The sequence below is a fragment of the Danio rerio genome, chromosome 13, assembly GCF_049306965.1.
Source record: "Danio rerio strain Tuebingen ecotype United States chromosome 13, GRCz12tu, whole genome shotgun sequence".
In the NCBI taxonomy this organism is placed as follows: Eukaryota; Metazoa; Chordata; class Actinopteri; order Cypriniformes; family Danionidae; genus Danio; species Danio rerio.
In genome coordinates this window covers 17,937,201-18,003,853 of record NC_133188.1, presented here as the reverse complement: position 1 = coordinate 18,003,853, position 66,653 = coordinate 17,937,201, and the positions used below count along the sequence as shown (strand labels likewise).

Sequence of the window (66,653 nt, the reverse complement as noted above, 5' to 3'; positions counted from 1 at the left end):
CCATTGAGTAGCAGGTGGCCTCCGTACCGTCCTCCCTATCGGGACTGCACGCTTTCCCAACATACTATCATATGTTCCTAGAATTATCTAGATGCTTGCGACTTCCAAAAAATATATCTTAATCCGTAAAACTTCTTTGAAGTGGGATAAGTAAGGGCCAGGGATCACATTGGAAGACCGCGCCTCTCTTTGATGCAGGAGCGCTCATGCTATGCCTGGCTATCCTCTTATCGGAGGCGAAGGTTGGGTGCAGTCATTATGGCGTTTTCCAGACATTTCCCCATTCGTGGATTAAAATCCACTTATAGCATTGAAGTTCCCCATCCGAAGGGGAACGCACTGGTTACTAAAGTAACCCTCGTTCCCCGAGGACGGGAACGGAATTGCTATATAGCATCACCATAATGATTGTTCCTTAGCTGTTAGTGTTTCTTCAGCTTAAAAGGATAGCATTTCATTGCTTTCCCTGTGCCTATACGCAGAGTTAATTGCAATAAGCCACACGAGAGCAAGCTTATGCTACCAACTCATTTGGCATTTCATTGGCACGTTATATACTCTTTAAAATCCACTCATAGCATTTCCGTTCCCCTCCTCAGGGAATGAGGGTTACTTTAGTAACCAGAGCGTTAGCCAACTAAGGTCACAAGTTCCACTGTTAAAAACATAGTTTGTAAATTTGCCGTTTCCCAAATACTTCGCTCCAACGAACAACCGCAAACTGCGTTGCAAACTTGAGGACTCACAACTACAGCTCTAAAACCAGGGTGGAGCCGAAGGATCAGTTCAGGGTGGCAGAAGTATGCTCCAAGGTGGAGCAGGAGGGACAACCCAGGGAGGATCGGCCTGGGACAGCAAGGCAGGAGGCCTGTGGGGAGCTGGCTGGGATGAAGGCCTGTGGGGAGCCAGCGGGGCTGAAGGCCTGTGGGTGGCCAGCGAGGCTGAAGTCCAGAGGGGAGCCGGTGGGGCTGAAGACCAGAGGGAAGCCGGCAGGGCAGGGAGTCGGGCTGGTGCCTGCAGGGCAAGGTGTCTAGGAGGCGCCGGCAGGGCAAGGCGTCTGGATGGAGCCGGCAGGGCTGGAGCTGGGGCTGACACTGGAGGGCGCTCTGGGGCTGGAGCTGGTATGGTGGAGGAGCCCTTTCTCCTCCTACACTTCCTTATTTTTGGTGGTGGGAAGCTGGCCACCTCTTCAGACACTGCAGTATACTTCGTTGTCAGCTGGACTGGTGCTGTGTCTGTTGCGAGTGCCTCACTGGGTGATGCTGCAGCCAGGGTTGTAGCTGGGTGGGCTGCAGCAGGTTCCGTCACCAATAGAGGGGTAACGATAGAGGAAGGCCTGTTCCTCCTCCTCAGTTTCCTCTTCTCTGTGGGAGGCAGCAGGGAGCTGGGTTCAGGTTGGTCTGTTGGTGGAAGACCAGAGCAGATTCTCTCCTGAGGACATTCATGGGCAACTTGGTTAACCATATGGTCCACAAACTGTTTGTATGAGTAGCCCACCAATCTCTGAATCTGCGGAGGATAGAGGGGTTTATCAAGAGCAAAGTTTAGGAGATTCAAAAGAGCCCAGTCATTGAACCCAAGCCCCTCTGCTGCCATACGGAACCTCTCCGCAAACTCCTTTAACTCCAAGCCATGTTGCCGCAGCGCATACAGACTGAGAAGCTGTGGCATGTGGCTGAGGAAGGAGTCATCCTTACGAGTCTGCTGGGTCCTCATTTTGGCCAGTTAGTACTGTCACGGTCGGTTAAGGGGAAAAGGAGCGAGGACCCAATTGCAGAAAATGAAGGATTTATTATAAAATACAAATAAAAATAAAAGGCAAAACCAAACTACCCCGAAGGGGAAAACATGAATAAAAGGCAAAAACAAACTTGACAGGGCTGGCAGGACAAAGCAGGACTGGAAACAACAAGACAGAGTAATATCGACGACGAACTGGCACAGGACTGAAAACATGAGGGGATTATAAAGCAAAAGTAAATTGACACACAGGTGAACATGACAAACTAATAATGAGTTAACAAGGAGGGTGGGACTAGACAATAGACGGGAGAGCGCATGACACAGAGAGATAACACAAGCCATGCGCTCACATAAAACAGGACAAGAACATGCAGCCAATGAGAGAACTCATTAACCGCATGTTCATGACAAGACAAGCACAACACTGAAGCACACGACAAAAGCACGTGACCACAATGTAAACACATAGCCACGTGCTTTGACAACAGACGCAAGACACGAGCACACGATGAATGAAAACACTCACCATGCGCTCACACACGCAGCGTGCATGCTTCATCCCAGCACCGACCAAAACCGAAACCAACAAACTGAGACGCTGGGAATGAAACACCACGCTGCAGACAAACGAAAACACAAACACGAGTACAAGCACGAGTACAAGAGCGCACACACGGAGACACACACAATGACAGAAACAAGTGCTAGACCCAAGAAAACTTGAGCCGAGCACAACAGGACAGGATTAGACATGACCAGTGTCTGGATTCTGCCACCAAAACAAGAATTTACATGACCAGAGTGGCAGAACCTCGACACCTGCTCTCCCTACTAACTGAAACTGCAATTCATCGAAATTCCGCTAGTTCTGGCTCCATAATAGAGCAAATTTCAATTGTGCCCACTATTAGAATGGCCAACTTTACAGCAGAAAAAACGTAAATGTTTTTAACCTGGTACAAAGAACGATTTTGGTTCATATAGCTAATATTACCCTTCATGACAACTGTGAGGGGGTGAAATTTTTATAACTCATCCGTTTTCTTTATATTAGGCTATATTAAGTTTGCATAACTAAGGGCATGGCCACTTGAGTGACAGCTTGGTTTCCCTGGTCGCTGTCAATTCACCTCAGCTGACTCTGGTAGATTAGCCACTAAACCAAGGATCACCAAACTTGTTCCCGGAGGGCCAGTGTCCTGTAGAATTTAGCTCCAACCCTAATCAAACACACCTGAACTAGATAATCAAGGACTTACTAGAAAACTAGAAACACACAGGCAGGTGAGTTGAGGCAAATTGGAGCTAAACCCTGCAGGGACATCGGCCCTCAAGGACCGAGATTGGTGACCCCTGCACTAAACTCTGCATATTCATCATGTTTTTGTGTTGTTTTATGTGGCTTTACACAGTCAGTTGCCTTTTGGATTTATTTCTTACAATTATCAGATGATATGAGATGCTGTGTGCTCTTAATTGTGCTCAAAACCATTCACGTGGCCTTTGTTTCCCATGTGAGTAAAGTTATATACTTATAACATTTCTATACATGTATTTGCTTTATTTAAGATTATTTATCATTTATATTTTTATAGACCTGTAATGCACTCCAGAATCTGACAGAATGATTAGCTGTAGGCTCTGGAATAGTTGACTGAAGTGTTGTCATACAGTTTTATGCCTGGATTTCATCTATAGCCTTGCATTTACTAACACAGACTATATCTAAAGTATTTAGAAGTAATTCGTGTTTTCCTCCTGTAGAAAAACGTCATAAGAACAATGCTTAGCAGGCCCAGATTGGCTAATCGGGAGGACCGAGAGAATTCCCGGTGGGCCGGTCCATTTTTTGTCCACGAGGGCCGGTGTCCCTAGCTCCAGACTCTGTTGCTCTGAACAGTCGCACTTTTTTCATTTACTTATTTATTTGACCATAGCCTCACTTTTTTATTCATTATTTTGCCGCAGCTCTGCTCTTTTAATTTATCAGCATGTTGTGTTATGACGCTGCAGACGTGGGTTTGAACCTTACCCGAGTATTATTTTTTTATTTTTACTGTTAAGACATATAATACTGTTAGGGTTGTTGAACATTCAAAGTTCTATAGCAGCTGTTTTTTTGATACTGCCATTAGAAACTGATTTGGAAAATATGAATTTTTTTGATATAGTCAGTCGTGAACTGAGGTGGGCCGGTCTAATGCTTGAAACTCCAGAGCTGAAAAGGAGTACCACTCCGGCCCTGATGCGTAGTTGCTCAGTGTATTACAGCAGTGTTTTTAAAAGTCTGAACACTCTATTGATATAGTTTACAGCCAAGCACATGTGGTCAGAATACCAACGAGTCGCAGGTAATAAAGTATTAAGTTTTTTTCCCAAAGTAACGTCTGTCTAAGCCAGGGTAAAACAAAATGCCAGCAGTTGTCTGTAGCTCCGCTCACTCTCCGCCTTTTTTTTTTTTCTTGTGAAAATGAAATTTGGCCTACAAAAAAACATGGTTCATGAAATAAGTATTATTTTCCTTTTCACATTCATGTAAACCAAAGATAACATTCTTATATGTAAATTCAAAATCTGCCTTCACATAAACTTTTATAAAATCAAGAACATCACATCAAAATGTCACTGAATGAGGGCAAGTCCAAAATAAATGAACAGAAGTTTCAGGATTCACTAAGCAAAAGGAACAATGTTAATATAATTCTTAAGTATTTTAAGATTACACTTGTCTGGATAGCATCTATGAATCAGTTTAAAGGTAACTTCTCTTATTTTGTTTATTATTAAAAACATTTGTGGGGTAATGACCAAACTTTCTTCCAGGAAATATCATTCACAAAACCACTCCAATATGACATTATATAGGGAACAGTAATAGAATCTTCCTGAAACAAGGCTCTTATTTTCTTTGCATTTAGATTTAGATAAAGAAAGACAGTTTTTACCAATAAATGTTTTCCAAAGGTCCACTGAATGACAAGTAATTGAAAATGAAAGTCCTTTAAAAAGCATAAAAACACCTTGTGGAATAGCATCAGCAACAATAGCAAAGTCTTTTGGGCTAACAGGAATTCCGTGCTTAACTAAAATTCAGAGTAGTTACAAAGTAAAACCCTATCGTTAAAAAGTTGATACACATGAATTATATAATTTTTAAACCAGTTATTGAAAAATAGAGATTAGTTTTTATACAAGATGCTCTTATTATTCAAAATTATATATGAATGAGGTGTAAGATTGTGTTTCAATATGAGGGACCAAGCTAATAATATTTGACTATGAAAATGGGACAATTAGATTATAGATAGACAGATTCCATTTTTAGGGACCCCCTCGAAAATGAGACGATTCATCTCAAGGGGGTATCCCATTCAATAAGTTCAGATTCATATAGACAATGGGTTACTGAGACAGTCCTTTATATAATTGGACCAATTGGAAAGGTTTTCAGAGCGACCGCAACTTGACGTATAGGAGTGGGCTCCCCCCGCCTACCAATATTGAGTGACAGGTACGTCCATATCCTTATTTTGTTGTTTCACGTCTGCCATTTTAAGCTAATGAGTTAAAGCGATATCATTAAAGGAACACCCTTCCTCTATTTTTAGATGTAAGATATAAATTTTCTCCACATTATCGCTTAAATCAGAATTATTGTTTGTTCCTTTTGGTAGGTTTGCAAACATGTGTACTTTTCATTGCGTCTACCTTAAACTTCAGCTGGTCACATCACAGAAGCTCCCTGTGATCTTAACTAGGTGCAGCTGGAAAAGTGCAAGCACGTTGCCTCATGTACGGGTCTCTCCATTTGAAATAAACTAACAAACTTGCCTGCTGGACGCACACCAGAAGCGTTACTTTGCGTGGCGTGGCGCTGTGCATTTCAAAGTTCTGGGCGTGGGTTTCTGTCGGGGTGCACGCAGCGGCGCATCTTGAGGCACCGTTGTGTTTGCCCTGGTGGAGGCCTGTGTTTGGAGCTCTGAAATGCATGGCGCTGCGTGGCGCGATGATTCGGGACACTTCATGTTTCTGCCGCGCCACTGAGAGTGTCTAGTGTGCCGTGTCGCGGCTTCGAGCGGCACATCCGGTGCCTCAGTCAAAGTCAATTCAGTGTTCGTGGTTATTATTGTCGGTGTACAAGCTCGGCACTTGAAACTAGCACACAGTTGGCTGTAAAACTATACAAAGACACAAATGATTTTGTACTCTCTGCTTGGTCTGTGTGCGAGTCGTACATGTGCGGCTAAATGCTGTTCCTCTCATGCAGCTTAGCTTCTCTCTGTCTGCCTGTCTGTTGCAAACACAGAGCGTGGGAGCTCTTGGCTCCGCCCTCTTTTTACGTTGGCAGGAAGTTGAAACTAATTTTCATGTAAGGCAACACACCCCTAAAACAGCGAGCTGTGTACACGCCCCCAACATGACACTTTTTAACACATTATTATAAAAACATCTGAACTGTGTGTTGAACTGAACCTAAACTGGCACACTCAGAAGAACCATAATATTAATACTAAATCATAAAAAAGGGGTAAACTATGTGCCCTTTAAGGACAAATCACGTTGGAGACACATATTAAGTTTTTTCTTTGTTTCAGTAATTGGATTAAAATTTCAAAAGTCTCTTTTTGATTCAATTTTTGTTATAATACCCAAATAAGAGATCTGATTTTTTACTTTAATATTACAGATTTCAGATAGAATACATTCTTTGATGGACATTAACTCGCATTTTGAAAGATTCAAGGATAGGCCTGATGCTTTAGAGAATATCTGGATATATTTAAGGGCTACAGCAATTTGATTAACATCTTGCAGAAAAAGCGTAGTATCATCAACCAATTGACTGATGAGTATTTGTTTGTCAGCTATACGAATACCATTAAAATCACTATTAGAAATAAAGGAAACAAATATTTGGCAAACTAATAAAAATAAATAAGGAGACAATGGAAATCCTTGTCTTATACCTCATGATAAATAAAATCTGGGAGAAGTACCATTTTTTTTTAAATTGTACTACTACAGTTGTAATAAAGTCTTCTTATTGCTTTACAAAAAAAATTACCAAAAGCCAATTTTTTTGCCGATTTAAAAAATAAAATTGTGTTCGATTGAATCAAAAGCTTTATAAAAATCTAGGAAAAGAATAAAACTATTATGTTCCACTAACTCATAATAGCCCAATAAATCTAAAACTAGCCTGATGTAATTCATTATGTTTCGCCCCCTCATAAATCCCAATTAAGTCTCATCTATAATAGTATCTAAACAATCTTTAATTCTTTTGGCAAATATTGTGGCAAAAATCTTATAATCATTGTTTAGGAGTATGATGGGTCGCCAACTGTCCAAATTATTAAGGTCTTTCTTAGGTTTAGGAATTAGTGTGATGACACCTTGTGTCAACGTAGGAGGTAAAGTTTCTTTTTCAATGTTTTTTTTAAAAACATTAGTTAAAATCATCGGCAAATAATTTATACAGTTCTGCTGTAAATTCATAACACCCAGGGGCTTTATTATTTTTCTAACTTTTAATTGCACTTTGTATTTCTTCCGAAGTTATATTGCCATCAAAAAAATAAATAAAAAAATTTGGCAGAGTCAGATATAAGCTTTAAATAATTAATTAAGTCCATAAATGAAGAGGAGGTATCCTCTGAGCATCTTGATTTATAAAGATTTTTATAAAAGCTAGCACTAAATTCAGCTATTTCCTTAGGATCTTTAGCAATATATTCATTAATACATAGTTGTTCAGTTGTTGAAAGGTAATAATTTCGCTTTTCCAGTAAAAAAAAAAGCAGAATAATGTTCTCCCTCTTCAAACCATTCTTTCCTAGATCTTATATAAACACCGCTAGCTTTTGATAAGTATAAATCATCTAATTTTGTTTGTAAAGCTACCATTTTAGATTTTTCTTCTAACCACATGCTATCAAAATTACAAGTTTTAGATAAACTACTGATCAGGCTGTCTTCAAGAATCTTTCTTTCTTTAGCTAAATCGGCTCTAACTTTTCTTAAATAAACACCAATTTTAAACTTAAAAAGGCTCCCGATTTGAACAAAATGAATTTTAACTTGTGGCTGTTTTCCAATATTTAGCAACTAACTCTTTAATTAAAATTAATAAAAATAAAAATTAATTTAATAAAAAGCTGTTTAATTTCCACTAAGAGGATTTCATATGATCTGTTTTGTAATCTGCCCTTTATGGTATATTGAGTAAGATAGTTTTGTGATCAGTCAAAGGTGTACATTGAATGCTAGTATGTAGATCAAACTTAGCCATATCTTTTGAGATTAGCCAAAAATCAATTGAGGATTGACTTGAGCCTTTTGTTGGACCAGGTTTACTCCAAATTATTAGGAAATCTCTCTCGCCAAATGTCTATCAACTCAAATTTGTCTCATAGGTCTAATAGTGTTGGACTTGAGCAAGCTGCGCTTTTTGAAGGACATCTGTCTAACAAATTGTTAATAGATACATTAAAACCTCCACCTAAAATGATAAATGTCTAAGGGAATTTTTTGAACCAATATGTAAGCTTTTCATCTAATTTATCAAAAAGAATTGTATTATCTGTTGAAGTATTCATACTCATATATATTACCAAGAATTAAAGTTTGTTGGTTAAGTAAAATCACTAATATGAGAAAGTGACCCAAGCTATCTGAATCTAACCCTAATATCTCCCCTCCATATTTATTTCTGAATATGCTTACACCAGCCGAGTGTTCTGTGCCATGTGAACACCAACTATCATTACCCCACTGAGATTTCCACCGCCTGTAATCATCATTAGTAGAATGGCATTCTTGAATCAAAAATCTGAGGTGTGCTTTTTAGCAAACAAAAAAAAAGTGCTTTCTTTTTGACACTATACCTGAGGCCCCTGGCATTGAAGGCTATTAATGACAATGACAAACAGGAACAACAACTAGAAAAACTAAATAAAACAAAAAAGAACCTGTGAAGCAAAGAAAATCTACTTGTTTATGTTACTTATATCTAAGACAGGCAATCAATGACAAATACCCACCTGGGAATAATTTACAAATAAATAAATAAAAATAATCTACAAGTTCAGTGAATAACTAATACTGTTATTGTGGTTAAATTTCCTCTTAGAAGTCTTGAAAAGAGCCAAGAATTATTATATATAATAATAAAAATACTAATAAAACATTAAAAAAAATTTAACAAAAAATAATAATAACTTAGATGACATTTAGATGACATTTAGATGACAATTGTGCAATAAGCTTAACACTTCTTAATAAAAATATGTATATAAAAAATTAGAAAAGAAATAATAATTGAAAAAATAATATTAAATTTAGATTCACTCTTTACATTTATGCGGCTAATTGCTAACAGAAAAGGTTGCTTGTTAAGTAAGTACCATGCTTTAAATGTTAGCTGCTACATCTTTAGCGGTCAGTCTTTTAACCTCAATCGCAGCAAAAGGACCATGAAAGCCAGCTCTCTTCCCCTATTGTCTCACTTTCACTACCATCGGCCACAGGAGAGATCTTGCATCCTTTTCTTGCTGTGAAAGATCCACGAAGATCTTAATTTTCCTTTTCTTTAGATAGTTTGACGTTTTGACATCATTCCAAACTCTGTTCCGTTGTGATCGCGATGAAAACAGGACTATGATGCGGCGAGAGGATTTTTCTGAAGCAGATCTCGGTCCCAAGAGGTACGCGATGTCTACTCCGTTGGGCAGCTCTGCTGCGATGTTTGGTGAAACCTGCTTGAAGAGGTGGATGACCATCTGCTTTACATTCTCCCCTGTTTTTTTCTGGAATGTCAGCAACATGTAAATTCCACCTTTTCTTGTATGCGTCCAAATCATTACACCTCTCACGAAGTTTGTCATTGACTTTCTTTAGTTTTTCATTCAGGCACTTTACCTCTTCACCTTGGAACTCGAGGGAGTTGATTATCTGTTTAATACAATTTGAGTTTTCAAGTATCGTTATTTTTTTATTTGAATTCGGCGGAAAGTCTCTTTGTGCATGGCTTCGATCCTCTGCAAGAATCTCATTAGCATTGCATCACTCACCGTAGGACTGTCAGAGCTTGGTTTACTTTTTTTTGGCAGGATTTGGTTTCGGGTAAAGACACAAATTGCCCAGGCTGTGTATCCATTTCAGAAATTAGATTTCTCCTTGCATAGCTGTGTATTGCTACAACAGTTTCTTCTTTTTCATCCATTGTCAGTGCAGCAGTTTTAGCAAACACGTTTAAGTTAGCAAATATCTATCAAAAACACTCGTCTTTCAAACTCAGCATACAAGAAAGCTAAAAAAGAAAATAAATCAATAAAATGATAGCTTTTTAGCTCATAACTTTTGCAAAATCCTTGAGTTAGTTCCGGAACATGAACTTATTCCCGGGTCCGAGCTAACTTTAAGAGCTATTGCAAAAGCGATTGCAACGACGCCATCTTGGGCTCCAACGCCACTTATGGCTTCTTTTTTTTTTTTTTTTTTTTTTTTTTTTTTATTGTAGTATTTACAAACATAGTACAATAGAATACATCTCACAACAGTTATGAACATAATAAAAATAAATAAAATAAAATGAAATAAATTCTTTCATTTTTTGCAATGTTCAGAACCTATGGGTGACGTCGCCACGGATACTACGTCCATATATTTTACAGTCTATGTTTGAAACATTCCTGGCTGTGTTCTATTCACACTTATCCCCCTTATGCCCTATTCATTTAGAACATTCTAACATTTAAAGTTGGAATAAAAAATTAAAAAAAAGCATCAAGGTCATCTTTCTTAGGTGTAATTTGCTTCCAAACTATTTTTACAGTTCAGTTTTAGCGATCTTCATGTTTACAATTGTGTTCCCTTCGCAGTGCACTTTGAAAACATTGATGTCATTTTGAACACAACCTCATGGCGGTGACTTTTTATTTAAAAGCGGAATTTATGTTACCACTCCAAAGCTTGTGAAAACAAAAAGCATACGCTTATTATTTTAATTAATAGTGGGTAATTTATTAAATATCTGTACTGTATATGACATGGGCCTGCTGGTAAGAACATTTCTGCAGTGGCTTAAAAGTGTCAAATTTTAAAAGTAGACTTTTAAAAAAAAATAAATAAATAAACAACATCCTACTTAATTATAATAATAATTATTGTTATTATCATCATCATCATCATCATTAATATTATTAATACTATTATTAAAGTATGTTTTTTTCATTTCTAATAAATAATGTAATGTAATGTAATGTGTATTTATATAGCGCATTTATTGTGTATGGCCATACACCCAAAGCGCTTCACAATCATGAGGGGGGGGGTCTCTTCACACCACCACCAGTGTGCAGCATCCACTTGGATGATGCGATGGCAGCCACAGGACAACGGCGCCAGTCTGCTCACCACACACTAGCTATTGGTGGAGTGGAGAGACATTGATAGAGCCAATTCGGTGGAAGGGGATGATTGGGAGGCCATGATCGTATGGGCCGATAGAGGGACTTTGGCCAGGACACCGGGGTTACACCCCTGCTCTTTTACGAAAAGTGCCATGGGATTTTTAATGACCACAGAGAGTCAGGACCTCGGTTTAACGTCTCATCCGAAAGACGGCACCCACTGACAGTGTAGTGTCCCCTTCACTTTTACTGGGGCATTAGGACTCGCATAGACCACAGGTTGAGCGCCCCCTGCTGGCCTCACTAACACCACTTCTAACAGCACCCTAGTGTTCCCTAGTGGTCTCCCATCCAGGTACTAACCAGGCTCAGTCCTTAGCTTCAGTGAGTAACCGGTCTTGGGCTGCAGGGTGATATGGCTGTGGCCATAGTACATAGTACATAAATAGTACATTTTATTTCTTAATAAATAGCCTCATTATTTATTTATATGGTTTATATATGATATTAGAATACGTGTTAGCTTTTGTAAGTGATATGTTTTAGAATAGAATATTATAATGTTTAACTTCTCAATAACATTAGTAAAGGAAACACAGGCCCTATATGTGCCTTTTACATTTATTTCAGTTAATATGGAAAGCGAGTGCATGTTTTTACCAAATCTAATATTGGAATTTATTTTAAATGCAAGTGCGTGTAAAACAATATTATTTGCACAAAGAAATTATGGGTTTTTCTGTAAAGAAGTTGTTACTCCACCCCGTTTAGAGCATCATTGTGGGCGTTTTACGTTATAACTAACGTGGTTCAATCTATGGATATGCGACAGAAAAACTACAGGTTTTGGGAAACACTCATCACTACATAGTTCTTTTCCCAAACGATGCATCGTACTATGATAGTTCAGCCGCAAGTTACATCGTTGTTTGGGAAACGCACCCCAGGTTAGGGTAATTCGGCAAGTTATTGTATAACGATGGTTTGTTCTGTAGACAATTGGGAAAAAATAGCTTAAAGGGGCTAATAATTTTGTCCCTAAAATTGTTTTTAAAAAATTTAAAACTGCTTTTATTTTAGCTGGAATAAAACAAATAAGACTTTCTCCAGAAGAAAAAATATTATCAGACAAACTGTGAAAATGTCCTTGCTCTGTAACATATCATTTGGAAAATATTTAAAAAGTATTAAAAAGAATTATTAGCCTTCCCGTTGAATTTTAATTTTTATTTTTAATATTTCCCAAATAATGTATAACAGAGTAAGGACATTTTCACAGTATGTCTGATAATATATATATATATATATATATATATATATATATATATATATATATATATATATATATATATATATATATATATATATATATATATATTTTTTTTTTTTTTTTTTTTTTTCTTTTTTGGGGGGGGGGGAGTCTTGTTTGTTTCATTTCAGCTTGGAATAAAAGCAGTTTTTAATTTTTTTTTTTAATTAACGTCAAAATTATTAGCCCCTTTAAGCTACATTTTTTCGATAGTCTACAGAACAAACCATCATTATACAACAATTTGCCTAATTAACCTAACTTGCCTAGTTAACCTAATTAACCTAGTTAAGCCTTTAAATGTCACTTCAAGCTGTATAGAAGTCTTGAAAAATGTCTAGTAAAATATTATTGACTGTCATTATGGCATTGATAAAATAAATCAATTATTAGAAATAAGTTATTAAAAATATGTTTAGAAATGTGTTGAAAAAAATCTCTTCGATGAACAGAAATTCGGGGGGCTAATAATTCTGACTTTACCAATATATAGGGCATCTCGGTGGCACAGTGGGTCGCTCGGTTGCCTCACAGCAAAAATATATATATATATATCACTCTTAAGGAAATGGATTGTGTGTTGTGGTGCAGTTTAAACAAAGATTTCTGGATTGAATGAAGAAGAGGATGCATGAAAAAGTGAAACTCTCTTAAGCCAAAAAAATATCCCCTGTTTATATTTCACAGTTTTATTCATTATAGGGGTACTGAGGGATACTGAATCTATTTTGTGCAAGTGATGAGTAAACATGTTCACATGTAATCACAGTAAATCAAGAACTGCAGTTTCATGTTTACACATCATACAGAAAACATCTGCACTGAACACAGGGAAAGAAGAGAAAGTATTTTTGCTTTAGCAGTGCGCCTGTTTTCGCGATTGTTTTTGAACTTCCGATTCAGTCGCCTATGTGAGAAATAACAAACGGCAGAAAACGGTCAAACTACTTGCTCTACAAACAAATGTTTGCATTACTATACAGACCAAGTAAAATAATATAATAAGAAAATATCAGTTTGTAACATCAAGCAGCGTAACGAGCAGTTTTTAAAGTCTAAAAATGAATGGAAGTGAATGAGACCAGAAGTCTTGAGCCAAAAAGATTCAAATGGCTGCGCCCGCTCGTCAGCAAAGAATAAGGTGAATAATCCTACTGGTTTTCAACATTCTTCAGAATATCTTCTTTTGTGTTTAACAGAAAAAAACAAACTCAAAATTGTTTTGAACCACTTGACAGTAAGTCCATGGAGTAAAATTTCATTTTTGAGTAAACTATCCTATTAAGTGACGTTTTTTGATAAAAGTGTTACCATTTGTTTCTAATTACTGTGGTTGCAAATACTTATGAAACATAATGAAATTTGAGAAAGCAAATAAATATGATATTCTGATGCTGTCTTGGTCTTAATCTTGGTTTGTAGTCAGCCACTCTGTCTTGGTTTTTGTGGTATTGACTGCAACATTAGTGGACGTACGTGTCGTCTGCAAATGTGCAGCAAAACAAGGCAATGTATTTCAGGTACACAGGAAAAGAAGAAATAAGACAACATTCAAAGTGATGCTTGAATATATTTGTGTTGGGCAAAGGGAAAATCTTCTGTTTCAGTTAGTTTGTCAGTTGAGCCATGGTGGGAATAAAAGCCTCTCTGCGGTATTTCCAGAGATGGAAATGTGGTTTACTGGTAACTAACGTCCATCTTGGGGCCAGTGAGAGGGACAAGACCTGTCTTTTATTTCAAGTTCTTTGTCTAAACTGACCTTCAGCCCATCGCAATGAGCTGTGTATGACAAGCTGAAAGCCTTTTCAAGATGAGACAGATTTAGACAATATATGCACAAGAATAAAATGCGTTGTGTTTCTGACATATTTTGATTCAGCTTTTGATATATATATAGTAACATCATGCACATGCAATGCCTATTACCATGAGTTAGCTTTTAAACTATATACTTAGAAAAAGACGTTAGCAATGGATGAGTCTTAAGGGTCACCTCATCTAAGACATAGGGTACATATGAATATAGTTGTAGGATTTTGGGGTACCAAAAACATAGTGTTCAACATATGGTTATCATTTTGCACGTAACCATCTGAAACTAGTTCAGCACTGGGGTTAAGCAGTTAGTTAACAACAGTTACTAAATTTAGTTACAACAGTTAGTAAATGTACACAATTTGATTGGTGCATCTCATTAGCAAAATGGGTGTCAGTAAAGTAGCAATACACAGCTCAGACACACGTCTCTTGCAGTTTAAGCTTTCCTTTAGTCTACGTGGTGAATCCTTGTGAGCTACATAAACTCCATTGCAAATTCTTTTACCTTAACACAATATTCCCTGTTGTATCTATTCCTATTAAAGAGTGTTACCAGTAGAACAATTGTTGATTGTGTAAATGTGACAACTGTTTTATTCTTCTTTTTTATTGTCTAACCAAGGTATTAATCTGGTAGTATTATAGATTTACTATTGAAGCGAGGTTAGCTAAGAAGGGATACTGTATGTATCGTCAACAAAAAAAAATATTTATTATGATTATTATTCATTCATTCATTTTCCTTTGGCTTAGTCTCTATTTGGCTTAGTCTCTACAGAGGTCGCCACAACGGAATGAACTGCCAGCTATTCCAGCATATATTTTATGCAGCGGATGCTCTTCCAGCCGCAACCCAGTACTGGAAAACACCAAACACACTTATTCTCACACACTTATAAACACACACTTCTATGGCTCAGCATTCTATTCTTTTTATCTCATTTGTATTTACATTACAATTAGAATATTTGTGTCTATAATTGCTGTAAATCTGTTTTTAATAAAATAGAATATAATCTTAATGTGTTGCATGTGTATTTTAAGTGAAAGTTTACCAAAAATTGTAATTTATTTACTTACTCTTGGTTACAAATCTTGACGTTATTTATTTATCTATTAATTTATTTACTTACAATAAAAAAGATATTTTGGGGAAAAATTTATATAAACTGGAAGCCACTGACAGCCATAGTGTGGAAAAAATACTATAGAAATCAATAGCTTCCAGTTTCCTACACCTAAACTCAAATAGATTTGAAACTGAGTGAATTATGTCAGAATTTCATTTTTAGTTGAACTTTCCCTTTAATGAGTAGTTCACATTGTTAGGATATTACATGGTTTAAGGTTAACATGAACAAACAATGAACAATCCATTACAATATGTTTAAATGTTTTGTTCATGTTAGTTTATGAAAGTTTAGTCATTAAATGGTCTTGCATTACCTAATGTTAACAAGCACAAATTTGTATTTAATAATGCATTAGGTAATGTTAATTTGATGAATAATTAAAATGAACATTTATTAAATGCTGAATACTTATTTTTACAAATACATTAACTAACAGCATTACTACACGGCTGACTGAAATATTTAATTTTGATTGGTAAGTCATTACATTCCAAGATATGTTACTCGGAGACGACAACCACTGAATAACCAGCCTGATCTCACGAGAAAACGTAAGTATTTTACGTTTTGGCAGTTTAGTGGCTAATTCGTACGAATTCGTACGAGTTCAGTCGTAAGAAAATGTACGATTTTAAAAAGGAGGTGTGGCACCTAACCCCACCCCTAAACCCAACCGTCATTGGGGGATATGCAAATCGTACTAAAATGTACGAATTAGATCGTACGAATTTGTACGAATTAGCCACTAAATGAAAAAGTTACGAATTGCCGTGAGATTGTGTTGGAATAACACAGGATCATCTGGGAACTTCGAATCACCTTGACCTTCAATGATTACGTTCAAATTCCTAAACTTACATCCACTCACATATATATATATATATATATATATATATATATATATATATATATATATATATATATATATATATATATATGTATGCTTGTCTTTCACACCACAAAGCCTGTTGAGCTTTAATCTGCAATAACAACCTTGTCAGAAGGGGGGTGTGGCAGAGAGTGAAATGGAGGAATGGAGCGAGGCAGATCGCACAAGTGATAGTAAGCATCACCTGTTCATGCACTGGTCTTGACTCTCACTAAACAGCGCAAGCATAAAAGGAGGAGTGACAACAGAAGAAGATGAAAGACAACCTGAAAATAACTGCGCACCTTAATATGCTTAAGTGTCCTCCTAGGCTTCAGCTTATGGCGCCAGGTTAACATTGTACTTTCCTGCATCTGCTTATGTAACCTGGTGAGCAATGAAACAATGCAGTCCTCTGTAGCACATCGGTTTGTTGTCTGTTATAGTGTTGTCCAAGTACTGAAATTTTAAAAACCTCCAGTGCTCAATAGAAATGACTGTGATTGGCCATGAAGGTCATCAGTTCACCACTCTTCACCAGGGGCAAATACACTGGAGCATTTTAAAGCTACGAAGATCAGTCGATTGCTCGTCTGTGTTTGCATTCAGTACATATCCGTGAAGTGCAGTGAACTGATGACCTTCATAGCCAATCAGAGTAATTTCTGTTGAGCACTGGTGAATAATATGCCAAATCAGCTGTGTTTAAGAATACGCTTAACAGCGCTTAAATGTCAGCAGGTTTTTTTTTTTTATTATGATTTCAGCACCGAAATTCAGTATTGTGACAAGTCTAATATAGTGAAAGAATCAGTTTATTAACTTGAGTTTGATAAATGGCATCTAAAACGTGTGTTTGGGAAAGAAAATGTTAGCTAACTAGTGCCATTTTCCCAAATTTAGCATAAAATGAAGTCTGATATCCCTTTTTAGTTTCACCATCCATTCAAAACGGATCTTCGGGTCACTCAGAAGACGGTAAAATGACAAATTTGTGTCACTTTCTCTTTGCTGATAAGATATACAACAGTTAAACAGCATTCCTATGTGTGTCTAGGCGATACTTTCGGTTTTCTTCCTCGATTTCGCTTTTAAAATGGTGGCCATAGAAAATCAGTCTATAGTCCTTGTTTGTGCCAGGACCTTCCGATCACAAGTTCAATTCTCTAACCAAGCTCCTTTTTACAACAGCATGCCTATGAGCACACAAACAGGTGCAAATGCATTTTCTATTTTAAGGATACCTGCACTGGACTGAAACTAGCAAACAAAAAAAAAAAAACCTTGCATCTATCTATGATATCTTTATTTTAATGTGACAGTGATGCTGAAACAACAGAGTAAGGATTCTTTTGCAGGTTTTATTAAACAGAATGGTCAGGCAAGCAATGGTCAATACAGGAACAAATAGAAGTGTATGGGCAATCCAGAGTCATAGTCTTAATAACAGGCGATAGGTCAGAAGGCAGACAGCATACAATGTAAACAAACAAAACAAAGCAGGGCCTAAACACAGAAGGCAAGGCAAGGGAAAACACATCGTTTACCATCAGCTTACAAGACTCAGCAACTTCTGTGTGTTAGTGTGCTGTATGAATAGTGCAGTAATCAGTCCGTGAGCAGCTTCAGTGTTTGCAATCAATGGTGACTTGAAGCAGGTGTGTGTGCGTTGCATGACTGGATATGTTGTTCATTTTGAGGCAGGATTGTAGTTCATGTGAATGAGAATGATCTCTAGTGATCTATGGTGGTTAGATCACTGGTGATTGTGACATTTATGTTTATTTACCAGTAAATTTTATGGAAAGGATTATATGTGTATTAGACTATAAATACTATTGTATAAAGGATATTTAATATTATATGTATATTTATTATTTAGTAAGCACTAAGCAAACTAAAACTATGTATCTTTTTTTTATTTTTGTCCAGACCAAACAAACCAAGTGTGAACAAATCCTAAACGATTGTCTAGTCAAAGTTTTAATCTAAATATTAGCTTTTTTTAAAAGCCACCCCACGATTCAGACCCCAAAATTTATAGGCATGACCGTTTAAAACTCAATTCTTCTTCTCTCTTCTCAGTTTCTTAAGCTTAGTCTTTTTCTTGTCTACATCGTATCATTGGCTCAATTTTCAAGATGGGGTCACAAACATAATGAGTGATTCAGCTACAGTCCTTTCGGGTCTTCACCATACTCGCTCGGCCGAGAGATTAATTTCCCTTCTGCCGCTTACGTCTTTTTTTTTCTTTTTTTTTTCTTTTTTTGTCATTTCCACATAAAGAGGCTAAATGTCAAGCATGCCTGACTCCCTCCAGTGACACATCCATTCCTGCAGATAATTACCATAAGGAAATTGATGCTTTAGTGTGCAGAGGGGAATTTAATTTACTCTGACATCCCCCTGAATAATGCATTCCCAAATAAAGTGAGTTTTTTCAGACCCAGATTAAGAATTTAAGTATGGCAGACTATTAATGTGATTACCAATCTCGAACGCCTACCTCTTATTTAGGTAGTTAAACCAATTATGGATTACATGATGTTAATGCCATAAATTAGAAGGTGTGAAGCTGCTTAAACATCCATGAAATAAGCAGTGAGAAATGTCTCTGTTCTTTTGCTCATTGCCTTAATGCTGTATAATACTAACTAATTAATAATAACTAGATAATTACTAGATAATTAATAATAGATGTTGGATTTTTATCCTATCAAACATAAACTGCATGGGATTAGTCAGCATTTAACAATGAGTGGTTTTGAATGTTGGTATTGGGTGTAATAAACAATTAGCTATAATTTTTTAAATCATATATTAATCTAGGTTAGCTTAAAATACACAGTTGAAGGAAATATAATTAGCCGTCCTGTGATTTTTTAAAATTCTTTTTCAGATATTTCTAAGTGATGTTTAAGAAAGCAAGGACATTTTGACATGATTTCATATCATATTTTTTGTGGGAAACGTCATATTTTGTTTGGTTTGGCTGAAATTAATACAGTTTTTACCATTTAAAAACAAAAAAATACTATTTTGTTGTCAATATTAACAGCCCCCTTAAGAAATTATATATTTTTGATAGACTACAGAACAAACACTGTTGTACAATGAATTGACTAATAAACTAAACTCATCTAGTTAACCTAATAAACTAAGTAAAGCTTTTAAAAGGGCACTTTAAGCTGAATATCTAACTAAATAACTAGAAAAATATGGTGTACTGTCATCCTAACAAAGAACATTAGTTATTTAAAATTAGTTATCATGTTTAAAAATGTCTCAAGAAAACCTTTATATACGGCAAAGGAAAATATTTTTAAAAGAATTAAAATTTTACAGGGAGCTAACTTTTACTTTAACTGTAGGTTTACATAAGATATACACTTTGAAAATTAAAATGTACAATATATGTAGGAATTTAAATTGATATTGTATTAATTGTTGTTTTGTATTAATGATTATATTATGATGGCATTTAAACCTAATGGAAAGTATTGCAGGTATAATTGTCATACAGTATATTGTGTCATTATGGATTAAGTTATAAATGTAACTCTATCTGCAGGACAGAACAATTGAATCCATTATACCAAATGTAGTATTCCCACAATAATAATTTGTCCTTTTTCTGTATAGGACAGGGTTTTCATAAGTTTAATGCCGCATACCCCCAAATATGATATAATAAATATTTATATTGTTAATGTTAGATTATTATCTTTTGCTGCCTGTTACAGTACTTTATTTGTTCATTTATTTACACCTTTTTATTAAGTTTGTTTTTATTATTTTTAATTGAAAAGGTGATTCGATACTTTACTTAAAAAGTGAGTAACCCCAACTTGTAATTCTTAAGTAGACCTAAATTATTTTTTATACTTATGCGCATCGTTGGGAAACATCCACACACACACACTGATACACTATGGACAATTTAGCTTACCCAATTCATGTGCCGCTTGTCTGTGGACGAGACCGGAGCACCTGGAAGAAACCCACACGAACGCAGAGAGACATGCAAACTCCACACAGAAATGCCAAATGAGCCGATGTTCGAATCAGCAACCCAGCAACCTTCTTGCTGTGAGGCGACAGCACTACCTACTGCGCCACTGCATCTCCCAGGTTTTTTCACTTGAACTTATTATTTTTATTTTAAGTCAATGGGTTTATTTACTTTTTAAGTATAGTCACTTTATTAGTTTTATTTACTTTTTTGATTGTATTACTTTTTAGTTATTATTATGAGTATAGCATTTAGCTTATTTTAGTCCAATTGTTTTTCATACTAATGTTTATTTTTGATTTTTAAATGATTATGTACCTTATTTTTTTATTTTATTAATTAAATCGTTTTTTAATTTACATTTTGTGATTTTACGTCTTCTAAATATTTCCGCTGACTCCCAGAACTTTGTCTAGGTTTTTCTGAATGCATTCACAAAGTATATCATTAGTTTGAGTTTGTTTAAAAACAAAATAAACAACAAAACAATAAAAACAGTTTAGCATTACAAACAAAAACAAACAAATAATTTATTTAAACAGTGTGAGGATGCACAAGGTTCCTTTTTGTTAACATTAACAACATGAATTGACATAAACTAACAATGAAGAATATGCTGCCTCTACAGCTTTATTAATCGTAGTTTATTTAAAATCAGCTAGTTATTTTGTCATTAAACTTTGCTTTTATTTTAAGAACCTGAACTAACAATAAACAGATATTTCTTTGCTATAGATAAACAAAATGTCTAATATGTTTTTTTTTCTTTTTTTTTTTTTATTGCTTTAATGAAATTGTTCTTCTTCTTTTGTAATTCATGTTTTATTTTGTTCCATTAAACAGGTTCGAGCCCTAGCTGGGTCAGTTGGCGTTTCTGTGTGGAGTTTGAATGTTCTCCCCATGTTTGTGCCAAAAATGAATTGAATAAGCTAAATTGGCCATAGTGTATGTGTGTCAATGAAGAGTGTATGGGTATTTCTTAGTGTTGGGTTGTTGCTGGAAGGGTATCCACTCATAAACATATGCTGGATAAGTTGGCGGTTCATTCCGCTGTGCCGACCCCTAAATAATAAAGGGACTAAGCTAAAAAAAAGAATAAATTAGTAATATTTTGTTTTTGTTTTTTATTATTATGATTTTTACCTGTTCCGGTAGGCTACTTAATTTTTTCATTTATTTTATTATATTTGCTATTATTCCATTTAATCTACACTGAAAAGAAGATTTGATACTTAAATAGTGAGTAAACCCTTTGTAACTTTTAATTCTTAAGTAGACTTTATTTCTTTTTTTATAATTATGCACATAGATCTTTTACTTTTTTAAATCAATGGGTTTGTTCACTTTTTAAGTAGTCATCTAATCACTTATTAGTTATTATTATTATTTTTATATTTGTATAGCATTTAGCTTATTTTAGTCCAATTGTTTTTCATACTAATGTTTATTTTCCATGTCAAAATGGTTATGCAACTCATTTTCAAATTTTATAAATTAAATATTTTTTTTTAATTTACATTTCCACTGACCCCCAGCATTTGTTTAAAAAAGGCAATCAAATTGAGGAAGGACAGAGGGATTTTTTTCTGAATGCATTCACCAAAGATATCATTAGCTTGACTTTATTAAAAACAACAAAAGCAACAACAACAAAAACAACAACTTATTGTTAAGAAATACTAACAAAAACAAATAAGTAAATTCTTTAAACAGTGTGAGAAGGCACAAGCTTCCTTTTTTGTTACCATTAACAATATGAATTAGCATAAAGTAACAATGAAGAATATGCTATCTCTACAGCTTTTCTTTACTTTTTTAAATCAGCTAATTATTTTGTTATTAAAATTAGCTTTTATTTTAAAAACCTGAACTAACAATAAATAGACCTCTTTTAACTAAAGGTAAAAAATGACAAACACTTTTTTTTCGGGGGGGTTGTTAATGCTTTAATGAAACTTTTTTCTTCTTTTAAAAATGTATAAACTGCAACACTTTATTTTGTCCTATTAAACCACCTAAAATCCAAAGGTCAATAATATTTTAAACTGGAAAGCTAGTGTTTGTTAATGGTTTGTTAGTACCGTGAATTGTGACCTAAACTAAAATGTTACCCTGGAAAGATCACATTAATGATACCTTACCCTTAAAATTGTAGCCTACACAAACTTAGTTTGTGCAGAGTCATCATGCAACTCGCTGGCTCTGTGAGTCTCCTCTCTGCCCTGTTGCATATGACTGGAGCTCCAGCAGTTTGCTGAGTCACTGTACATCAGAAACATTCCCTCAGGGCCATCTCATTAAGAGCTAATTGTCCCTCAATAATGCCAGTTTATACTCCATATGTTATGATATGACAAATAGAAAAACATACTGGCTTTCTAAATTGTCACTCAATTACATAAACAAGAGGCAGTCCTGAAAAACAGAAGCCAACATCATCCAGGGCTCCCGTTTGAGCCCACACCCAACTGCCTGAAAAAGTCCTCCTGGAGACGGGAGATAAGAGCGGCCTCCTGCCGAACATGACTCAACACTAGCAGCTAAAGAGATATGGCTACCTGGAAGGGTGAAACATTTGGATCACTGGGTGGAAAAAAAAAGACCCTCATTTATTACACCAATACCACAGCCATGAGGCAATGTACCGGAAACATCATTTAAAAATATAATGACAAAACATGGGAATTAAACAAGCCTATTTGTTTAAACCAAAATTGCTTTCTAACTCATTATTTATTGACTATTTCTATAAATATTAATGCAAAAATTATATCTCTTTGGATGATTGGAAGCAGTATTGTTAGTAGATCTGCTCTGAGTATAATAGTATATTTTAATCATATCGAACAGGTCAGTTTGCACTGCTTCAATCTTGATCTCAGCCAAAGAATGGAAATTTTAATTGTTAATTAAAAAAATATATATATGTATAGTGAATTTTGTATGTACATCTACTCTTTCTGCACCAAAAAAGCAATTAAAGGGATAGTTCACCCAAAAAAAATTTAATTCTGAGGATCATTTACTCATACTCAACTTATTCCAATGCTGTTAGAGCTTCTTTCTTAAGTAAAATACACTTTATGTAAGAATACTGGGGAAAAGCTATTGACTGTTTAATTTCAGTTTTGACTTTGGATGCCACTGGCTGTTTTTCCAACATCATTAAACATATTTTCTTTTGCGTTTCATCAGAAGGAAAAAAAAAAAGCTGTTTAGAAGCACTTGAGTAATTGAGCATGAGGAAATGGTAAGGAAATTACATTTTTTTGGGTGAGCCATCCTTTTAATAGACTTAAGTCACACAGGAACCAGCAAGTAATGCACAGTCTCAGCTGTTCCTCTGTTCGCTTCATACGTGACCAGAAACCGGCAGGATGTACAGCTTTAATCTCATGCAACTTCTGTTTGATATCATGATGAGGTGTGTTTAAAAATGCTGCTGTAGAAAAAACAAATCATTGCCATGTCAACATTGTGTCATGTTTACAAACTGAAAGAGGGTCATAACCTGGCATAACACAAAACAGAATGTTGACTTCAGAAGGCAATGGGAAATATTAACTGTCTGGTTACCAACATTCTTTTATATATTGTCTTTGATAAATTATACAGACCTTAATTGGAGGGTAAATGATGACCAAAATGTCATTTTTTTGGAGTGATACCTTTAAGGTGCATTTGCAGTATACAACACTTGCATACTGTAAACAGCTTACTAAATGAGGTTAGAGCTGCAGAATAGGACAAATTATTATTCACTATAATAATCAATAATATAATATAAATGACTTATATATCTGACTTCACACACAACATGTAGCATGTAGCATATCATATTCAAATTCTTTATACACTAAAGCTGTCTACTGATTAAAATGAATTACTTACTATATAGATTTTGTGTATGATGAGAGATTTTGCAGAAAATTTTGTCCTTTAACGTTTAACTCAATTTTGACCTGTGCTCATAGAAATGCTGTTTGTTGTTTGTTCAAACTACTTATTTAAAATGAGCTGAAACATAATTCTTGAGCTTTTGGGAGAAAACTTAATAATTTTTAGTTCAATCCACTTAGATGTGTTAAAAACAATGAGTTAACTTAATTCCTTCATGTTATCCAAACACAAATTAATTGTGTGAAACCCACATTTTTTTGAATGTGTGACCTTTTAATTCATTTTCATATTTTATTCCATTTCTGAGAGGGTGTGAACAAATCCAATGGCAGACAATATTCAAAGATGCAATAAATAAATAAATAAATAAATATACAAACAAACAAACACATACATACATACATACATACACTCCTAAATGAAACGGTTCTATCAAGCGCTTCATATATGGAACCCCAAAAAGGTTCTAAACAGAACCATTTTAAGGGTTCATTAAATAGAACCCCAAATGGTTCTTCGAATTCAAGTTAGATGGTTCTATTCAGAACCATTTAAGGGTTCTTTATTTAGGTAGCAGTGCAGCGCTCGTGCCCGCACCGAGTCTGTGTAGGCGCGGCAGGCCAAAGTCACGATGACAGGCTAGATTGACCATCAGGTCACCTGGAAAGGTCCCGGTTCTCCATATGGCCAGTCCGTCCCTGGATATTATTAAAACCTTTTGAAGCCAAACATATTTGAATAATCCATAGATGAAAGATCAGGTGTTGTTTATGAAGGACACAAAAATGCAGGCTAAATGTATTGTGAAATATTAAACCTTTAAGTATATATATATAAATATATATATATTGTGTGAATGATGTGCTGTGGTGGACTTCCCCTTGCGAAAAATTAACCGTCACTCTCGAGGCTCTTTACCACCTGTCCTCGACGATGATTATTAGTTTTAAATAAATTATTAAATCATAAAAACATGGTACAGCACAGTATAAATAAATAAACTGGTTACTTTATTTATTTCACAAAATAATTTTTTAAAAGTGTTAAATATTAAGTATATATAAAATATAAGTTATATGCTAATGTGCAAACCTGAATGAAAAAAATCCCATCATACTGTACACTGATTAAGTTTTTGACCACAGCATTCATTTTATTAGGTTTTGACTCAAAAAGCTTTGTATATCTGTTATAGCTTATACATATTTTATAATCTTTACTAGATAATTATGTTATGAATCAAAAACTATAGAACCATTTTAATCAAAAAGGTTCTTTGCACTCAAAGAGTTCTAAATGGAAACATTTTTTGGGAAAAAGGTTCTACTGGCCAAGTATAGAACCCCAAGGTTCTATATAGAACCTCTAGGAACCTTTTTTTTTTTTTGGAGTGTACATACATACATACAGACATACATACTTAAATAAAAACAATCCTTTTTGATGACATTAATAACACTGTAAAAAAGCCTGGATTTCAGCAATATGAAATACCTTCATGTTGTCCTACATGTTGTCAACACGAACTCCTTAATGTTGTCTCAAATCAATTAAGTTATCTTTATTGTTTTTACAATTTTTTTATTTATTAAACATGAAAAATTAAGTTATTCCACAAAACAAATTTAAGAATTGTTTTAATCCAACTCACTAAAATATGGACTTTAAACATACTTTTCTAAATAAAATTTTAAATGCCATGTTTAAATTTAATGCAAGGATCTTAACAAAAATAACAACAACAACAACAACAACAACAACAGCAACAATAATAATAATATTAATAAGAAGAAGAAGAAGAAGAAGAAGAAGAAGAAGAAGAAGAAGAAAAAGAAGAAGAAGAAGAAGAAGAAGAAGAAGAAGAAGATAATTTATTCACTCACAGCATTCAGAGCATATACACAATTCCAGTTGTGCTGGAGTGCATTTCCCTAATTTATTCCCAGCCAACAATGATCACAAGTTCTGCTATTATTATAGTAGTTAAATGATTCTTTTTTTTTTTTTTTTTTTTCAAAATCCACTACTGCAACTCTGGCCTGTGGTTAAGTTTCTTCTGAATATGATAAATGCGCAGAGTTGAGGGAATACATTGCGAGCAATGTTATGTAATACAATTACTATTCTAAGTAACACATAAAGTAATGCATTACTTTACACATTACTTTAAAAACTAAGTAATGTTATGATAATATTATACTGGGTTACATTTTGAAAAAGTAATGTGAGTTACATTTTTGTTGAATTACATTTCTACAGTGGAACTATTCTTAATATTTTGATTGCATTGAAGAAAGGAAGATTGTCTCAGTGGACAGTGATTTTACTTAACTAATAAGACAAAAATTACAAAAGTAGAAAATGCATTGCTATAAACTTTCAATAATCTGTATACAATGTATAGCTCTGGAGTCAGAAAGATAAGATTATCTCATAAAATAGTATTATGCTAAATTGTAATTATTTGGTGTGTTCTTTAAGGTAAATTAAGGTGTAGGATATACAGTGCCCTGTTAATTGCAGAGTCCCTCTATTTAAAAAAGAAAAAAGTTCTGTAAGAGATCAAATCTCAGCTAGGTAAGAAAAAGTAGCTCAAAAGCAACTCAAAAGTCACGTAATGCATTACTTATAAAGTAACGCAACAAGTTACTTTTTGAGGAGTAACTCAATATTCTAATGCATTACTTTTAAAAGTAAAGGCCTTTTTCGATCATCCACTTGAGCAAAAGTAGCAATCTAATATGCAACATTTTAGGATTTATTGATTTAAAGTGGAGTTTTTGAAGAGTTCCACAATTGAAGGCAACCAGAATAATGAAGTCAAACTTTCTTTATTAAACATGTTAAAAAATAAGAAATAAAAAATTAATTTTTTTAATTAAAAATAAAAAATATAGCACCCAAAATAAGGCCCTGTACAGAAGACTTGTACAGAAACAGGAAATTAAAATACAAATGAAAATGCTCAAGAAACCATCAAACAAGCAAAATAAATAACCAAAATGTCAACAGGTGTTAAAGGTCTGTTTTATGATATGATTTGAAAACAGGCCACGAAGATGCCCTAATAAACTTTAGGAGCTGAAACAACAAAGGCACGGTCCCTTTTGAGTTTACACATTGTTTTGGGCACATTTAGGAGAAGTGTGTCCAAATATGTAATAAACAATAAATCAAGCACAGCAGTCCCAAGATGAATGACTTTTTTCATGATGGTGTCTGATCTCATGATGTCACTAACAAGTCTTGACATGGTCAAAATGATAAATATGTAATGTTGGACCATGTGATGTTGGTCTTATGTTGCACAGGTAAATTTTTGGGAATAGCCAAAACAATTTTTTTTTTTCCACCAATCAGTTTAACATTATATAAAAATCATGTTCCATTAAGATATTTTAAAAATTTCCCTCACAAAATATATTTAAACTTTATTAGTGGTAAAATCTTTAATATTGGTATTAGGAATATGCATTGCATTAAACTTAATTTGGACAATTTTAATGGTGATTTTCCCAGTATTAACTTTTTTTTGTTGGCATTTCTGTGAGGAGTTTGCATGTTCTCCCTGCATTCGCGTGGGTTTCCTCCGGGTGCTCCGGTTTTCCCCACAGTCCAAAGACATGCTGCAGGTGAATTGGGTAGGCTAAATTGTCCGTAGTGTATGAGTGTATGAGGGTGACAGGCCCAGACGACAGGCCGGCCAGAATGTGTAAAAAAAAAAGATGTTATCATATGGACAAGTTTAATGGCTTGTTCCAAAGAGCCGACCCTGCAACCATACGGTACTAAGGCTAAAGAAGAAGAATATATATATATATATATATATAGGTACTGTTGTGACTTATAGCCTCTTCAACAACACATCATCACATGGTAGTTAAGGGGATCGTTGACCAACTATTTTGATTGTCCATTTGACTATTAGTAGACTGTCTGCTTAATATCTGTTGGTACTGCTCTTTCAACATACATTTAACTGATTATAAGAAATTTAGCAAGTACGTCAACTTACACTGACCCTAACTCTAAACCCAACCCTAAATGCAATCTAACAATTTACTTACAATTTAATGAGAATTAGTTGCAATGTTACTTTGTCAACAAACAGACCATCAAAATAAAGTGTGACCAAAAAAGGTTTTTGTGTTCATTTACTCACCATGAGTTTGACTTTTTTGCAGTTGAAAACAAAAGAAGATATGTTGAAGAAAACTAGAAAAAAAATGGTAATTGCTGACCCTGTAGTATTTGTTTTTTTCTTTGAAAGTCAGTGTTATTGGTTTTCAGCTTTCTTCAAAATATCTTCTTTTGTGTTCAAAAGGTTTGGCGAGAATAATTTGTAAATAATTTTTTTTTAGCAAACTAATCCTTAAGGAAGGAATTGGGTAATTTTGTTGTGAAACACTCACCCTGACTGTATTTAGCTACTATTGATAGTGTTTTGTTCTGTATGTAATGTAATTGAAATTATTTGACATATTTCATGTCAAATGGCCCTTGCTAATCCTTAATTAATAAACAAGGCCCTATGTATTTCACATTTTGGTTTCTCATTTAAACAGGCATCATTTCACTTTTCATTTAAGGAAGGTGTTCCTCCCATAACACTAAAACAGGTGACATGAGATAAAGAACCCCCCGTTCTTTTAAGAGAAATAAATAAATAAGAAATGATCAGTGCACTGTCCTAACCCGCCTCATCCCATCTCATGCATGGCTGCCAGTGATGGTCTACTGGGTGTCAGCTTTTATTGGCACGATACAAAGCGAAGTGCCAAGCTCTGCTGCCTCGATTCCCCGAGCAGATTCGGTCTCTGGAATAAAAGCTTGCAAAATGTCTCGCACGAGCACAGAGACATAGCAATGCTGGGCTGGAAGGAGGAAGTGCAGTGGAGAGGGGAGGGACCGCGCGCGGAGTTCCAGACTGCAGCCGCGGCGCTGAAAACTTGTGCGCATGGAGCGGCAGGGGACAGCTGGAAGAGCTTCATACTGCAAACTCAAGGAATAGCAGGTAAATCACTCTCGCAGGCTGTTCCAAGTCACAAATTTCAAACATTTAGTATAGGGAAGTTAAGGAAAGTTTTCAGTTCTTTTAAGTGCGGGCGAGAAAAATTGGCGTAGTGGAAATATTTTGTCCTGAACTCTAGCAGGTGCAAGCGCTTCAATCCACTTGACATGGCAAAAGGCGCGTTTGTTGAGCGCGTAAGCTTGAATACTTTGGCTTCAGGCGAGGGATTCTTTATTAGAGGTTTTAGGTAAAGGTCATATGTTTTCCTATCTTTTCCTTTGTTTTTGGTTTCATCTTTTTTTTCCAATTTTCCATACGGAAAAAGTTTCCCGATGTCCCAAATGTGGAGTCGGGTGAAATTTTCCCAGTCATTTAACTGATAATAAAATTAAAATACACACAATTTAATCGCGAATTGTGTTCCTTGTGAATATCCTGTATAATTGAACTTTTAAACGCACTTTCATTCTTTCGATACGCACCTGTTGCTCAGCATGGAAATGACTCACTATTTTTAGCAATAAAGAGTTTTCTACGAATAAAAAGAAGTCTGTTAAAATAACCCTTCATTTTTTTCAGAGATACTGTCTTGGGAAATGTATGAAATCGAAAGTTAATCGAGTTCATCGAACTATAAATGATAGTAGGCTATAGAAATAAATTACGCGGGATTTTCTTTATAATGCGAGAATATAAACTCCAAACGTTTTACTTTCGCTTGTACTAAATATTGCTTATCAGCAATTCAATTTAGAATGATTGAAACTAAATAATGAAGTGAGTAAAAGCTGTTTTTAAATAATAGGCTAATCTTTAATCTGTAAAAAAGTTTTTTTTTTTGTTAGAAAGTTATTCCTCTGTTTGTTTTTTGCAGTGTATAAACAGTTGAAAATAACTTACACGAATTCTTTGCTCATTTTTCCGATGCTGCATGTGTGTCTCGAGCTTCTCCTTTGTGTCCTTGTTTGGTTTCATGTACACTTGTTAGTGCTCACGACACAAGTCATATGTACAACAAACACACAGCAAAACTGTATTGATCAATTGAGTGAATATATAGCCTACCTCGCTCGACCCATTTCTTTCAATTTAAGAGGATTGGTTCATCAACCTTTTTAACAGAGAAACGAATTAAGCAAAAGTTTTATTTTACAGGGATGCCCTAACTTTAAAAAGTTGGAGTATAAATTATCTATTATCTATTAATTATCTATCTTTATTTGTTGTCAAAAAAGGTTCAAAATGTTTTATATTATATAATTTTTATGTTCAGTAAGCTGCGTTAATCAAGTGTGCTTCACTAAAGAAAAGGGGAATGGTTTTCACATCCGTGGTGTTAAAATAATTTCCCATTGTATGTTTTTTTGTTTTTGTTTGTTTTTGTTTTACTTTTTGCGCATCTTAATATAGAAATATCCCCGAATGCGAATTGTTTCCAGCACTCTAGATTTTAAAATGTGTAGAATATGCGCAGAGAAAGATGAAGTGAATAAACGAGTGCACTCATCGTCAAGTGTGTGGCCAGTGTAAATGATGCTACTAAAGAAAGCTTTTTATTTTTGTCGAAGCCTCAGAATGCAGTTCCTGTATATCATCTTTGACTGATAGTAATCACTATCTTACGCCCTCAAATGTGATGAAATCATTTCTGATGCAAGACAGGCTAGTCAATGGGTATCCTATTTAACAAAAATTTACAGAGCTTTTAGAAGTCCAGCATTTTCTATATCCGAAGCAATGTTCTGTATTATAATTAATTAACTTACTGTATGTGAACTTTAATATACCTTTTAGTGAACAGAGAATGCTTTTGTATTTGTATATTGTTAACAAATTTATTTGATGATTAAAAACTGATCAAATCAACAGTTCAATGAATTAAGTTATGAATAATAAATATTCTATTTATATTTTTTATTATTTTAAGTGTTAATAATTAAACAATAAAGGGAAAAAGGCTAAATCAACATATGCATTTGATGAATAAAAATCTGAATAAGAATAAGTTAAATGAATAAATCAATTAACAATAAATTCTACATTTATATATATATTTATTATTTTAAGTGTTATTTTTTTAAACAAAAAAATGTTTAAAATTTAGTTAAAATCCGAACATTGGTTTTAATACAGTCCTGTTTACCCCAAATGAGAACAGTTCTGCTATACTTAAATCTCTTTAGAAAAAAATCTAAAATTCCCAAAATTGTTTTGCATCCTTTTAGATTATTGCTGTTTATGCAAAGGTAAAAATTCCACCATTTACCCTATGCAGCTCTTCTTGACTCATTACATTTGGGATGTCATTTATGTAGTCATCCCTGAGTGAAATGAAGAAACTGCACTTGTTGCAAGTAGTTGTTTAGTTAAGTCATACTCACCTTTGAATGCCTCTAAAGCCAGCCATGACAATTTGTCTGTTTAACGGTTTTGCAGTGCAGAGTCTCCACCCTTCAACTTTTTTTTTCACACATAGATCTGTTTTCCTACCCTTTACACTCCCTTCTTTTCACACACACACATATACATGAACGCAGACACACTAAGGGTGTTTTAAAAGCCACAGCTCTTCCTGTCGCTATGATAATATGCTTGACTCTGCTAATCTCCTGTCTTGACTGTGACCAGTGTCCAACACGCACACTGAGGTTTGACAACACAAGCAAATCTGCAGGAAAAAAAGAGGTAGCTGAATGTGTGAATTTTTAGGATATATCAATAATTAATTTTTTAAACACCTGCAGGCCGTGCAGCTCACCAATACTGACCTGTAATTGTGTAGCTAACTGAGATGAGTGAAAGAATAAAGCTTTTTCCCCTGATGAATAACCTAATTGTACATGAACAAGTTCATCAAAGAGACATATTTTAATTTCTTCCTCGTCTTTGTCTGCACCATCACTGTTTCCACTCACTGTCACATCTGCACAGAAAAGGGGGCGCAGGGGAATACCGTACCACCACCCACACAACACACACACACACACACACACTCAACTTCTCCACTCGAGAGTTGTTCATGAATCTCACTTAGGTAAAAATAAAAAACTGTGAAAAAAATAGTGCATCAGACTTTAAGATGAGAGATGGTTTAATTTGTGGTATGAGTAATGCTTTATATTTCATTTATTTTATAGCATCATATTGCGCCTAAACCAAACCCAAACGGGACCTTACTTTAACCTAAATCAACAGCTCTTATCCTGTTATTTTTTGGCTGTTGAATAAGAATTTACAGTGGTTTCATGTTTTTTATTACTATTATTATTATTAGCAGTTTAAAACAACTGCAATAAAATACAAACAACTTTTATTTTAGCAGAAAACTACCAATTAGTTTAATAATTCATTTTTTATGTGACAAAACAAAACAAAACAAAACAGAGATCCATCTTAAGACAAAACAGAGACTAATGTAGGCTGTATAAAGACCATTTAGCAGTTTTTTGAGCTCAGGCCTTTTAGCCTTGTTTGTGACATTTTCAATGAAAAAAAAACACAGAATAAGAGTGCTGTACTTTATTTATTTATTTATTTATTTATTTATTTATTTATTTATTTATTTATTTATTTATTTATTTATTTATGGAACATGTTTTATTGATTTTTCCAGAGATGGGGAAAAAAGCTGGAAGGGCATCCGCTGCGTAAAAAACATGCTGGATAGGTTGGCGATTCATTCCACTGTGGCGATTTAAGATTAATAAAGGGACTAAGCCCACAATAAAATGAAATGACAGGAAATATTTTATTACTCCACATTAGGTGACTACTTACCACCTGCCAAATTGTGCTGCAAGTCTTCAAAAAGCATCCGAAACAGGTTGTCTTAAAAAAACTGCCTATATTAATCCAACCCATGTAGCTTTTGATGGCAATAAGTGCCTCTTGGTCTAAATCAAAGCCTAACCAGTGGCAAAAAAAAAAAAAAAAAAAAAAAACTGGCAGAGAAGCCATATTGCCATCCTTTTAGTGGCCAAATCTGTGGTGTTAAAAAGATTGTGATGTCCCATTTAAACAGTCAAAGAGGTCTGTGAAGATCCATCAGTAGCTCCCTGCCCTTCGTAACAGCTGGTCTGATCTGTGAATTGCATGTAAAATCTTACTGTTAATACTGTGCCAGTGAATTGCACCTACAAAGTAGATTAATCTGTTAATTAAATTGGGAGAGTAGGGGCAGCTTTTGTTGACTTCATTTCTGTGTAAAAAAAAATTATTTAACTTAAAGTTACTTGAACATTTACTCAATATTGACTTACCCACAGCGAGGGGTTAAAACATTTTGTGTTCAACAGAAGAAAATCAGGAGTGAGTAAATGATGACAGAAGTTTTAGTTTTGTGTGAACCATCCCTTTCAAATTAAAGTAAAATATATTTTGATGTACAGTACCAAGCTGCTCAAGTACCAATATCTGTGTATTTGTCAACTGTCAATTACCAGAAACAGGTGGTGACAAGAAATTCACATGATAAATGAAAGCTCATCAGCTATTCCACAATTTGATAAATATCTATAGAGTACACACTGTGTACATCATGACCAAACTCAATCATGATATACATTAAGTATATATTAAATACAAAAGTATGCCTTCAATTTAATAGTATCAGTTTGTAATCAGTTTTGTTAACATTATTGCACTTATAGCAGTACCAATTATACCTAGCAATTAAACCCATGTAGGGTGCATATACATGTAAATAAATTAAACTATTATAGCAATAATTGCGTCAATGTTGTTGTTTTTTTTTCTCTGAAAAGTACAGATGTAAAGAAAAAGTGACAAAAGCTCATATGAAATGGTTCATTGCTGCTTCATCTCATAAATTGTAAAGTATACAGTATTAAGAGGCTCAGATACACTCATAAAAAAGGCTTTCTGGGCCAGTGTCTTTTTTTAAATATGCACTCTACATTTGCTAAAATGTATTATTTTTGGTACTTATATGCACTCTTTTAAAAATGCACCAACCCAGTGACAACTTTTGCACCTTTATTTCTGACAGCAGTCTTGTAAAATATAGTATGTAATTGCACATAAAGATTAACAAATACACAAATAACCTATTTCTTTTAAATACAAATTACAATTAGCTTATGATGTTCTACTTCATGCACTAGTGACTTTTAACCCTCTCCATTTCACACAGCTCTTACGCATATACATATCTCAAACCAACGCAAGTCAAGCCCACACAAGGGTTTTGAGTAGCAAACGGGTCGTAAGTCTAGCGAGAAGTGTGATCCCCAGGAAGACTGGGACATTGCAACAGACGGTGGGCCGCTGGTTTTCCACTATTTGTTCCAAGCGCGTGGAGCCATCTGTCATTAAAACAGGAAGGCCTATGTCCCCCTTCTCCCAAGAGCTCAGTTCAGCTTGCTTGGCTATTTTCAGGATCTTCACTTCTCCCTGTGTGGCTGCGGGGCCAGCGCGAGGCCCTAGCGGGAGCGTCTTGAAGTGGCAGCGAGGCCGAGGCTGTTGTGCCCATCTGCTGTGGACCCAAGTGGGCACTACATTATTAATGGGGCCACGAGTGCTGGTGACTTTTCAGATATGCAGGCCTGCCCTGAGGAAGTGCTCACCACTGACTCCTTCGGAAGAGTCAGAAAAAAAACTCATGTTGACGCCGCCTCACATTTTCACTTGTCCTTATCTCTCAGCCTATACTATGACATAGAGTTAAACACAACTCAGTTGGGGTTATTTTGAAAACCTAGTGCAGAGTCAAATATGGGCAAACCCAGTACTTGGTTGTGTTGACCCATTGGATTACCCCGTATCTTGCATAAAACAAAAAGGTTGAAGGGAAAATCACAGATAACATAAATAGAGACTAGATTAAAAAACTACAATAAATCAACATTTGCTTATAACTTGGATAAATAGTGCATGGTTTTTATGCATTTAATATTACATACTTTACATAAAAATAAAAAAGAAACATTTCCACATTTAATTTATGCAATCGGTATGTGTTACCCCTTTCACTCAAAGCCAAAGGATGCCATGACTGACTTACCCTGCCTGGAAACAAACAGTATGATGTTTTGAGAATGTTTTTACTTTAATTGAATTCATCCTAATAACTACTAACAGCAGTGTATTTATTGCTAGGCGAATAGCACTGAGTTCTCCCCTACCATAAAATGTTTGATGCTTAAAATGTGGGCCTCACAGCTAGAAGGTCGCTGGTTCGAGCTCCGGCTGGGTCAGTTGGTGTTTCTGTGAAGAGTTTGCATGTTCTCCCCGTATTTGCGTAGGTTTCCTCCGGGGTCTCCGGTTTCCAAAAACATGGGGTATAGGTCAATTGGGTAAGCTAATATTGTCTGTAGTGTTTGTGTGTGAATGAGTGTGTATGGATGTTTCCCAGTGTTGGGTTGTGGCTGGAATGCCATCCACTGCGTAAAACATATGCTGGATAAGATGTCGGTTTATTCAGCTGTGGTGACCCCAGATTAATAACGTGACTAAGCCGAAAAGAAAATGAATGAATGAATTATGCTTAAAATGTTGTTTCCTAAAACATTCTCTACTGGCAAATTTGTCTTAATGGAAATCAAAGGTCTTCTATTGGTTAGAAGCTTTCTGGATTTTTACCAGTAAAAAAAATCTAATGTTCCCCTTCATTCTTATTTTGTTCTCAAATCAAACAAGAGCCATATGGGAACATGAGAAGAACGTTATGTGTTTGCTGGGCCACAGCTGGTTTGTTTCGTCAGGAAGAAAGGGGCATATAACTTCAGTGTCACAAGATTGCCCCAGCCACTAAACCCAACAGCTTTAAAAACTAATACAAAACTACCCAACAAATAACACAAATAAAATGACAGTACAGGCTTAACTCAGCATCTGGGTTGGAAAAAAAAAACCCACTGTTTCTTAGAGTGTGATTTTCCCTTATTTCTTCATCTGCGCTTATTCCTTGTCTTCTTTAATTTCACCTTCTTTCTGTCAGCTCACATATCAGTGTTCGTTTGAGTGTGTGTATGTGTGCGTGTGTTAAAGAGAAGCAGAGAGACGCAGAAAGACTGGGCCTGCCGGGCTCACCCATGCATGCTCAGTAAATTAGAGTGAACACGGGCGCCAATCAGCTGCCGATGCCAAACACCCGCATCCTCCATGACCCTGGGCCATCTAATTTTCTGCTTAATTTTGCGGCAGTCAGTTTGCATTTTTGGATGATTATGTGGTGGGAAATTAACAATAAATAACAAATGTGGTCTGAAAGCCTGTTCCTTTCGAGACTCGCACCCCATCGCGGGCCTTGTAGTCCACCAAACACATTCTCTAAGTTCAGCCTGTCTGTCAAAGCGGTAATGAAAATGTCTGTAGTTCTTTGTAATGTAATGTGGAAGACAGTGGAGTGTGCTGCTGGAACGGGCCATTCTTGCCAGGGTGATGGAGATACACAAAGAAAGGCCATTCTCCTTTAATCACCAAGCACTTCTCTTATACAAGGTTATTTTAGAGGCAGCAAGCCCTGATGATACTCTTTCTGTTTTATTTTTGCTCCTGTTAGAGTACCTGCACAGGATGGAGACTGAGGAGGCACAGGAAATGTCCCAGATAACAGGTAAGAGCTTCTCTTATTCGCTTAAAGCCACAGTGAGGCCTGGACAATCAAAACAGGCGAGCACAGATAGCCGTGTTTGAATATTCAACAACAGTATATGTGGTGTGACTCAGTAGATGTTAATGCAAAAGGTATTCTAGACTGTTTTCTAAAAGTCTCAGATATTAAACAAATGTTTGATTAATTCTTAAAACAATATTGTTTGCATAAATTAAAACTGATGACTTTTACATGAGTAGATTTTTGAATACAGATTGAATATGGTAAACAGAAGCTCGAACATGCTTACAGAAAACAATGTAGTTTGACTTTTTCAGCTTTATTTATAACGTTTGCCATTGAAATTCCTGGCTTTAAAAATAAACTTTAAAATCTGAGGAAGCATGTAGTTCCCCCACCCCTCTGTTGTATTCATACAACAGTGCTGTCTGGTTCTTGAATCTGATTGGCTGATAGCAGAGCAATATTCTGCAAAACCAGAACTCCGACAGCCTCCCCACCTTTCTGTATTTCTCAGCCCACATTGAGTGACAGCAGATCAATAAACTCACTACTGTTTGACAAATATTGGAGCTGTTGGACAACATAATGTACTTTTGAGGCTTTTAAGGCTGGAATGTAGTTGTTTAGATTGCAACTAGGCAGTTTATTTATAAGGATAGTGCCTATTTTCAATATTTATAATTTTGAAGATACGGCGCCATCCACAAGAATAAGAGAAGCCCTTAGAGAAAAAAAAAACACAGTGTAATTTTAAACTACAACTGATCAAATCATTATAAAACTGGTAGTTGACATTCTAAGTCAATCTCTCTTTTTTGTACGTTGTAGTGCTGTATTTATACCAAAGTAAGTGTAGTGTGTTGAGTGTGAGATGGGACTCACATAATAAAAATGTATGTATTTTTTGTTTGCCACACTATTTATAACTTTTGCCATTGAAATTCCTGGCTTTAAAAATTAACTATAAAATCTGAGGAAGCATGTAGTTCATCTGTTTGTTTATAACGAGTCTCCTGTTTTCGTTACTGCAGACTAGTTCAGTAAAAAGAAAAAATGCAAAATTTTTCCTTACTTTCCTTATTTTCCTTTTTTCCTTATCGCAAACACAACAGTAATCTGGTGGTTTTAGCTTTTAGGTTAATTATTGTGATATCTTGATTGCAACACAGAAATACAGATATCTCTGTAGACGGATGGCATTTCATGACGTTGTGCCATAAATTCCTAAACAAATGTTTGATTAATTCTTAAAACAATATTGTTTGCATAAATTAAATTCCTAAATTCTGTTTTGTCATCAGTTTATGCAAGAGAATCATTTAAATACTAGCTCTAATGAGAAGTTTGTAAAGTAGCAAAAGTTTCTCCTGTTCAAATGTGAATGAAATGCAAGAGAAAGTACTTCCTTGTATAAAAGGGTTTTTAGACTCTCCATGTTTAATTTTCTTTTTTTATATACTCGATTATGCTGTTGAATTGTTGTATAATCACAATATCAGGTTAATAGGTTAATTAGGTTAACTAGGCAGGTTAGGGTAATTAGGCAAGTTATTGTTTAACTATGGTTTGTTCTGTAGACTATCGAAAGAAAATATAACTTGAAGAGGCTAATAATTTTGACTTTAAAATCGTTTTAAAAAAATTTAAACTGCTTTTATTCTAGCAGAAATAAAACAAATAAGACTTTCTTCAGAAGAAAAAAAAAATTATCAGACATACTGTGAAATTTCCTTGCTCTGTTAAACATCATTGGGAAAATACTTAAAAAAGAAAAAAAAATTAAACGGGCTAATAATTCTAATATTATAACTCTTGTCATATGTTGGCAGAAAATGATTCATTAAGATGGCTAATAATGTTCATCATATTTTTAAATTAAATTTTTGCAGTATGTTTATTTTTATTAAAGTATATATTTTAAGTACTTTTTACATTCCTGCTTTTTGGATTTAAGATGCCATGTCAGACACAATGGAGCTACTAACATCACTGTGAAGAGTAGGGTTAGGGGTGGGGTTAGGTGAGTGCATTAAAAGCATTAGATGCAGCTCACCTTGCAACTGCACCAAGTCTGCATTCAGACCCCTCTCGAACCCAAGACCCACAGTACCGAATTCCATTGACTTTCAGTATATCTTCCGTAACATTCTTCAAAGTATCTTTGAATGACTTCATACAGGTTTGACTTTAATATGACATAAGCAATACTATTGACAATCTATAAAAACTGTCTATTCTGATGACATGCTAAGGCCTTATATACTGATGTACAGCTACATGACAGACAGATTCCATTTTAAAATGTGCGTTCACCACTTTCAGAGATAAAAAAATAAAATGTACCACAAGGATGACTACGTTACAGTAAATGAGCCGATCCAAGGTCAATGCAAACACTATTCCAGGAAAATAGATACAAGGAAAAAGGAACACACTATGAAGGCTGTAGGGTCAGCATTTGTGTCGACATTTTCATTTCTAAATAAAGTTACAAATCTTGCACAAGACTCCCTATAGTGAGCTCCAAGGATGTTGAATTATTGAGAATAATATATTTATGCTACTGAGTGTCACGCAGGGACACAATAAACCAGGAGCAACCACAATACAACCCTTTTAACTTTAGGGGAAGTGGGCAAATTTTATGCCCCTGGTGTCACCAAACGGATATGCAGAAATTATAAATATGCTCAACTGTGGTTGGATTTAGCTGACCAACAAAAATTTAAAACCTACATGTGAAGTCGGACACCTTCTTCTTCTCATGGAGACTCATGCATGATGTTTGTATATAGTGGATTAGATGTTGTCAAATAAACACACATTCCAGGCATTATCATAAAGCAATGGAAACACATCACTTTTGTGTATTTAACATTCTGCTTAAGATTTACCTGTATCTATCTGTATTTAGCTGTACCTGTATCTACAAATTAAACATTCATTATAAGCATATGCTGTTTAAATGAACATTATCACACCATAGCCCTACACTCTCAGAAAAAAAAGGTACGTAAGCTGCCACTGGGGTGGTTCCTTTCTAAAAGGTACAAATTTGTACATTAATGGTCCATATTGATACCTTAACGGTACATATTAGTACCTAAAAAGTACAAAAGTGTTCCTCTTAAAATTTTTAGGTACTAATATATACCTTTGAGGTACCAATATGGCCCCTTTAAGTACAAATATGTACCTTTTGAAAACGTACCACACCAGTGACAGCTCATGTACCTTTATTTCTGAATGTAGGATATGGTTATATTGATATGACCGGGATTCCAGGCTACTTGCCATTGCTTCTAATAGCTGTGTTGATAAAAATCCATACTAAAGAAATACAAGTGTGGTATTTCTGGTGTTGAAGTTTAAAGAAATTTAACATTATGTTATTAATTACTCTCCATTCCATCTCATTCCAAACCCCTGAGATCCTTATATTGGAACACAAATGCAGATATTTTAGATTACATCTGAAAGCTCTCTAATCCATGGATGATTCTAATACATTCAAAGTTTAGAAAAATACCAAAAAAAATTCTCAAAACAGAACAAATGCCTTCAGAGGTTCAATCGGAATATTATGAAGCAACAAGAATACTTTTGTGCGCAAAAAAAAAAAAAAAAAAAAACAGTGCTCCGTGAATGCACACCCTGACACTGAGAAGAAACTGTCGAATAAAGTATTTCTTTTTGCTTTATGTGCCCACAAAAATATTCTAGTAGCTTCATTTTAATCCAATTGAATCATTTTCTGCTCTGGACAGATTTGTTTTGTTTTGTTTTTTAATTTAGAAGTGCTCTAAATTAATAATTCAATCATTAATAATTTGAATCAGTTAAGTTAAGAGTTGTTGAGTCGAGAACAGATGTTCTTTGATCGGTCAAATTCAAAAATTCATTCTCCAGTGCAATTTTAGAACAGATTTGACAGATAACTGACAATATTTATGTCATTCATGAATAAAACACTTCTGTAACATTTTACATATATTAGTGTATGTATAAAACATAGTTGCCACAACATAACATATTCCATGCATGACTCTTTAATTTAATTTCCACTATGGCATATGGTGTAGGAGGGCTGTGTCTGAATCTGTATTGGTATCTTCTTTATTATGTTTTTAGGAAGAGACAGCCCGATGAATGCTAATGAAGGCGGAGAGGATCAAGATGAGGCCATGCCTGTTCCTGAAGACTTGTCAGCAAGCACTGGCCTCCAACACAACAATCGCACAGATAAACCACTGGGTGAGTCAGGCCAGTCTAAGCTGGGACATGACCACAAAACTACCTCATTTACACATACATGCAATGCTTAGACTGATATAGCACCCACTGCAGCTCCCTCTTAATGTCAGCTTAATGCAAAAAACTTTCAAATGCAACACGGGGAATGAAAGAGTGCATGTAACGTCTCTCATCCTCCCTGCAAGATCACAGAGCGAGTGCACTAGATTTTTCAAACACACTCGAGGGGGTCAGAATCGTTTAAATTAGATTAAAACTCGCATCTTCAGCTTTTGCAATTAGATTGTGCCTATTTCTTTCATCTGCTTGATGTTTGTTTTCATTTGTTATACAGTATATAACTTTCGAATTTTAGTTCTAGAATATTTTTAAGTGTAAAAATGAACTATTTTCCATTTAGTCAAACTGGTTGTTCAAACTGACTGGTTTCTGAATATTTTAACAGCAGATTTCTAATTTAATCCACTGAAACAGTTTACTCATGAACTGAGCCTGCACGTTACGTGCTCAGTTGTATCATGAACTCTTTAGCCCCCACATATTAGGAAATCTTTCTCGACTTTTTTATACTTCTTTACTTTGAAATTGATATAATAAACTTCCTGTTTTTTTTTCTTTATTTATATCTTTCTATTATAATTTTCAGCTTTTTAGAACTTAAATTAGAATAATAATTTAACATTTTCTGTAGCTATCAGTTATTCAAGAGCAAAATCTAATTATATACTGCTGTTCATCGGCTTTAGTACACCTAGTAGGTTTTTAGTAATAACTTTAGGGTGAATTATACTAAACTAAGTATATTAATATTTTTTTAAATGTTATTTATTACTGTGTTGGCAAAGCTCATTTTAAGTCTTGTGTGCTTCGTTTGAAATCATTTTAATGTACTGATTTGGTTGTCAAGAAAGATTTCCTATTATTATTCCCTTTAAAATGTTTCTGTTTAAAAAACTTGATGCATTATTCAAAATCATTTAATGAATAATCTATTTGAAAAGATTCATTTGAACATAGATATCCTTTAAATAAAATACAAAGTAATTTTGTTCAATTTAATGCATCCTTGCTAAATGAAAATATGAATTCCTTTAAAACAAATTGCACAGACTCCAAACACATGTACAGTGCTCAGCATATTTTTATATAATTATAATTATATTTTTATCTATTCCTTAGTGAATGTAGGCATAGGCATGTATTTCAATGCATTTAAACAAAATAGATTTATTAATCAGAAATATTTATTAAAATAATATTTTAGTCATTAAATATATTTAGAAATTGAAAGATATAACCTACAAAATTTAAACTAAGTTTTTATTTATTTATTTATTTATTTATTGCTTCTTTTGATTTTTTCTTCTTTTTTAAATTTGTATTTAATATTTTTTATAACATAAATTTGGGTGTGCTAATTTTTGGACCGTTATCATAAGTTATTTTGTTAGATAAGCTCCAGATTTGGCTTCAGTACTGACTAATCTAGTATATATATGCACAAATGTAATATTATATAGCTTCTTTTCACAAACATGAATTTAAAAGATAGATTTGTGAGGAATGTACTTATATATGCTGAGCACTGTGTACACAGTAAAAAATAAATCCATGCTTTTACGTTTTTTTCCAGCAGCTGGGGTGCTGAAAAGAAAACATAAAATAACGGCCGTTAAATTACAGATATTTATTGTACAATAACAGACAGAAATTTATCATAAATTTAAATTTAAGTAAATTTTTGTAATTTCACGTCCCTTAATGTACTGTAAACTTCTGTAATATAACACCCATTATTATAGAAAAAAAAATTATATATAGAAAAAAACGCAAAGTTACGGATTTTATTTACAGTGTATATAAGTGCTTGTTTTACTTCTGTTTTAACAAAACTAATACAATAATATGATTTCTCAATAAAAATAAGCAGCAAAAAGTGCAAGATAGTCATAATAATAATGAATTTAGTGTTAGCAGTGTAAAAAGAAAGTGGGTTAACTAAAGCGAAAATGGGTGGGAATGAATTTGGCTAACCAGAAGTTAACAGATGGCCTGTTTAATATCTTGATGTATTTTAGTTTGGAATTTTCCCCTCCAGAAGTTCCAGATTAATTTGGACTTAATATGTGACCCGTTCACTTTGAAGCTACTGAAAGTAAAAAAAAAAAACACACACACAGAAAGAAAGAGAGAGAGAGAGAGAGAGAGAGAGAGAGAGAGAGAGACGAAGAAAAGACGAGAGGAAACTGAAATAGGATGTGCAAGAGTTTCCTAAGAAGAACTTGCCAGAACTCAGTTTCAACACTCACTCAGGGAGATAAAATGTTCAGGAGCAACACAGGGCAGACGCAGTAGCTTATCACATGCACATGCAAGTGAACACTCTTACACACAGAACACACAGCTCTGCACCTGCGCTTATGCCTTGCTTTCACTTCAACTGCCATGATATTCACACACTTCCCCACACACACACACACACAAACTCAAATGCAAGTCCAAAAGACGTGCTCCGCTTTCAGCAAAATAGCACTTTCATATCTCACTCGTGAGTTATATAAAAAGCAAAGTCATACCAACACAATAATGAAAGACTACAGATGCTGACGGAGTTACATTACTGGAAAGAAAATTAGTCATTTAATTAGGATGACATTTTGAACACTAATGAGAGCATTCAAATGGCATAAATCTCAAAAAATGTATGCCCCAAATACAATTTTCTTGTATAAATGTACAAGAACAATAAAAAGTGATTCCACAGCTACAGTTCACTCAAAAAAATGACTATTCTGTCATCATTTATTTACCTTTCATTGTCATAGACCTGTTTAAGTTTCTTTTTTCTGTTGAACACAAAAGAAGTTATTTTGGAAAACCTGTAACCATTAACTTCCATAATATTTGTAAAAGTAAATGGTTACATGTTAACATTTTTCAAAATGTCTTCTTTTTTGCTAAACAGGAAAAAAAGAAAAATGTATATAAATGTATATAAAGTAAATGTATAGAACCAATTAGATGTGAGTAAATTTTCATTGGGTGAGTTATTCCTGTAAACTTTTAAATAAAATATTCTATTATATATATTCTATTCTCTTATTGAGATTTACGAATGTATATGTAAAACAACAATAATAGAAAAAAGTATTTAAAAAAAATAAAATGTATTTTCTGTGGAATGAAACGAGGAACTAAAGTGAAACACTAGTATTAATGTTTGTGTGAATGTTAATGTGCGTGCATCTGTCTGTCTTCATGTTGTCCCTGAAGATATAATCAGCCAGTGTGTGTGTGAGAGGATGTGAAGACAGTATCTTCACAGTGCATCATTGCTTCTCTGATTAAGTGTATCAAGGGAATATCTGTGCAGACTGTGCAGTGCTGCTCAATCAGATGCATGGATACAAGCATAGAGTATCAAAAAATCAACACATGCAGAGACGGGTCTTAGAGAGAGCGTTGCATGTTTGCTTTCCTGCTGTAATGAAAGACCCAGATATTCTTTTGGTTTAACTGTATTTACTGTCTTTGAACATGAAGCAGAAAGAGCCAAGGCAATTTTTCATTTTAAATAATTGTTTATGTCAATATGAGGGACACAATTTTTCTTGTGGAAAAATAAATGTGCTTAATTGTGTTGAATGCGGACATGTACTTCAGTCTTAAATGAATGTTTGTGTACAAAGTGCACTGGCAGATAATATGATATAATTAATGAAAATGTGTAATTATATGCCTAAGCATATATACAGTTAAAGACAAAATTAATAGCTTTATTCAATTGTATTCTTTTGCAGATATTCCCCATGTGAAGTTTATTGGAGCTAGATTATAATTTTAAATAATAAAAAATATTTAAAAATTTTCAAATTCTTGAGAACGTTTTATTTATTTTAGTTTGACTTGGGGGGGGGGGGGGGGCAGTTTTTAAATGATTAAAATTAATTTAATATTGGCTCAGAGGTTAGCACTGTGGCTTTAAAACAAGAAGGTTACTGGTTCTAGTCCCAGCTAAGCCAGTTGGCATACCTGTGTGGAGTTTGCATGTTTTCCCTGTGTTCATGTGGGTTTTCTATGGTTTCCAAAGACATGAAGTAGTGAATTGGGTAAACTTTGAAATTTGGCTGTGGTGTATGAGTGTGTGTGTGTGTGTGTGTGTGTGTGTGTGTGTGTGTGTGTGTGTGTGTGTGTGTGTGTGTGTGTGTGTGTGTGTGTGTGTGTGTGTGTGTGTGTGTGTGTGTGTGTGTGTGTGTGTGTGTGTGTGTGTGTGTGTGTGTGTAGCAGAAAATGTGTGTGCAAAAATATTTCCTAAAGGAAAATGAAAAGAATGAATATTAGTACTCTTAAGATTTTTTTTCTCTTGACTGACTACAGAATAAACCAATATTGCCAAAGATGTGCCTAACCTAACTAGCCTAGTTAAGTCTTTAAATTGCACTTTAATCTGAAAACTATTAACTTGCAAAATAACTAGTAAAATATTATGTACTGTCATGGCAAAGACAAAAGAAGTTTAAGAAAAAAAAACTATTAGTTATTAAAACTATTATGTTTAAAAATCCATTCTCCAATCCAATCCAAATCTCTATTATGCAGCACTTGGAAAATATTTAACCAGGATTAGAATTTAAATTAAAATAAATTTATTAAACTAAGGCTAATAATTTTGAAATGCATTTGAAAAGAAAAAAAGAACACTAGTAAAATTATTTTAAAATAACCAAAGTACAAATACTTTAATAGAAACGTGACTAGTGATTTTAAAATGATACATTTGCGCAATTGTAACAAAACCTTATGTCTAATACGTTTAAATACATGTCAAAAATTTTTATGGATTTTTTTTATTATAAATTGTTTTTATTATTTTAACATTTTATTATTATTAGTTTATATTTTTAAAATATTATTAGTATTTTAGTACTGTTATACAGGCTTGTCAGCACATTAACTTTATATTTCACATTTAATAAATTTATCATAAATTTATAATAAAAAAATTTAATTATAATAGGTCATTATCCACAAAACAATTTACTAATTGTACTTTACTAATACTTTAATTATTTATTTTTAATTTAGATATGTATTTTAGTATGTTGTACTTAGTTTTTTTTTTTTTTTTAGAAAACCTAATGCTTTCTACTTTAAATTTTGCTTTAAATATTAAAAAATATGTTAAAAAGATGATAAACAGCAGGAACAAACTAGTTCTTACTTAATGATTGAAACTTCTGGACTTTGAGGGACATCAAATAGAGACAGTTGATGTTTTAAATATTTAGGAACATTTACTGATAGTATATTGGTATGTGCAGGAAATGTAGAATGTATTTTTAAAAAAGCAAAGCAGAGATCATATCTTTTTTGAAGGTTTCAACCATTTGGTGTAAGTCAAGATATTCTGGAGATGGTTTACAAGAATTTAGTCGAAAGTATTGTGAGTTTGGCATCACTTTATTTTAATGGTCCCTTTAATGCATTTTGTTGAAATTAAGTTACATTGCATCCACATGCCAACTAATTCTCAATAAATTATAAGTAGACGGTTAGGGTTAGGGTTAGTGTAAGTTGACGTACTTGCAAAGTTTCTTATAGTCAGTTAAATGTCTATTGAAGGAGCAGTATCCGCAGATATTTAGCAGACAGTTTATTAATTCTCAAATGAGATTTAATTGGCATGTAGTTGCAATGCTACTTTTAGTCAACAAAATGTGCAATAGTACCCAAAATAAAGTGTTACCGTGATTTTTAACATGGTTGCATGGTATAGACCAGGGATCACCAAACTTGTTCCTGGACATCCGGGGTCCTGCAGATTTCAGCTGCAACACACCTGAACAAGCTAATCAAGGTCTTACTAGGTATACTTGAAACACCCAGGCAGGTGTGTTGAGGCAAGTTGGAGCAAAACCCAGCAGAGCACCAGACCTCCAAGAACAAGATTGGGGAACTAAATGAAATTTATTTAATGACAATTAAACTGAAAGCATGTGAAAAATTTCAGCCTTTGCCATCAAAAAGACAATCACATGTATTTTGTGCCAACTGCCATTAGAATTTTAAATTCTGGGCTTTAAGAATGAAAAAGGTTAACGAGCTATATGCACAGTTTTTGTTTTTCAGCCAATGATGAACTTCCGGTGAAAGGTTTACATTACTATTTTCAATTTCGTAAGGTACCTTTTACAGCATCGTTGTTGTAATGTAATTTAAATATAATCAGTTAAATGGACTGTTCTGAAATTCTGAGGTTAAATTAATTTCAATATTTTAAAGCTATAGCAGGAAAAAATGAATTTAGCGCAGTGATTCTTGTTTGGTCTGATACCCACTTTATATTGTATCTCAGTAAGGTAGTGATGATCACAGTTTTTTTTTAATCAGATCTTAAACACAGTATGGGATGACATTTCACTAGAAGCCCTGGGCATATCTGACTGAAAATAAAAGTCTGTGTGCATATACCCCATTGAGTTTTTAACGTGATTTCAGTGATGATATTGAAGTGATATGTGTGAAGTGAACGCTGATGTAGTTCTATGGTGTACTAAGGATACATTTTTCTACTAGTGCACAGTAAAGTAAAGTAAAGTAAAGTAAAGTAAAGTAAAGTAAAGTAAAGTAAAGTAAATGTACAAATGTACTTCTTTTTCACACAATAAAAGGAGATTTTTGACCATAACCCATTTTATTCCTGCAATCCAACAATTTCCTAATGAAACAATTGTTTGTTCAGTGGGTGTTTTATGCAAGATCAGAGACATATTGAATGCTGGTTTATTTGAAATGGTGTAAAATGCATGTTTGTATTAGAAAATTTAGATCGATGTAAAATTCTGAAAGCTGACTATTTATGTCACATTTAGCAAAATATCCCTTATAATAATATCTAGAAGAACTGATGAGAAATTAAATAAAGCTTTAACAAAGCTTAAACAAAGTTTAATTTCATGTCAACTAAAAGTGAAGAAAACTGAAATTTGTTGGGCTATTGAGCATTTAGTATTTATAGCTCTGCATGGCAAAATACGTCCAGTGAAGTGCAGGATGTTTTTCATATGGGGCTGATTTTATCATGCAATTCCTCTTTTTAAATGTACGAGGGTGACAGCCTGGCCTTAAACCTGTTGCTATATAAGAGGCAAACAATTCACTAGCAAGTTCCTAAAAATGTGAGTGAAAGCAGGGCTCTTTTTATCACTTCTGACACACATCTGCATACACATACATGCTCAAACAAACTCTCTCACCCACACTCTGTGCAGCCGTGGTTAAACACCCCACGCCGCATAAACTATACATGGTTATTCTAAAAGCTTCGACTGGAGAAAATGCAAAAAAAAAATTCTACACAAACTCATTCATTTATAGTGCACATAAAAGATGCAACTATTTTATAGCCAACCTAATAGAAGCTCACAAGTTCAGACCCTAAAAAGGAGACTCACTTGTCACAAACATAATCCTCAAGGAAATAAACCACAGACCGAATTACACTGGAAATGGAATAAAATCTAATTTAATCCTGTTTAAATTTAGCCGATGTTGTTTGCCTGTGACGTCCTTGTGTTCTATGTACAGCTCTTTTGTTTGTCCATGTCTGTGGCTTTTGACACTTGCTTCCCAAAATGGGTAAATTAGGATGTGTGACAAGCGTTATACAAAGTAAAAGCTCCTCTTCCCATCCCCAGTTTAGTCACAACTTCCCCAAAAGATCCATGAGAGACCATATCATGACAGCAAGCCTAGTTCCCTCTGCCAAACGTAGGTCACCTTGCGCTGCTTAATTCATTATATCATATAAGCAGAAAGGTTGTCAGCAGATCTGCGTGTGCGCAAGAGGAAGAAATACATCCTTTTATGGATGTTAATGGGAGATTGCATTCCTGTATTGACTTTGTGTCATTAACTGCTGTAATATATTCACGCATTGACACCAAAATCTATATAAACCTTTTTTAAAGTCAACATGAACTGCGGCTCACAACCTGTTTTACTTAATCAGATGTACTTCATCAGAGTGAAACTGAATATTTAGTGGGAAAAAAAAGTAGGGCAGCCTGTTGGGAATTGATTGGAGGGTGGAAATATTCATGCAGCCAGGATGATGGAGGGGAAGGATTCATGTTAGATGAGAAGGAAAATTTTCCCAAAAATGTTTGGTAAAACTTAACTATAAAGTTCTTAACTAAATAAATACACAATACTTGTAAAGCATTCATTTGTAAAATGTTCATTAAAAGTTGTATGATTATGTTTTCACATAAATTGTCCATATTTTGATGTAAAAATTATCCATAAATTAACAGTTTTAATTATATTTTAATTACAAACATTAACTTTGTAAACTGTGTAAAAAAGTAAATTAACAATTTGTTTGTTTGTTTGTTTGTTTGTTTGTTTGTTTGTTTGTTTGTTTGGAGGGGGTGCTTTTTGCTTTTGTATTGCATTATGGAACTTTCATCATTCCTCCAACAACTTTAAATGTTTATTTTTTCCCCCAACTTTTGTTTAACGGAGAGAAGATTTTGTAAACACATTTCTAAACATAATAGTTTTAATAACACATTTCTAATAACTGATTTGTCTTTGCCATGATAACAGTACAAAAAAGAATTGACTAGATATTTTTAAGACACTTCTATACAGCTTAAAGTGACATTTAAAGGCTTAACCAGGTTAATTATAACTAGGCAGGATAGGTTAATTAGGCAAGTTATTGTATAACAATGGTTTGTTCTGTAGACTATTTAAAAAATATCTAGCTTAAAGGGGCTAAAAATTTTGACCTTAAAATGGTTTTTTAAAGTTCAAAGCTGTTTTAATTCTAGCCAAAATAAAACAAATAATACTTTTTCTAGAAGAAAAAAATATTATCAGACATACTGTGAAAATTTTCTTGCTCTGTTAAACATAATTTGGGAAATATTTGAAAAATAAAATAAAATATCCAAAGGGGGATAATAATTTTGATATATATAATTTTTTAAACGATAAAATATTTCAAAAAACAAAAATGCTAATAAAAGTCACTGTTAAACTGCAGAGTTTAGTCAACAGTGCAGAGATAACATCTAAATAACAAAATAAAAAGTTCATATTTATGTAATATAGGTTATAAATACAACATATTTCAAAGTATTGCAAGCATTTTCACTTTCATATATTTTTACAACCATTGGAATTAAAAGTATATACTATGTTCAAGCATATTAAATATAATTACACATATATGTTCATATATATTTATATATGGCCATACATAAACATATATAATTTTCATATGGGGAAATTAATATATTTAAACAAAATTCATCTTATTTATCAATTCAAACTTCCAGTCTTTTAATGGATAATAAGCAACTTTCTGACAGTAACCGCTGATTGCGGACTAACAATTTTTTATATTTAAAATTTTATTATTATAAATAATAATTATGAAACAGATTAGTACAAACTATTTTCAACTATTTAAAGTCCAGACCTCCCTTACATTGTGTTTTGATGTCCTTTAAAAAGGTTAAGTTTTATTCATGGGGTTAAATCCCACTAAACCCCAATATAACTGACACCCTGTGTAAAAAAAATACCCATTAATGGACAGTTTTTCATAGTTTGGGATGAATGGGCTGCTTATTTATGCTTTAGAATTACATTATGGGACCTGATGTCTGGTCGGCCACTCAACATCCATTTAATTATTTCATTACACAAAAGCTTCTTTATCATGGAATATGTTGTTTGCACTTAGAAATTCTTTTTGAATAACTGAAAACAGCTTCCATTTAGAAAAAAAAATCATCTTTTGAAGCTTTTATTTTTAGCATTTAACTGTATGAACTGACAGAGAGTAACCTGGATACAAACTGTCGGTACTCTCCAGCTGAATCACATGCTTCTGTTGCTGATTCCTGTAGTCTGAATGTAGAAAATGAAAAAGAAAACTCTGTTTCACTTGTTGTGCTTAACAATTCCCTGCCTTTGCTTCCCTTTCTGTCACTTCTCCATAACTCTTGTCCTTTTTTTCGGTTGGGCCGGCTTGGGTGCTGAAGCTTCCCCTTTTCCCTTGGATTCCCATATTTCATTATTTCTGCTTGTTCCTCTTGAGTCTGTTCAAACAGAGGCTGAAGCATGGGGAAATCGGCCTGGCACCACAGTATGAAAACCACAGGCCTTTTCTCTGAGCTCTAACTGCCTAAAAAAACAACAGATTTACTGAGCCTAATGACTGGTTACTTTGTAGAATAATCTGAATATTTATTTTGTTTTTATTTTAACTGAGTGCTCTTTTTATGCATGCTTAAGTAGGCTTGTGTGTGTGTGTGTGTGTGTGTGTGTGTGTGTGTGTGTGTGTGTGTGTGTGTGTGTGTGTGTGTGTGTGTGTGTGTGTGTGTGTGTGTGTGTGTGTGTGTGTGTGTGTGTGTGTGTGTGTGTGTGTGTGTGTGTGTGTGTGTGTGTTTACCATGGTTTGTTGGTCTGGTTTACACCGCTGAGAGTCCTCAGTTTCACAGTGCTTCCTGTGTCTCTGTTTCCTGTTTATCACTCATTTGTTTCAGAGAAGTGTGATGGTGAATGAGATGTTGAGGTGGTTTATGAGCAGTCAGCCTTTAAAAAAAAACACTGGATTTTTCATAATGTGGAATATTATTCCAGTAGAGTTGCAATATATCTCTCAGCTCTCTTATAAATAAAAGTTTTAAAGGGGCTTTTGCAGTGATGCCATTAAAGAACTATTAGGATTTTACAAGCTGTGTCAGTGAAGAGTTTTTAAAAGAATCACTTTTTCTTAGTGTGAAGGATTTTTTTAAAATATTAAAGATTTTCAGAAGTTTCATGGATGTTAAAGTTTCTTCATGGAACCAGCAATGGCAATTTGGAAACTTTAAATAGTAAAATGTAATTGTTTTGTTCTATGAAGGACACTGGAGCTTTTATCTGTTATTTGAATATATGTCGTATATAAATATCCGTGTTACATATTTGACAGTTTACTTGTCATATTTACAGTTTTATCTTTAAAAGTAATGTCTAGTGATAAGGAAGCTGCTAACTGCCAACATTTCTACAGTGAAACTATTTTTAATGGAAGTTTGGAATATTTCTTACTATGTAATTTTTTGTCACAGTTCTGTCTGATTTTCTTGTAACTGACAGTTTTACCATCTCACAATTCTGACTTCAGAAATGCACATTTGTGTCTCACAGTTTCAACATATAAGCTGACAACTGTGCATTTATATATCCCATCATTTTGATACAAATGCATAAACTTTAAATTCTGAGGTAAACTACTGTAGGACGTAAAGTCAAAATTGCATGGATTTTTTATGCAAAGTAGGAATTACAAGATAGGAAATCAGAATTCTGAGAAAAAAAACTAGAATAAATAATAATAATAGTAATTATTATTATTATTATTATTATTATTATTAGTAGTAGTAGTAGTAGTAGTAGTAGTAGTAGTAGTAGTAGTAGTAGTAGTAGTAGTAGTAGTAGTAGTAGTAGTAGTAGTAGTAGTAGTAGTAGTAGTAGTAGTAGTAGTAGTAGTAGTAGTAGTAGTAGTAGTAGTAGTTTTATTATGGCATGACAGTGGTGCAGAGGGTAGAACGATCGCCACACAGCAAGAAGGTCACTGGATCAAACCTCAGCTGGGTCAGTTAGGGTTTCTGCATGTTCTCCTTACGTTTGCGTGGGTTTCCTCTGAGTGCTCCGGTTTACCCCACAGTCCAAAAACATGCGGTACAGGTGAATTGGCTAAGTGAAGTTTAGTTTTAAACTAATTTCGAGAGGAGCATGTGCTCATGATTTACCCAGCTGGTCCACATTAACTAATTATGATCCTCCAATCGAAGGATCCCAAATCACTATATATATCCTCATTTCCTTTCTACAACTATCTTCGTCTGGAAGAAACCCCCCTCCTCCCCTTCTTCCTCCTTTATCCAGAATGGGCGGCATGGTGGCCCATTGACTAGCACTGTTGCCTCACAGCAACAATACCAATGGTGTTGGGTCCTCGCTGAGCCATCTGGTATTTCTGTGTGGAGTTTGCATGTTCTCCCCGTGTCCGCGTGGGTTTCCCCCGGGTTCCCCGGTTTCCTCCCACCATCCAAATGTGCTCTATATTATAGATAAAACAAGCCTAAACCTTTTTCATAATGTCTTACTCTCAGGAAGTTCGTCTTGGCCTCAGCAGCGGGGGAGTTTGAGATAGACCTGAGCTCAATCTCCACTCGCCCTGCAAAAGGGGGGGAGCCCTGGGCTCGAGGATCCCTTGAGCTCAGGGCTCTCTCCCGGGACAGCATGCCAAACAAGCTATGTATAAATCATGAGCTAAGTGTGAACTCTTGAAATTGTCCGTAGTATATTTGTGTGAATGAGTGTGTATGGATGTTTCACAGAGATGGGTTGCAACTGGAAGGGTATCCGCTGTATAAAACATAAGCTTGATAAGTTGGCGGTTCATTTCGCTGTAGCGACCCCAGATTAATAAAGGGACTAAGCCGAAAGGAAAATGCATAATATAATATAATATAATATAATATAATATAATATAATATAATATAATATAATATAATATAATATAATATAATATAATATAATATAATATAATATAATATAATTTAATAAAACAATGAAAAATGTCTTACCAACCAAATATTTTGAAATGTGGAAGATATTTAAATGGAGCAGTGTCTTTTAAACTATAGTTTAGAATGCAGGTAACATCAATATTCAGACAAAACTGATTCAAAACTGATCCAGACTTCACAATTCTTTACATGAAAGAACAAAAGCATGCTGATGTTTGTCTGCTTATACTTAAAAACTTATAACACATAACAGCTAAAGTGGTGCTAAGTTAGCAAGTAGCTAATAAAGTGACTATAGTTACCAGTAATATCAACAGAAGATATTTTACATATGCAGTAATGTTCTGAAATGCTATAAAATGATGCTTTTCCCATTCATATACAAAATCTAACAATCAAAGACTAAAGGAGGAAAACAGCTGCTTTGCAGGTGCACTTTTGCTGCAGAACATTGAGATAACATGGTAAAGGATGCCATTGTTAGTTAGATATAATAACCACCCAGCCTGCCACTTGACTTAACAGGCCCACTACCCTCTTTTCCAGCCTGTAATATAAAAGTTGAGGCTCGGAGTGACGAGGAAAACGGTCTGTCCTGTGAGATGAATGGAGAGGCAGAGGAATGTGCAGCTGAGGACTTGCGCATACTCGATGGCTCTGGGGCCAAAGTGAACGGCTCCCACGCAGGCCCCGACAGCAAGCCGGCCGCCTACCCCACAGCCGGGGGCATCCGCCTCCCCAACGGGAAGCTGAAGTGCGATATCTGTGGGATAGTTTGCATTGGGCCCAATGTGTTGATGGTTCACAAGCGAAGTCACACTGGTAAGCACAACTGCCATCTACTCTTCCCTCCTTATAGTCCAAGGCACAGGGTGCTAGGCTGGGTAGGTTAAGCCGCATTTAGTGAGACACACACAGAGAGAGCAGGATAAAGACTGACGCTGGATGTGTTTAATATGCAACCATCTTTTTATTAAATCAGATACATGGTGTGTATTATTTTTGTATGGCTTGACCTAAATGGATAAGATTGCTAGGATTAAAGTTACAGAACAAAACACCTTCACATAACTGACAAGTGAAAAACACAAATGAAATGTGAAATGTATGGTTGTAACATAACATTTTATGTAAAACTCATGAGATCACTTGAACAATTGTTTTACATAAATGTTCCAAAGCCACATTTCCACACAGGGGCACTGCTAGCAATTTTGGGCCCTATGACAGAACATGAGGTTGGCCCCCTCATACTGTTAATACTAATAAAACAGATCTCTAAGGGACCCCAATATGCATGGGCCCTCAGAATCGTCCTAACTTTCCCCCACTTAACCATATCTCTGTTTCCACATACTGAAGGTTGTGAAAAGTTGTTTTAAAAGGTTAATAACCTTGCTAGTATAAAGTTAATAATAGGCATCAGCTTGTTGCATTGCAGAGACAGTTCAGACAAAACATGAAATTCTGTCAACATTTACTTACTCTTATGCTGTTCCAAACCTCTATGACTTTCTTTCTTCTGTGGAAACAGAAAAAAACACTCAAAATATCTTCTTTTGTGTTCTGCAGAAGAAAGAAAGTCAGTTTTGGAACAACAAAAAGGTGAGTAAATGATGACAATTACATTTTTTTTACTAAACAGTAAACGTTTTCACCTTAAACATAATTAGTATGACGATGATTGAACAAGATGTGTGTGTTTGTGTGTGTGTGTCTGTGTGTGTATGTTTTTGCCTTTAAAATATGACATTTTATTTGGTTTTCTTGATTTGAAATTTGAAAAGAAACAGCCAACCAAGACGAAGCCTCTCTGAAATGACAATTACTACAGTATTAGTTATTTTCCCCCTTTCTCAAATTGATATTCCACTGCGATGAAGCCAAACCAGTGGCTGAGAACATTTTTCAAAAAGGCACTTAACTTTCTCACTTGACAAACTAATGAAACTCAAAATGGAAGAAAGGAACAGTGGGGCTAATGTAAATTCAGAAAAGAACGTATAATAAAAGATATAATGAAGCGCTTTCCTATTTAAATCAAAATATTCGCAGGAGGTGCCGTTCTCCTGAAATGCTTTTTTAATGAGTTTCTTTTTTCCGTCTTTTTGCTGCTTCACTGGTGACTCTTATTTTATAGGGCTTTTGAAGAGAGCGCGGTATTAATAGCGTTCTCGCAGAATGCCACAACATTCGGAGGAGCTGGATATTGGTTTATTCCAGGGGCGCTGATCAGGAAGACTGGCTCTCAAACACAAAGTGTTTCCTTCACTTTATTTAAATGAGCTCTGCATTTGCATTGTGATGGGCCGCTCTTATTTTAGAGCTGAAGAAGAGGGGGAAAAATGAGATTTTTAGATCAAATTGACCCAGGCAGTGGTGCATTACGAAACTGGCAGGCGCCGTCTGAAAGCCTCTTGTTCGATCAGCGCCCCATGCAGTCGGTGTGCGGATCCAGGCGGCGCGCGGAGCGGAGCGCGGCGCTCAGGGGCGAGATCCGCCGGCGTGTTTGATTGAGCTCCTGCGCGGGGCGCTGGGTTGTTCGAGATGTAACAGCGCAGTGGAGGCGTGTAGGACAGTGACCCCACATTCACAGCGTAATAGCGCTACAGCGGCGGATGCTTGCTTTCACGGGGCAGAAATGTGTCTCAGACGCACACCATTTACATGGCCAATTGTCGCTGGCGTTCTGTGTTCAAATGAAACGAAATCTGATAGAACTACAGGTGTATAACTGCTATTGGTGTTAATGCACAATGAGTCACTTCCTTGAGTGATTTACATTTAATCACAAAGAAACTTGTTTGAACTGCTAAGCTTGGATTTTAGTGGACACATCATTTTAAGTCATATTTTAAATCGTTATACAATACAAAAACATGCTATAGTAAAAATAATTTACTTTTAATAATAATACATTCAAAATGTAGCCTAATTTTAGTACATTTAAAGCATTTAAAAATGCAAGCATCAGTCTTTAAAACAAACTGATTTAGTCTTTTTGTTTGAAGCCTAGCTGATTAGACTACAATGCTTCACATCATTAAAAGAAAAAAAGCATGTCAAATGTTTTTCTCAGAGAGGGTTTAATTCAGGGTTGTCTCAGAGAGTTTAAGTTACTTAATTACTTTTAACCAACAGGTAGATATACACAATCAGTTTCTAGTTACATTTCAAGTCATAGTGCATTTACACAATAAAGATTCTGCCAAAGGAGTGCACCTTAAAAGGTTAAGCTGTATCTCTACAGTAGTATTTAGCTTAATCAACATTTCTTAACAAATTTTTTCCTCATCCAGTGTCTAGTGTCTGTGTGGTTAAATCAGTAATACTAAATATGAAATACCTTTCAAACTGGTCTGTTTTATTCAACAATGTTTTTGACAAAATATAGTTTTGTCAGCTAATAGAATGGAGAACAATGACTCTTAAAAGTAAAATAAGACTTGGGTTCATTAATCGTTTCTTAATGAACAATTTCTATGGGTGTTTAGAACATTTTTACAACCTAAAGATACATTTTTTTTACATGAAACCGTCAATAAAACGAATTTCTAAGAATGATGCTAACAAAATCTCTAAATCCCTTAAAGGGATAGTTCACATACAATTGAAAATTATGTTGTCATTTACTGATGTTCTGGCCCTGTTAAACATAAAAGAAGATATTTTGAAGAAAGAACTGTAACTACTGACTTCCATAGAATTTTTTTTTTCAAATATAGAAGTCAACGGTGACAGGTTTTCACCTTTCATCAAATCTTCTTTTGTGTTCAACAGAATAAAGAAACTCATAAAGGTTTGGAAACACTTGAGTATACAGAGAGTAAATTTTCATTTTTTGGGTGAACTATCCCTGTAATTATCAAACATCCTTTACCTATTTATGTGGAGTGCATAAGTAATGTGTTATCGTTATTTGTCACATAGGTGAAAGGCCATTCCAGTGCAATCAATGTGGTGCTTCATTCACTCAGAAGGGTAACCTGCTCCGACACATCAAACTTCACTCTGGCGAGAAACCTTTCAAATGTCACCTGTGCAACTATGCTTGCCGCCGCAGAGACGCTCTCACTGGACATCTGCGCACTCATTCGGGTAACTCATGATGGAATATTTTGAAACTCTTTATTGTATTAAAACAACAACTAAATGATGTGGTCTGACTGAGCAGATTTTGTTTCTATTTCGACCTGTCAGTTGGAAAGCCCCATAAGTGTGCATATTGCGGACGCAGTTACAAGCAGCGGAGCTCACTGGAGGAACATAAGGAGAGATGTCACAACTACTTGCAGTGCATGGGCCTTCAGAACAGCATTTATACAGGTCTGTGAATGAATGATATTTCTATGTGTTGGTTTAAATCCGTGGTGTCCAAACTCGGTCCTGAAGGGCCGGTGTCCTGGAGAGTTTAGCTCCAACCCTAATCAAACACACCTGAAACAGATAATCAAGCTCTTACTAGATATATGAGAAACTTCCTGGCAGGTGTGTTGAAGCAAGCTGGAGATAAACTCTCCAGGACACCGGCCCTCCAGGACCAAGTTTGGACACCCCTGGTTTAAATCAAGGGTCACCAAACTTGTTCCTGGAGGGCTGGTGTCTTGCAGATTTTGGCTCCAACTCTAATCAACCACAACTGAACAAGCTAATCAAGATCTTACTAGGTATACTTTAAACATCCAGGCAGGTGTGTTGAGGCAAGTTGGAGCTAAAACCTGCAGGGTCACCGGCCCTCCAGGACCGAGATTGGTGACCCCTGGTTTAAAGGGAAAGTTCACCCAAAGGTAAAACTGCTGAAAAAAACCCACAATTAAAGTCTTAGTATTAAATGGACAATACATCTTTTCAATCTTATAACAAAGTAAAAGTACTGTAAAGTTTAAACATAAGAATAACAAGAGTGGCAAAATATGAATGAATGAAAATACAATCAGGCACACTATATATGTGTTTTTGTCAAGAATACAGCATTTGTATCTGCAGTTATAAACTGCTAACTCACATTTATTAATGTAGAGTTAATGCTTAACAGATAATGAACTAACTATTTGCTCATGCTTAATAAATGATTCATAATGTGTGGTTATTATAAAGTATTACCAAAACACTTTTTTAATTTCTATTCTTTTGAAGATACATAAATGAAACTGTATCAAATAAAAATAAATCTTTGCAATATAATGTGAAAATAAAATCACTGTACATTGCTAAATAACTTTGAAATGTTGTATCATAATATATTATTAATTTATTATATTGTTGTTGATTTATTCAATTTTATTTAATTGTAATTTCTGTTAGTTGTATTTTGACACTCCTGTTATTCGGCAATATTTAAAGTTTACAGCAATTTTACTGTTTAGATAAGATTGCAAACATTTATTGTTCATTCAATACTAAGCCTTTTTTTTTTAATAAAGCATTTATTAAGATACATAGTAACCATTACTATTTGCCTGAATAATAACATGTTGATTTGTTTGGTTTATTAACTTTTATTAACTCTCTGTTTGGCTTAACAACATTTAATAACTCTTTCTGAATGATTCTAAAAGCCTAACTACTGTTTAATACAAATGGTTTGTAAATAATGCAATATTGAATTTAGTAATAAACAATTAATAAGTAACTACGTATGAAAACACAATTATTAAGCTCATTATAAATGTGCTTATGTCAAAAATACAGCATTTGTAGCTGTATTTATAAACTGCTTACTAACGTCTGTTAATTTAGAGTTAATGCATAAGATATATTGAATTAACTATTTGCTAATGCTTTATAGATGATTTAGAGTGTGTAGTTATTATAAAGTGTTAAGGTACATGAGTAATTTGTTGATATGTAAACTATACATTACTTTGAACTAATCAGTTAATGCATGAGCTAATCATGAACGAACTTTAACTAATTTTTAAAGTTAATTACATGTTAATACATGTTGGTGCATGCTTGTTTGTTAATTCATGTATTAGTTTATGCTTAAATTAACCATTATGAACTCATGATGTTAATGTATAATTATAGCATGACTTTACTTGAAGGGGCACATCATCAGTAATCCATTCTTAACTATTCACGAACTCCTTATGCACGTCTGTACTGCATTTACATTGGATAACAATATAAAAGTGCACAGGAGTTAATGGTGATGTGCCCCTCTAAGTAAGGTCATGACGTAATTATACATTAACAGCTCATAAGTTCAAAATGGTTATATTCAGCTTAAACTTTAATGTTAATTAATACATCAATTAACAATATGTATTAACAAGTAATAAAGGTATAGCCGCTACTCACACATGAACTCTTGTGACTCAGGTTGTAGTTAAAATTAGTTCATGATTAGTGCGTGCCATAATCCATCATTCATTCAAAATAATGTTGAGTTTACATATTAATACATCATAAAGTGTTACCCTTTGTCACTATCATGGTTAATCAGCTATATTAGTAAAGAAGACTCCAGATCCAGATCTGTTTTTACATTACTGTGACGGTTGGGTTCAGGGTTGGGGTAGGGGTTGACGTTAATAAAATACAATTAATGGGAAACTAAATGAATAATATAAATAATTATCATGGTTAATCAGCTATACTAATAGAGAAGACTTCAGATCCGGATCTGTTTTTACATTACTGTGACGGTTGGGTTTAGGGTTTAGGGGTAGGGATAGAAGTTAATGAAATACACTTAATGAGAAATTTAAGAAAGGATTTAAATAATTCCCATTAACTGCCAGCCGCAGCTGTATGTGATCTGTAGTTGATTAACCAAGTGGATGGATGATAACAGCCTTCTAAACCTACAGTAGGTGCAGATGGTCCCTACTGGCCCATATCTATCAGCTGATAAACACTGATAACCACACCCATTCAATCGAGTGATAACATTCAAATCAGCTGAAGGAATTCACACTTTCTGAGCATGCTTGAGACTGTCTGCCAAAGCTCTGGATTAGAGGTGTTAATGTTTTAAATACTGTTAAATTTCTTGCATAGGTTCATTTTGTTTCTTTTATTATGTATCACCAGGAGCCATTAGGGTATTCATTTTTTTAATGTTTTTTACTGTCAAAGTGCTGATTGACATTGAATTCATAATAAATTTTAAAATAATTTACTGGAAAATAGTCACCATCTTCTAAATGGCATCTTCACCATCAAATTAGCAGCAATTGTCTTTTTTGGGTGAACTATCCCTGTATCTGTTGTATAAAAGTAGATATACAACTTCCACCAACAATGCAATGGCAGTTCTCTATCAGGTGACAGATAACCCTATATCAAATAACCCATAGCTACAGTATAAGCCTTTAAAGACTCAAAGCTTAAGAAAACAATTCTCAAGATGAGGAGAAAACTATAGGGACAAAACTAAAGTAAGAGACAGAAAACCATATAGCAATGTGTGCAACATCATATTGCATGAAACATCCTTCCTCATAGTTAGCACCATGCCAGAAGATGAGTTTAGGTTAGATACAGCAATCTAAAACTTATGCGTGGTTTCTTTGTCTTGCTTTCCATAGTGAAGGAAGAGAACAGCCAGAATGAGCAGAGGGAGGACATGCCTGCATCTGAGAGGGCCTTGGTGCTAGACAGGATAGCTAACAATGTAGCTAAGCGTAAGAGCTCTATGCCACAGAGGTTTGTGGGTAAGAGTTGAAGTTTGCTTTCATTGTGCAGCAATATATTATAGATGTTAGATAATCCAGCGATCACTGTTTAATATGCATTTACAGTATGTATCTGACTTAAAGAAATACTTAATAATGATAGGAAGCTACATCATTTCTTTTTCTTGGATGAGTTTACTTTAAAAAGCAAAAAGATGATCATTATGGCTTGCGATAGGAATTTCACGTTGCTAGTTTCTTACAAGATTATTAAATTTCTATTGCTTATTTAACAGCTACAGTATAGCTGGTGAACCATTCCAAAAATGTAAAAAGAGGCTTTTAAAATGTGCTTTGCATAAACAAACATCAATATTTTAAGATTTTTATTTATTTTTTTCACTAAAAGGTTCTTTGGGTTACTAATAATGGTTCTCATACGTAATGAGTGTAAGCCCATTGCTGTTTTTTACATGCATGTTTTACTTGAGAGTACCTTAGAAATTAAAAGATAAATATGAGGCATTATGTGATGCCACCTAGACTGTCACATTCGAAGAAAACGTGTTAAATGCGTTTAAAAGTGTTTAAACCTATTTAAAATAGACATTCTTTATTCACACATTGGAGGTTTGGTTAGATAAAAAAAACTCTATGGTTAAATTGTTCTTTTATTTTGGTACAAGTGTGCACCAGACAAGTGCAACAAGACATTTGTAAAGATCTTGGTTCACTTCCAAGCAAACAATTGGCAGTTTACAATTCAACTTAAAGATTTAATTCATCCAAAAATGTAAATTCTGTTTCCAATTACTCATGTCAGATATTTGTTCATCTTTGGAACAAAAATGTTTTTTTTTTTAATGAAATCTCTTCCTTTTCCTCCATACACAGCAATAGGGTATGTGCAGAGCTGTTTCTTCCCATATCGATAAACTTCCGGTGAACGGTTATGTGACTTTTTCAATTTTATACAGCTCCTTTTTCAGCATCGATGTTGTAATGTAATTAAAATATAATCAGTTAGACCAGCATTCATTTAGTTGTTGAAGCTTAAACTGGAATGTAAAGCTGTATACATGTATGCACCTGTCAGAATCAGCAGGCGAGTGCAGAAATGCCATTAGAAACACTGGACAAAAATTAAAGTAAATATTTTAAAGACATGGCACAGAAAAATTTTATTTAATGCAGTGCTTCTTGTACAACCAGAGACCAACTTTATTGCGTATATCATTTAGGCAGTAAAAATCGTTGTTTTTTTAAAGAAAACAGACTTTAAATGTGCTGATTTTGTAATGGCATACAGTACACCGGAATCATTTGACCCAGGTTACTGACAGTCCTTCTGCATGCTTCTGCATATACCTTATAGTCTTGACACGTTCAAAGAAAATCCAGAACAATAGTCAATAGTAAAAAAATACAAATAAAAATACCTCCTCAGAACATGCCTTCAGTGCTTTAATCAGAATATAATCAGTCATTTGTGCCCACATAAAAAATAAAAGAAAACTTTATTTAAGTTTCTTCTCTTCAATGTCAATATAGTAAGCACCTTCATATAAGGACTGTGCTACTCATGCTCGGTCACTCTGCTGAATTATATTGCTGTGCTTTGTTTCAAACAGAGTAAGTCATGCATAGTCATCTGTATTGGAGGGTGGTGGGGGTATACATTAGTGCACAATGCTCTCAAGAACGTGTGACCTATACTGACACTGTGGAGAAGGAACTCGTTATGAATAAAGTCTTTATTTTTGTTTTATGTGCACACAAGGTATTGTCATAGGCTGTGTCTGAAACCACCTACAGCTCAGTAGGTAATGTATATGAATTTAAACTTACTACTCAGCCGTTCGTTCACAGTAAGTATGAATGGACCTTGGACATACAACATTCGCCATTTTGTCATGATCACGTGACCTACCCAAGTAGTAGTGTTGTGAGTTGTGTCACTTCACTCCCATTCATTTATTCTCTCATGGGATAGCGTCCATCCTATGCACACTTCAGAATCTCGCCGGAAGTAGTAGGTAATTCGGGTACTGTGAATTCGGACATACCTTTTGGCTCACATACTGATTTTAGTGTGCTATATAGGATGGTAGTATGCGATTTCATACAAAGCAATAGATTCATAATATTCTGATTTACCCACTGACAACACTGTTTTGAGGATGTTTTTGTTACCTTTTTGGACTCTCATTTTGGGAAATGCAGTCTTTTTATCATCCTAAATAGCTTATTTTGTGTTCTGAAGATGAACGAAGGTCGCAGGTGTTTGAAACTACTTGAGGATAAGTAATCAAACTCCAAATTTTGGACGAAATAAGACACCTAAACAAACCAAAGTCAGTACATAATGTCATAATATTTAACCTGTATTCAATCAAAAGTCAAAGTCCTATTGTTGATCATGACAGTACAATATAGCCACACTGTAAATCCTAACCAGGGGTGTAGTAACTGGGGGAGCAGGGGGATCCGTCCCCCTCACTTTTAGAGACAGACCATTTAGAAACAGGTGTTTAATAATTATATGAGTGTAAACTTTTGGATCCTTTTCAGCTCCGTCAACCCCCCGCTTTTAAAATGTCCGCTATGCCCGTGAACCCAACAGTCAACTTTATCAAGTGAAATGAGTGTAGTTAACTCAAAACTTACTGAAAGCTAATTCTACTCATGTGAAAAGAGTTTTGATTGCAAGTGTTGAAGGTAACGAATTAATTTAATCCCTCATTACTTCAATTTAAATGGAGAATGTTTACAGTGCTCATATAGGTTAGTTTTTCAACTCAAAATTTTTGTAGCAATCAGTTTCCTTAAACGGTTTGAGTTCCCTTAACTTATTGGGTTTTACAGCACTCAGTTGGTTTGAGTTGGTTTGAATCTCGTCATTTATTGCTCTTTACTGTGCTCAAATTGCTTTGTTTACTCAAATGGATTAAGTTCACAGTACTCATTAGGATTAGTTTTTGAACTTAAATGATTTGTTGCAATCGGTTTCCTCAAATGGTTAGAGTTACCTGAACTTATTGGGTTTTACAGTGCATTAGAAATGCATTTTCTTGTGATAGGTAAATTCCTTTTTAAATCAAAATTAATTAGTTAAATCCTTTGCTCTCTCACATTTTTTCCTCAGGAGAGAATCGTCTGTCAGAGCTATCTTTCGAGAGTGGCTCAGGTGAGCTGATGCAGCCCCATGTGATTGATCAGGCCATCAACAGTGCAATTAGCTATCTGGGTGCAGAGTCCTTGCGGCCTCTGGTTCAGACCTCTCCTGGGTCCGCCGACATGGTGGTCAGCCCTCTATACAACCTGCACAAGTCACAAACAGCTGAAGGCAATGGTGTTTCTGCTAAAGACAGCGCCGCAGAGCACCTTCTCCTACTCTCTAAGTCCAAATCCGCCTCTGTTGACAAAGACGGTTCCCCCAGTCCCAGCGGGCAGGATTCCACTGACACTGAGAGCAACAACGAGGAGCGTTCGGCCGGGGTAAGCGGAACAGCAGCCACAGGTGGTCTCATCTACCTGACCAACCACATGGCTCCAGGTATGAGAAATGGAGGCCTGCCAGGGGTAAAGGAAGAACAACACCGGCAGTTTGAGGCTTTGCGAGCAGCAGGAATGGATTTGAGTATAGCGTCATCAGAAGGATTTAAGGTGCTAAGTGGAGATGGAGAAGAATTGAGGGCGTACCGCTGTATCCACTGCAGAGTTTTGTTCCTGGATCATGTCATGTACACCATCCACATGGGCTGTCATGGCTTCCGAGACCCCTTTGAGTGCAACCTATGCGGGTACCGCAGTCAGGACCGTTATGAGTTCTCATCGCACATCACACGTGGAGAGCACCGCATCTGAGTTAACACACAGAGTCATTCCACAAACACTTGGCCAAATGTTCACAGCATACTGCTGTCCAACATGAAACAATACATCGTTCCTGAATTTTTTTAGACACTGTTCAAATATAGAATTTTTCTTTTTTGAACATTGGTTGATTTGAACATATGTATATACAGTTAACCTATATATTTCACTGTCTTGTCTATTTTTATACAATGGTGTACGTAAACCACTAGGGATTTAAAGAAGGATAAAGAACTGTAACTGAAAAGTTTTTTTGAAACGGCAACATTTATAAAGGATTGCATCTGAAATTGGTGTTTTTATTTGAGCCAAAGTTTCTGATATACTACTAGTGAAACAATGCATATCATTAACAATGATACTATTAAATATTATTTGCAAGAGGGGATTTAAGCTCATCTCATGTATCTCTCTCATGTGTTTCTACTGTGTTCCAACAGTTTGTTATAATGAAACATATATATATGGCAATACATGTTGTACCTGTCTGTTTATTTGTTTTTCGCTTGCTTTTTTGGCTTTTTTTTTATTAATGTATTTAAATATGCAGTTTGCCAGCGTTATACTATGTCATCTTAGAATATATATGCTTGCAAAAATAATAAAAGATATTTTACATTTGTTTACATTCAGGTTTTTTTTTTTTCATTTGTTCCCTTTTTCCGATCTGTCAGATCTTCAAAATTCTAAACACAATTAACACAACATATCTGTTGTGACCACACCTTTAACACAAAATGTATTGTTATTTTGACTCAATATTCAGATAATTCACAGGTTTCTCTATAATGCTTTTTTTTCCACAAATGGCGACAAAGTGGCTCAGTGGTTAGCACTGTCGCCTCAAAGCAAGAAGGTCGCTGGTCGAGTCCCGACTGAGTCAGTTGGCATTTCTGTGTGGAGTTTGCATGTTCCTCTATGTTCGCATAGGTTTCCTCCAGTTTCCCCCAAAGTCCAAAGACATGCAGGTGAATTTAATTAACTAATTTGGTTGTAGTGTATATGTGTAAAAAAGTGTGTAAGGGTGTTTCACAGTACTGGGTTGCAGCTGGAAGTGCATGTGTAAAACATGTGCTGGATAAGTTGACGGTTCATTCCGATGTGGCGATCCCTGATGAATAAAGGGATTAAGCCAAAGGGAAATGAAAGAAGGAAGTTTGCCCTATAGCAGAATCATGGATGATTTTTCTCCCCACATCCTAAACAAAGCATGACAAAAAGAAAAAACAACATTCCAAACTCTGAATATAGTGCAGCAGAGCATTTTCGGGACCATTGTTTCACATAATGCTTTTATCATAAAAATACTACAGCAACATTACTTTAGATCACACACAAACAAGATACACATTGATTTAAATAACAATCATTAACAATGATTAAAAATTGTTAATGATACATCACTGAAGTAAAGCTATATTCCTTCAATCATAACATAGGTTTACTGTGAACAAAACAAACAAAAAAATAGTCCTGATTAGTAAAGTAAACGAAAGTTTTTCTCATTGCACATCTT

At 34.8% G+C, this 66,653-nt stretch overlaps 1 protein-coding gene across 8 annotated transcripts; it reads left to right on the top strand.

Annotated features, from left to right (window-relative positions):
• The first annotated feature begins 28,778 nt into the window (after positions 1 to 28,778).
• ikzf1 (IKAROS family zinc finger 1 (Ikaros)) lies at positions 28,779 to 65,763 on the top strand. 8 transcript variants are annotated; one of them, NM_130986.1, is given in 9 exon segments: positions 29,143 to 29,210; positions 36,730 to 36,783; positions 40,918 to 41,040; positions 54,186 to 54,461; positions 55,212 to 55,244; positions 57,570 to 57,737; positions 57,840 to 57,965; positions 61,175 to 61,300; positions 64,407 to 65,733. In NM_130986.1, coding segments are annotated over 8 exon segments (1,614 nt in total). In that variant the 5' UTR covers positions 29,143 to 29,210; positions 36,730 to 36,743; the 3' UTR covers positions 65,129 to 65,733.
• The last annotated feature ends 890 nt before the right edge of the window (positions 65,764 to 66,653 follow it).

Coding starts and splice junctions, on each gene's coding strand:
- ikzf1 (XM_005156618.6), top strand. CDS start 28,913: ATGGCTGCCAGTGATGGTCTACTGGGTGTCAGCTTTTATTGGCACGAT. Junction 29,211..36,729: donor GCAAACTCAAGGAATAGCAG/GTAAATCACTCT, acceptor TGCTCCTGTTAG/AGTACCTGCACAGGATGGAG. Junction 57,966..61,174: donor TCAGAACAGCATTTATACAG/GTCTGTGAATGA, acceptor TGCTTTCCATAG/TGAAGGAAGAGAACAGCCAG.